Source organism: Heptranchias perlo, unplaced genomic scaffold (assembly GCF_035084215.1).
Source record: "Heptranchias perlo isolate sHepPer1 unplaced genomic scaffold, sHepPer1.hap1 HAP1_SCAFFOLD_44, whole genome shotgun sequence".
Lineage (NCBI taxonomy): Eukaryota > Metazoa > Chordata > Chondrichthyes > Hexanchiformes > Hexanchidae > Heptranchias > Heptranchias perlo.
Window position 1 is genome coordinate 4,834,130 of NW_027139453.1, and position 60,948 is coordinate 4,895,077.

Sequence of the window (60,948 nt, forward strand, 5' to 3'; positions counted from 1 at the left end):
AGGATAAGTCCCATAGCTGGAAGTGATTCACAGACTAGGTTTTGTGCTTTGTGATCCCGGGTACATTACTGATACCTTCCCTGGATCCCAAGGCTGGGAGAGACACTAGGGAAGGACCGAGGAGCTGGGACTTGGTCATTTGAGTAATTGAAGATATGAGAACTGAAATAATTTACAGTGAGAAAGGAGAAAAGGCATAATAATCGATAATTAGGACATCAATTAGTAACTTATCTTGAATTCATCAAGTAATTGAACCATTCTGTTTGAAACAAAGTTGATTTATTTGACATATAAACAGAATATTGAGTTTCAGCCCAGTTATAGCGGTTATTAACATCATCAGAAACAAATCCCAAATGCCAGAATGAAGTTCTGCTGCTGAAACCCTCATCAATGCCTTTGTTTACCTCTAGACTCTACTTCTCCAGTGCTCTCCAGGCCCGGCCTTCCACTTTACACCCTCCGTAAACTTGAACCCACAATCTCCAGATCAATAATCAGTCCCATTATTCATTGTGTCACTGGCCCAGGCTGTGGAGAACACAGAGCAGCTCACACTCCAACAGCGCTGCGGTATGAGCAGGTACCGAGTCAGCCTCAGTCATGAGCACTGGGATCCATGATTCCGGGTGTGTCCAAGGTGCAAGGTGAACAATCACCAAAGTGAAACATTTTTGCCACTTCCGATCGATATCTCAGCTGGTTGAGCAACAAGACTGTCGTGGAAAATACGATGTAGTCATCCTTACGTCATTTGTTCAATTCGGGCTCGAAGGAGTAGGCGTGTTTTTGCAATAAGCAGCAATTAGTTCAAGGTCGCTCTCTGAACTTTACACGCAATTTACAGATTAACATGTTGCCATGAAGGCACAGGACGCCTCTTTTCCTTTCTCAAAACGTAAAACTTTCTGTGTCTGCCCAAACAAGGCTGTTTTGCCTCTGCTCACCAGCAGGGAGTGATTTTGAGCAGCAATACTTCAAAACATTCAGCTCTCGCTTTCAAGCAAAAGAAGTCTTCGATCAGCACCGGACTCCATGAGTCTGAACGTGTCAACAGGCGCACGGTGAACAATCACCAAAGACAGCACTTTATATCCCTTCGACAGCTCGTTAGTAGAGTGGAGGACTTTACTAAATGAAACCAAAGTAAAATCATCCTTCAGTCGCTGGTTCAATTCCAGCTCGAAGGAGTGAGTGCGCTTTTGTAATAAGCAGCAATTACCTCAAGGTCGCTCTCTGAACTTTGCAGGCACCTTACAGATTAACATGTTACCACTGAGTCACAGGACACCACTTTTCCTTTCTCAAACCTTAAAGCTTTCTGTTTCTGCCAGAGCACGGCTATTTCCCTCTGCTCGCCAGCAGGGAGTGCCTTTGAGCAGCAACACTTCAAATCGCCCTCAATTTCATGCAAAAAATGTCTTCGATCAGTCAGACAGACAAGGCTCACGCTGCTCTTCAAGCTCGGGCGGTGGTTGCTTTACGGTGACTGTGAGATAAGCTTCAAAAACAGAAATGAACTGATGACACATCAACGCACGCCCATTGGGGAGAGACCATTCACCTGCTCCGTGTGTGGGAAGGGATTCGCTCAGTCATCACACGTGCTGAGACACCAGCGAGTTCACATATGACTGAAGGGATTGGATTCTGCTGTTAATCCCATCCAGGACTGAACCACGTTCATTCTGACAGATGGGGTTTGTTTCTGCTGATGTTGATAACCCCTATAATTGGGCTGGATTTTATTATTCTGGATATCTGTTCAATAAATCAGCTTTGTTTCAAACGCCTTGTTGTAGATTTTGGTCTTTCCCTCCTGAGTGTTTAGTATCACCTGAGTGGATCTCAGAAAGGACAATCTGGGGGGAGGATCGTCCGGTGGGAACAGAACATCAGCCTTGAAACAGTCCTTCAGGGCCACACTAAGAGGGGCAAACGGTACTTTGGTCTTTCTCGTCTCTCTTCAATGACAGAAAAGTCACTGTGTGGCGTCCAGTTTAAAAATGACGATGGTAATTTTTCTATGAAGATTTAAACTGTTTGAGTGACAGTCTTGAATCTACCATTTAAGGCAGGCGTTAACTCATTTAAAATAATCCCGTTAAAAATAAATGGGTTAAAGTCTGCATCAAAATAGCAGAGGGATGAGTTCACAGGAGCCTGTTAACTGCTGGTACAATTATACAATAGTCATTCGATCTCCAGATAAAGAAGGACCGCAGTGTGTTTCCAGAATTCCCTGTTTGATTGATGTGTGCGTGTTAGACACCAGGATCACTAAAAATACACGACTCGGACCATCCACAGGGTGGGGGCGATCCCGACAGTTACTCTGGGATCACTCCCACTGCGGAACTCCACCACTGACCCTGCAGAAGGTTGCAGGCTCAAGAGTGGGGCCTCCAGGAGTGGACTGCAAGATAGCTGACAAACATGTGCTGAGGTACCAGAGGAATCCTTGCTAAGGAACCGCCTGGGGTTTTACCTGTCAGTGTGGGTCTAGCGGTGAATGATTCCTGACTCCCCGAACTATGTTACATTTAAACCAGATCGGATCAGGATGAATTCAGTTTACCGGAGAATTGGGTCAAATATCACCCACAATCGAGGGAGACAAAAGCAGCCAGGAGAGAATCTAAGAGACCTATGGAAAAGAAGGTGGTGCACAGTTCTGCAAATAATAGCAAATACTTTTCAGCTACGTCCAGAAGACGATTAAAGATGCTTTAGGGCCACCGAAAGACAGTTCAGGACAGATTCTCGGGCTGCAGCAGAGCTGTTGAATGATTATTTCACATCAGTCTACACTCCTGTGGATGATGCTCAGATTCCAGCTGTGGGATATGCTGTCAACAATAACATCATGAATAGGAAAATAGAATGGGATGTCACTTTGGATAAAATATGAACTCTCAAAATGCATTGTGCTCCAGGTCCAGATGATATCAACCCCCGGGTGTTTAAAGAGACGGGACGGGTGCTCTGTGAGCCCCTTGCCTGTATCTTCAACAGCTCAATAGAGTCAGGGATTGTTCCCTGATATTGGAAGGTAGCTCACGTAGTTTCCAATTTCATTAAAGGGGACTAATCAGAGCCGGAGAATGATAGGCCCATCAGTGTGACCTCGATCAGATGGAAGATGCTTGAAGGGATCCTAAGAGATGCTGTTTATGATCACGGGGAAAGAAAAAGAGCCATTCGAGATACTCAACACGGCTTCCGGGAAAGAAAATAATGTCTTACAAACTTTCTTGAGTTTTTGAAGAAGTTGCTGGGTTAGTGTATGAGGGTTATCAAGTTCACATTGTCTATCTCAGGGATGTCAAACTCATTTCCGGTGGTGAACCTGACCCGATATCCTGGCTCTTGGCCTGGACCACATTCAGCAAAAGTTATTAAACTAGAAATAGATGAAGATGAACTGTATTGGTATTTAATTACATTTAGATTTTATTTACAGCTACTGCTGCTCTCGATACCTGGCACCTGTTAGCTTGAACTATTGCACCAACATTTGGAGGAAATGACTGGGCTGAGGCCTGTCTTGGATAAAAACATGAGATCCACTTGTCATTACAGAACTCTGTGCCCCAAACAATAACCGTGGAAGTGAATTCCAGAGACTGACAACTCCCTATGTAAAGAAGTTTCTCTTGACTACTGCTCTAAAACAGAGAGTGGGGTTAATTAAAGCTACTCACACTGTATAAGGTGGAAAGTGGTGCCCCACAAGGATTGGTTCTGGGACCACTATTCACAATTCACATAAACGAATTGGACTCGAGAATCGGAAGTACAATTTCAAAATTTACAGATGACACCAGATTGGTGGGATGGGGTGGAGTTTACATAATATTGATGAAGATTGCGAACAAATACAAAATACATTAATAAACTTGCAAAATGGGTGTCTAATTGGCCAATGAATTTTAATGCAGATGACAGTGAAGTGGAGCATTTTGTTTGCAAGAATTTGGAAATTGTACCCTGTCTACCCCAGTCCAAGTCATTAATGTATATCAAGTAAAGCATTGGTCCCAGCACTGACACCTGGGGAAAACCACGGTATGCCTCACTCCATTCCGAAAAGCAACCGTTCACTACTACACACTGTTTCCTGTAATTTAGCCAATTCTGTATCCATGCTGCCACTGACCCTTTTATTTAATGGGCTTCAATCTTGATGACAAACCCATTATGGTGCACTTTATCTGACGCCTTTTTGAAGTCCATACACACCGCATTAACTGCATTGCTCTCATCTACTATCTGTTACCTCATCAAAAAAAACTGTATCAAGTTAGAAAAACACGATTTGCCTTTAACAAATCCGTGCTGGCTTTCCCTAATCCTTGTCCAAGTGACTGCTAATTCTGTCCCGGATTATCGTTGCTCGAACTTTCCCCACTACCGTCGTTAAACTGACTGGTCAATGGTTGCTGGATTTTTTCTTTCACCCTTTCTTGAACAGGGATGTAACATTTGCAATTCTCCAGTCCTCTGGCATCACCCCCATATCTAAGGATGTTTGGAAGATTATGGCCAGCACCTCTGCAATTTCCAACGTTACTTCCCTCACCAACCTCGGATGCATCCCATCCGGACAAGATGACGTATCTACTTGAAGTACGGCTAGCCTTTCCAGTACCTCCTCTTCATGAATTTTTAGCCAATCCAGTATCTCTACCACATCTTCCTTTACTGACACTATGGCAGCGTCTTCTTCCTTGGGAAAGACAGATGCAATTTATTTATTTAGTACCTCCGCCATGCCTATTGCCTCCCACTGCTACCAATTCGTTATAATCTGGGCCAGTGGTGCAATGGATAACGTATTAGGTTCGATTCCTACCTGGCTTGGATTTTGTTTAATGCAAAATTTAATGGCATTCAATACCTTGCAAGCTTTCCTACTTGTTGGTGCTGCCTTGCTCCATACCTGGTGAGTGCCTTCCTATTGCAGCAAGCACTGCAACAATGTCAGAATCTGAAGGTCTTGAATTCAATCTTCAGAGAAGGCATCAAGGATTACGCAGCTTTTTTATCCATCCCTCACCTCATCTTTCCATCTTTGCCGCATAGCAAAATCAAGAACTTTTGCTTACTGCAGCATATTAAAAGATTTGCTGCCCCTTGATCTCTCTGTACCCAAACACACGGTGAAGTTTAGGAAGTACATGGGCGATGGACTCGCTGAAAACACTCTTGTTTCTGTATAATTGCAGCAAGACAATCGGTGAGTGGAGAAGATAATCAACGATCCCGCTACTTCTCACAGGCCAAGTGAGCGCTCCACCAATTGAGCTAATTCCTCGTTTGCTGTTTGTAAATCGCCCATCGCAGTTCCCGCCTCTCACTCGCCTTTAAGCTGCCCCAAGACCAGCAGAGAAATCTTGCCTTCGGTTGCTGCTCCCTGAATATATTAAATACTTTGCTCCAATCGGCGGTATCGAGCATCAGTAAGTGAGGAACAGCAGAACGGGAAGCCACAGAAATCATGAATGATGCTGAGAAGAGCCGAAGCCTTCGGAAGGAAGACGAGGTCACCGGAAAGCAACAGCCGCCCGAGCTTGAGGAGCTGCGTGAACCCTGTCTGACTGACAGATCGAAGACCATTTTACATGAAATTGAGGGCGATTTGAAGTGTTGCTGCTCAAAGGCACTCCCTGCTGGCGAGCAGAGGGAAATAGCCGTGCTCTGGCTGACACAGAAAGCTTTAAGGTTTGGGAAAGGAAATGTGGTGTCCTGTGACTCAGTGGCAACATGTTAATCTGTAAGGTGCCTGTAAAGTTCAGAGAGCGACCTTGAGGTAATTGCTGCTTTTTCCAAAATCATACTCACGCCTTCGAGCTGGAATTGAACCAGCGACCTAAGGATGACTTTATTTTTATTTTATTTAGTACAGTCCTTCACTCTACTAATGAGCTATCGAAGCGATATAAAGGACTGTCTTTGGTGATTGTTCACCGTGCGCCTGTTGACATGTTCAGACTCGTGGAGTCCGGTGCTAATCGAAGGCTTCTTTTGCCTGAAAGCGAGAGCTGGTGTTTTGAAGTATTGCTGCTCAAAAGCACCCCCTGCTGATGAGCAGAGGCAAAACAGCCTTGTTTGGGCAGACACAGAAAGTTTTCCGGTTTGAGAAAGGAAAAGAGGCGTCCTGTGCCTTCATGGCAACATGTTAATCTGTAATTTGAGTGTAAAGTTAAGAGACCGATCTTGAACGAATTGCTGCTTATTACAAAAGCACACGTACTCCTTCGAGCAGGAATTGAACAAATGATGTAAGGATGACTTTGGCTTACATTCTACTATAATCTTGTCGCTCGACGAGCTGAGGTGTCGACTTTGGTGATTGTTCAACTTGCACCTTTGACATACCCAGACTCATGGATCCCAGTGCTCATGACTGAGGCTGACTCGGTACCTGCTCATACCGCAGCGCTGTGGGAGTGTGAGCTGCTCCGTGTTCTCCACAGCCTGGGCCAGTGATACATTGAATAATGTGACTGATTATTGATCTGGAAATGGTGGGTTCAAGTTTACTGAGGGTGTAAAGTGGAAGGCCGGGCTTGGAGAGCATTGGAATAGTCGAGTCTAGAATTAAACAACGGCACGAATGAGGGTTTCAGCAGCAGAACTTCATTCTGGAAGTTGGGATTTGTTTCTGCTGATGTTAATAACCGCTATAACTGGGCTGAAATTCAATATTCTGGATATAATCAAATAAATCAACTTTGTTTCAAACAGAAGGGTTCAATTACTTGATGAATTCAAGATAAGAGACTAATTAATGTCCCAATTACCGATTATTATGCCTTTTCTCCTTTCTCACTGTAGATTATTTCAGTTCTCATATCTTCAAATACTCTCATTGCCAAGTCCCAACTCCCCGGTCCTTCCCGAGTGCCTCTCCCAGCCTTGGAATCCATGGAAGGTATCAGTAATGTACCCGGGATAACTAAACACAAAACCCAGTATGTGAATCACTTTCAGCTACGGGACTTATCGTGTGTCCCACAGTATCTCTCTCACCTTCGATATGTGAATAGAGCATCAGGCCTGGGAATCTCGACTTAAATTTAAATACACTCAGCAAATGTATTTAACAAAATACAAACAAGTAAACACATCACGGCCCAATAATCAATTTCCATATTTACAGGAGTAAGTCTGTTTTCTAACTCCTTGATTGGACAGAAGAATGAAAAATCCCAACTCTAAGATCCCCTCGAAACCTTTGCAAATACCTTACAAATCTTGATAGTAATCAACAAGTCTAATTGAATGTTGATCTTTATCTCGAGTGGGGTTGGAATACAGAAGTGATGCTTCTGTTGTAATGAACCTTGGTCAGACCCCACCTGGAGAACTGGGCACCGAACCTAAGGAGAGATAAATTGGTCTTAGAAAAGGTAGAGTTTAGATTCACTAGAATGACTCCGGGGTTAAAAGGGTTAAATTATGAGGACGGGATGCATCAACGTGGTTTTTATTCCAATGAGTTTAGAGCATTGAGATGTGATCTCATCGAGATGTTTAAAATAATAAACGTATACAATAAGGTAGATACAGAGAAATTATTTCTTCTGGAGGGGGAATCCAGAACAAGAGGGCACAAGAAATAAGAGCAGGATTGGGCCATCCGGCCCCTTGAGGCTGCTTTGCCATTCAGTAAGTACATGGCTGATCTGCTATCTTAACTCCACTTCCTGCCCGATTCCTTGATTCCTTTGGTGTCCAAAAAATTCTCGATCTCATTCTTGAATATACTCAACGACTGAGCATCCACGGCCCTCTGAGGTAGAGAATTCCAAATATTCACAACCCTCTGAGTGAAGAAATGTTTCCTTATCTCAGTCCTAATTGGCTGATCCCTCATCCTGAGACTATGCCACCTAGTTCTCGACTCTACAGCCAGGGGAAACAGCCTCTCAGCATCTACCCTGTCAAGCCCTCTAAGAATTTTAGACGTTTCAATGAGTTCACCTCCCATTCTTCTGAACTCCAGAGAATATAGGGCCATTCTACTCAATCTCTCCTCATACAACAACCCTCTCAGTCCAGGAATCAATCTAGTGAACCTTCGTTGCACCCCCTCCAATCAAGTATAACCTTCCTCAGGTAAGGAGACCAAAACTATACATAGTACTCCAGGTGTGTTCTCACCAAAGCCCTATATAATTGCAGCAAGACTTCCTTACTCTTATTCTCCAAACCACTTGCAATAAAGGCCATTTGATTTCCTAATTGCTGCTGTACCTGCATGTTAACTTTCTGTGATCCGTGTTCAAGGACACCCAAATCCCTCTGAATATCAACATTTCTAAGACTCACCATTTAAAAAATATTTTGCTTTTCTATTCTTCCACCCAAAGTGAATAATTTCCATATTTCCCCACATTGTACTCCATCTGCCACCTTCTTGATAATCTTAAAATTAGAGCGAGGTCATTTAAGAGCAAAATAAGGGGGTAGTTTTTCACACAAAGGGTAGTGGAAATTATAAACTCACTTCCCCGAAAGACTGTGGGTGCTGGGGCTCGATTGAAATTTTCAATATTGAGATCGATAGATTTGTGTTGTGTGAGAGTTGCAAGGGATGTGGATCAAAGGCGAGTAAATGGAGTTGTGGCACAAATTAGTCCTGATCCAATTGAACGACGGAGTAGACTTCAGGGGCAAAATGGCGAATTCCCGTTCCTGAACCCAGTCACTGACACCAATCACCTACAGTCTGATAAAAAAAAAACACGACAGTCACTGATACCAATCTCCTCCTGTCCGATAGAAACCAACCCCACAACCAATGACACCAATCTGATCCTATCTGATATCAATCAAGCCCAAACTCACTGACACCAATCTCACTGAATGGGAGAGCAGGCTCGAGGGACTGAATGGCCGACTCCTTCTCCTTATGTTCGTATGTCACAATGAAGTTGCTAACATTCCTCTTCAAAGTTCTTAATGCTCCCTATCTTGGTCTTGTCAGGAAATGTTGATCTTATGCCCTTGTACCCAAGCCCAGGTCATTGCTCTGGATTGAGAAGAGCAATGGTCCCAACACTGCCCCTGGGGACACCACGGTTTAAATCCGCACAGTCTGAAAAAACATCCATTAACCACGACTCTGCCCTTTATCCAACTTCCCATCCACACTGACCCACTCCCTTTAACACCGTGAGATTTAATCTTATCAACAAGCTTCCTGTCCGGCATCTTATCAAACACTTTTTAACAATCCATCTCCACAACATCCATTGCATTTTATCACTACACTGTGTTATTTCCACAATAATCCCTGCTGTCTGTCCTGAATTATCCATTTTATCCCTACAGTGTGTTATTTCCTCCAATAATCCGTGCTGTCTGTCCTGAATTATCCATTTTATCCCTACACTGTGTTATTTCCTCCAATAATCCCTGCTGTCTGTCCTGAATTATCCATTTTATCCCTACACTGTGTTATTTCCTCCAATAATCCATGCTGTCTGTCCTGAATTATCCATTTTATCCCGACACTGTGTTATTTCCTCCAATAATCCCTGCTGTCTGTCCTGAATTATCCATTTTATCCCTACACTGTGTTATTTCCTCCAATAATCCCTCCTCTCTGTCCTGAATCAAAAGGTCAAGTTTTCCCCTCGAGTTTGACATCAATCAGGTTTAAAAATGCTTAAGAGTTTCAGCCAATGAGAGAGATCCGGGCTCAGCCCCGCCCACTCGGTGCCGCAAGTCCCGCCCCTCACACACTCCCATTGGTTTGAGGACCAACCGCCCGCTCATACTTCCAGTCCCTCTCGGCTCTTCCTATTGGTCCGGAGCTCCCGTCAATCACCCGGGCAGTGTGAGCTGAGCATGCGCGGTGGGCGGGGAGTGAGGCACAGATCTCTCAGCAACAGGTAAGAGATGGGCGGGATGAGCGGGTTAATAAACCTCGGGGGAGTGGGGGGGTTCAGAAACCCCGAGTGCGGCCCCGGGCCCGAATATCAAACAGTGAACATTCTCCTCTCTCTCTCTGCACTCCGGGGGCTCCGGTTCAGATCAGACCCGAAACCCAACACACGGCCCGCGGCCTCCGAGCATGCGCAGTGTCAGCGTCAAACCTCGTGACTCATCGAATGAGGGAGCGTCTGTAAATGAAGGAGGGATGGTGATCGCTCAGGGAGCGTCTGTAAATGAAGGAGAAATGGTGATCGGTCAGGGAGCGTCTGTAAGTGAAGGAGAAATGGTGATCGGTCAGGTAGTGTCTGCAAATGAAGGAGAAATGATGATCGTTCAGGGAGCACCTGTAAATGAAGGAGAAACGTTGTTCCCTCGGGGAGCGTCTGTAAATGAAGGAGAAATGGTGATCGCTCAGGGAGAGTCTGTAATTGAAGGACAAATGATGATTGGTCAGGGAACGTCTGTAAATGAAGGAGAAATGGTGATCAGCCAAGGAGCATCAGTCAATCAAGGGGAAGTGTTGATCGGCCAGGGAGCGTCTGGAATCAAGGAGAAATGGTGATCTCTCAGGGAGCATCTGTAAATGAAGGAGAAATGGTGATCAGTCAGGGTACAACTGTTAATAAAGGACAAATGGTGATCGGTCAGGGAGCTACTCCAACCCTCTTGCAATAAGTTCCAACATTCCATTTGTTTTCCTGATTGCTCGCTGTACCTGCAAGTTAACTTTCAGTGTTTCTTGTACGAGGACACCCAAATCTCTCTGAACACCAACATTTCATAGTTTCTCACCATTTAAAAAGTATTCTGTTTTTCTATTCTTCCGGCAAAGTGAACAACCTCACATTTCCCTACATAATACTCTATCTGCCACCTGCTTACCCGCTAACTTAACCTGTCCATATCCCTTTGCAGACCCTTTGTGTCCTCCTCACAGCTTATTTTCCCACTTCGCTTTGTATCGTCAGCAAACTTGGATACATTACACCTGGTTCCATCATCTAAGTCATTGATATATAGTTTAAGTAGCTGAGGCCCAAGCACTGATCCTTGCGGCACCCCACTGGTTACATTTCCAGGTCATTAATATATCTCAAAAAAGAGTCAAGGTCCGAATACCAAGCCCTGTGGAACATCACTGTACACTTCCTTCCAGTCTGTAAAACAACGGTTCACCACTTATCTCCACGTTCTGTCTCTCAGCCAATTTTGTATCCATGCTGCCATAGGCTTCAATTTTACCAACAGGTCCATTCGGTGGTACTTTACCAAACGCCTTTTAAATATCCATGTACACAACATCGAGTGCACTACTCTCATCAACCCTCTCCGTTATTTCATTCAAGAACTCAATCATATTAGTCAGACATGATTTAACTTTTAATGAATCTTTATTGGCTCTCATTTATTAACTCACATTCTTCCAAGTGAGAATTAATTTGTCCTGGATTCTGGTCTCTAGAAGTTTCCCACCACCGACATTCGGCTGACTGGCCTGTAATTGCCGGGTTTATCCCTCTCCCACATTTATGAACAGGGGTGTGACACTTGCAATCCTCCAGACCTCAGACACCACCCCCATATCGGAGGAGGATTGGAAGATTGTGGTCAGAGCCTCTGCTATCTACACCCTTACATCCCTCAGTAATCCAGGAGGCATTCCATCTGGACCAAAATACTTTTTTACTTTGAGCACTGCCAATCTTTTAAGTACCTCCTCTTTATCTATTTTTATCATTTCCAATATCAGTACTACCTCCTCCTTTACTGCTACAATGGCAGAATCCTCTTCTCTTGTGAAGACGGATGTAAAGTACTTATTTGGTACCTCAGCCATGCCCTCTCCCTCCACAAGAAGATCTCCTATTTTGTCCCTAATCGACCCCACCCTTCCTCTGACTCCCCTTTTACTATTTTTATGTTTATAAAAGACTTTTGGATTCCCTTTTATGTTAACCACCAATCTATTCTCATACTCCCTCTTTGCACCTCTTATTCCATTTTTTAGATATCTGTACTTTCTTTATTCAGCCTGGTTCACGACTATATAATGAACCTTACATTCGTCATAAGCCTCCTTTTTCTTTTTCATTTTATTCTCTATCGCTTTATTCATACAGGGAGCTCTAGCTTTGGATGCCCTTCCTTTCTCTCCCGTAGCGATCTGTCCACTCTGGACCCGAACCAACTCCTCCTTCAAGGCCTCCCATTGTTCAATTACTGTTCTGCCTGCCAATTATTGATTGCAATCAACCTGGACACGATCCCTTTTTAACTCACTGGAATTAGCCCTCCTCCAGTTTAGTATTTTCACATTTGTTTGTTCCTTGTCCTTTTCCATAACTATTCTAAACCTAATGAGATTATGATCACTGCTGCCCCACTGAAACATGCTCCAGCTGCCCCATTTCATTCTCGATACCGAGCCCACTGCTGCACTCACATTCACTCTCTCACGCACTCTCACATTCAATCTAACATTCACTCTCTCACATTAATTCTCTCACAATCATTATCCCACATTCACTCTCTCATACTCTCTCACCTTTTCACTCATGGTTTAGGACCAATGAAAGATGATGCGATGGGTTTGGATTTCTGCACAGGGAGGAGGGAGAGTGTGTGGGATGGGTGATTTACAGCTTTGGGGAACAAGAGAGGAAAGAATGTTCCATAGCAACATGAATTGTCTGTTCTGAATTTCTATCCTGTATTTACAGTGATGACTTTTATAAAATCTTTTTACAGAGTATTAGAAGGGGAGGATTTGCAGGCAGGAAACTCAAACCAAAGATCACGTCAAGATCTGACAGAGTCATTTGATTCATCAGGACCTGAATATCATCGACCATTGAATGTGGAAGGAGAAATGAGTGTCTGTTCCGTCTCTGGGAGAAGATTTCAAACATCAGTGTGAGTGGAAAAACACCGAGACACACACACGAGTGAGAGTGTTGCAGTGCACTGACTGTCGAAAGAGCTTTAACCAGTTACACAGCTTGAAACAACATCACACCATTCACAGAGGGGAGAAACCATACACGTGTTCTGTGTGTGGACGAGGATTCAACTTATCGTCCAACCTGGAGAGACACAAGGACACCCACACCAATGAGAAACCGTGGAAATGTGGGGACTGTGGGAAAGGATTCAATTACCCGTCACAGCTGGAAATTCATCGACACAGTCACACTGGGGAGAGGCCGTTCACCTGCTCCGTATGTGGGAAGGGATTCGTTCAGTCATATGATCTTCTGATACGCCAGCGCACTCACACTGGAGAGAGACCATTCTCCTGCTCTGTGTGTGAGAAGTTATTCATTTGGTCTTACAACCTGCGAGACACCAGCAAGTTCATTCTGATAACAGACCTTTCAATTGTTCTGACTCTGAGAAGAGGTTTAAAAGCAAATGTCATTTGCTGGAACACCAACGCACTCACACTGGGGTGAGGCCGTTCATCTGCTCTGCGTGTGGGAAGGGATCCACTCGGTCATCCACCTTGTTGACAAACCAGCGAGTTTACTCTGATGAGAGACCTTTTAAATGCTCTGGTTGTGGAAACAACTTTTAAAGCACAAACAAACTGCTGATAACCCAACGCACTCACACTGGGGAGAGGCCGTTTAACTGCTCCGTGTATGGAAAGGATTCACTCGGTCATTACAACTTCTGACGCACTGGAGAGTTCACTCTGTTGAGAGACCTTTTAAATATTCTGACTGTGAGAAGAGATTTAAAAGTACAAACGAACTGTTGGAAGATCAACGCACTCACACAGGGGAGAGATCGTTCATCTGCTCCGTGAATGGGAAGAGATTCACTCGATCATCCCACCTTCTGTCACACGAGCGAGTTCACACTGGGCAAAGGCCGTTTACCTGCTCCGTGTGTAGGAAGGGATTCACCCGGTCATCACACCTTCTGTCACACGAGCGGGTTCACACTAATGAGAGACCGTTTAAATGTTCTGACTGTGAGAAGTGGTTTAAAAGCAGAAACGAACTGTGGAGACACCAGCGCACTCAAACTGGGGAGAGGCCCTTCCCCTGCTGCTCCGTGTGTAAGAAGAGATTCAATCGGTCATCCCACCGTTTGTCACACCAGCGAGTTCACACTGGGGATGGACCTTTAAATGTTTTGACTGTGAGAGAGCTTTAAAAGCACAAATGATCTGCTGAAACACCAACACACACACTGGGGAGAGAGTGTTTACCCCTTCTGAGACGGGTTGCCCGCAAGCAGAAGCGGGACCAATATCCTCGCGGGGGGATTTGCTAGTTCTGTTGGGGAGGGTTTAAACTCGTATGGCAGGTGGATGGCAACCATAGGGCAGGTACAGATAAGACAAATTCAGACCAGGAAACGGGAAGTCGAAAAAAACTGTTTTACCTAGGTAGCGACGCAGAAAGGCAAAAGAAGCAAAGGTTAAATAGAGTTCAGCACAGGAATTTGACGGGCCTAGAAAGAGTAGACAGGAAATACCTGTTTCCCCTAGCAGAGAGTTCAAGACCGAGACGACATAGATTTAAGCTGATTGGCGGAAGGATTAGAGGGGACATGAGGAAAAACTGTTTTACCCACAGGGTTGTGGGTGCATGGAATTTGCTTCCCGAATTGGTGGTAGAGGCAGGGACCCTCAACTCTTTTAAAAAGGACCTGGACCTGCACCTAAAGTGCTGTTAGCTGCAGGACGACGGAATGGGTGCTGGAAGGTATGATTAGAATGGGCACCTCGTTGTTCTTCGAGCCGGCGTGGACACGATGGGCCAAATGTGTCCCTTCTGTGCTGTATTTATTCGATGTTTCTATGGTTCTATGAGCTCAGGGCACAGATAGACACATGGAAGCATCATATCTTTGCTGTATAAGAAACCTGGTTTTAAAGAGGGGGATAATTATCAGCTCAATATCCCTGGTTATATAGTTTTCAGGCAGCATAGAGTGGGTGATAAAACAGCATTATTGTTTAAAGATTCAATTCCAGTTGTGAGGAGGGATGAAATGCGAAATGGATCATCAATCGAGGCCATATTGGTTGAGGTAAGCAATAAAAAGTGGCAGTCACACCACTAGCAGTGCAATATAGACCCCCGAAGAGCGAAAGGGAAATAGAAGAACAAATAAGTAGGCAATATTCTGTGTGCAAAAATAAGAGGGCAATAATAGTAGGGGACTTCAACTCCCCTAACATTAACTCGGATTCAAACAGTGTGAGGGGCACAGAGGGCGCAAAATTCTTGATCGGTGTCCAGGAGAACTTTTTTAGCCAGTACGTGACAAGCCCAATTAAAGGGGATGCAATTCTAGATTTCGTCCTGGGAAATGAAGATGGGCAAGTGGGTGAAGTGACAGTGGGTGACCATATTGGGGATAGTGACCGCAATTCAGTTAGTTTTAGCATTATTATGGAAAAGGACAGATTTAAATCAGGAATAAACGTTTTGAATTGGGGGAAGGCAAATTTTACAGTACTAAGAGGTGATTTGGCAGAAGTGGACTGGACACAACTACTTGAGGAGAAGACAGTGGCAAGCCAATGGGAGGCACTAAAAAGTGGAATTCTACGGGTACAATTCAGAAACGTCCCCTCAAAGAAAAAGGGTGACACTGCCAAATTTAGAGCCACTTATTGTCTAGAAGTATACCGGGCAAGATTAAGCAGAATAAGAAAGCTTATGACTGTCACAGAAAACTAAATACTGCAGAAAGACGAGGGGAGGATGGAAAGTACAGGGATGACGTACAAAATGAAATAAGGAAAGCAAAGGGAGGGCAAGATAAAATATTAGCTGGTAAGATTCAAGAAAACCCAAAGATGTTTTATCACTACATTAAGAACAAGAGGATATCTAAGAAAAAGGTGGGACCAATCAGGGATGATAAGGGTAACTTGTGTGCAGAAGCAGAGGATGTGGGTAGGGTTTTAAATGAATATTTTGTCTGCGTGTTCACAAAGGAATTGGAAGACCCGGAGGTAGTAGTTGAAGAGGAGAGGTGTGAAATATTGGATAAGGTAAACATAACGAGAGAGGAAGTACTGGAGGGACTGGAATACTTGAAAGTTGATAAATCACCAGGGCCGGATGGATTGTTTCCTTGGATATTGAAGGAAGCCAGGGAGGAAATAGCGGATGCTCTGAGGATCATTTTCCAATCCTCACTCGATAGAGGGGAGGTACTGGAGGACTGGAAGACTGCAAAAGTAATAACAATGTTTAAAAAGTGTACGAGGGAAAGCCCGAACCATTACAGGCCAGTCAGACTTACCACGCTGGTGGGCAAACTATTAGAATCAATGCTGAGAGATAGGATAAACTGTCACTTGGAAAGGCGTGGTTTCATCAGGGATAGTCAGCATGGATTTGTTCAGGGAAGGTCATGCCTTACAAATCTGAATGAATTATTTGAGGAAGTGACAAGGAGGATTGATGAGGGGAGTGCAGTGGATGTTGCCTACATGGATTTTAGTAAGGCATTTGACAAGGTCTCAAGTGGGAGACTGGTCAGAAAGATGAAAGCACATGGGATACAGGGAAATGTGGCGAATTGGATCCAAATTTGACTCAGTTACAGAAAACAACGGCTACAATTCGATAGATGTCTTTGCGAATGGAAATCCGTTTCCAGTAGTGTGCCACAAGGCTCAGTGTTGGGTCCCTTGCTGTTTGTGGTATATATTAATGATTTGGTCTTGCATGTAGGGGGCATAATTGGCAAATTTTCAGACGACACAAAAAATGGCCGTGCAGTTGATAGTGAAGTGGATAGCTGCAGACTCCAAGAAGATAACAATGGTTTGGTGGAGTGGGCAGAAAAGTGGCAAATGGAGTTCAACCCGGAGAAGTGTGAAGTAATGCATTTAGGGAGGGCAAACAGTAAAAAGGAATAGGCATAAACGGGAATATATTGAGAGGTGTAGATGAAGTGAGAAACCTTGGAGTGCATGTGCTCAGGCCACTGAAGGTGGCATGACAGCTCGATAAGGTTGTGAAGAAGGCATACGGAATGCTTTCCGTTATTAGCCGAGGTATAGAATACAAAAGCAGGGATGTAATGATGGAACTGCAAAAAAGCTGGTCAGGCCACAGCTGGAGCATTGTGCACAGTTCTGGTCATCACATTACAGGAAGGACGTAATTGCTCTGGAGAGAGTGCAGAGAAGATTTACAAGAATTTTGCCAGAGCTTGAAAATTGCAGCTACGAGGAGAGAATGGATAGGCTGGGATTGTTTTTCTTAGGAATCTTACAACACCAGGTTATAGTCCAACAAATTTATTTTAAAATTACAAGCTTTCGGAGATTATCTCCTTCGTCAGATGATCTGACGAAGGTGTTGTAAGATTCCTTACATTTGTCCACCCCAGTCCATCACCGGCATCTCCACATCATTGTTTTTCTTGGAGGAGGGGAGGCTCAGGGGAGACTTGATTGTGATGAACAAAGTTATGAAGGATCGAAATAGAATGGACAGGAAGTAGCTGTTCCCCCAGCGGAGAGTTCAGGAACTGGAAGACATCGATTTAAGCTGATTGGCGGAAGGATTCGAGGGGACATGCGGGGGAAAAAAATCGCAGACGGTGGTTGGTGTATGGAATTCGCTGCCCGAAATGGTGGTGGAGGCAGGGACCCTCAACTCTTAAAAATGTACCTTGACCTGCACCTAAAGTACTGTAAGCTGCAGGGATATGGACCGGGTACTGGAAGGTGGGATGAAAATGGGCACCTGGTTGCTCTTCGATGCGGCGCGGACAGGATGGGCCGAATGGCCCCCTTCTCTGCTATATCATTTCAATGGTTCTCTGGAAATGAGGGAAGGGGGGTGGATAGCTGACGAATTAGTGGACGTTTCGTTCGGTGGGTTTCACTTTTCCATTGGCGGATGTTGTCTTCTTGTTGGGAGTGGACGGGTGGAGGAGATCGCGTCACCTCAGACAGCTGGAACATCCCAGGCTCAGTACTCCACAGGATGGGTTTTGCAGCAAAACTTCGGCCAGGCAATGGGGTTGTGGATTAAAGACGATTCACCCTCATTTTTAGGTCTTGTTGTGTCTTATTTCCTCCCCCTACCCCTCTTCAAACTCTTCCTAGATCTTTTCTTTTCAATGCTAAGCAAAAAAGTCCAAGAGAAGATACAGAAAATTGCCCCAAACGCAGACCTCTTCTTCCACATTCTGTGATCTGTTTCTTGATAAAACCACCCCCATGCAATCGAGGTTGGGATGAATCTGAATGAGTCAGTCAATCTCCCTCCTTCCAGGTAGATGTAGTTTGCCTTTATCCTTTCTCTTCCCTATCCCCTCTCCTCCAATCTTGAGAGCAAAAAGGTGGATCTCCTTAAACCCATCTCTTTGACCGAGCTTTTGGTCACCCCTCCTAATATCTCCTTCCTTGGCTTATCTTTTTCCTCGCCCCACCCTGAAGCCCCTCAGGATGTTTTTTTTTCCCACATTTACCGCGTTGTATTATACAAGTTGTTGTTGCTGTTTTATTAACCAGGCCTGAATATTAAAATATTGAATAATTAAAATGGTACTGGGAAATTCGGAGTTACCTTAGTACTGTAATATTAATAGAATATAGTTCATCGATTTAAATATATTTCTAAAACATTAATTAGCCTCCCCCTCAGCTTTCTTCCATATTCCCTAATTTATCCATTTATCTTATAATCTTGTTTTTTTTGTGTCTGTTCCATCCATTTCAAGCCACATTGCTTACAATCTCTACCGAACTGGTTGCTTCAGCTGAGCAATTAATGTGCTGATTGCCAGCTTTCTAAAAGAGCTGTGATTGGTGGGGATGGTTTCTTTGTTTGATATCAGAATGGGTTGCTGTGCGCTCGCTGAACTGCGAGGGTAAAGAAGGGTTATTACAGGGAAGGACGGTGTTTCAGGATGTGTAAAGCAGATATAAACCGAGAATAAGTACTGGGAAACTTTGCTCAATTTAGTTTTGTGTGATGAAGAAAAAGTTTCAGGCCTCTTGCTCCCCCCTCAAAATAATACCATTGAGATTCGGTGTTGGAGCAACTTCCTTGCTTTTGTATTAATAATGCCCAGTGTCCCATATGTTTTTTTAACAGCCTTCTCAACTTGTCCTTCCACCTTCAAAGATTAGTCCACATACTGCTCCAAGTCTCTCTTTTCCTGCACCACTTCAAAATTGTCCCATCTAGTTGATATTTCCTATCCTCATTGCCCCGACCAAAAATCATCACTTCGCACTTCTCCATGTCCAATTTCAGCTGCAATCTGTCTGCCCATTTCCCCAGTCTGTCGATGTCCTCCTCAATCTGTTACTATCCTCGACGTTGTTTACTACATTTCCGAGTTTCGTATTCTGCAAACTTTGAACAGATTCGGAAAATAGAAGTGCATGGGATTAAAGGGACGTGGTTATTTGAGCACATTATTGGCTAAGGGATAAGGTGCGGACAGTAACAGTGAACGGATGTTGATCTGACTGGAGAGAAGCAGTGGGGTCCCCCAAGCATCAGTATTAGGATAAATGCTTTTCTTGTTATATAGAAATAACCTGCACTTGTGTTTCAGTCGCACAATTTTGAAGTTTGCGTGCAACACAAAACTTGGCAACGTAATAAATAGTGAGGAGGATAGTAGCAGACATCATGAGGACACAGAAAGACTGATGAAATGGGCAGACACTTGGCAGATGCAATTTAATAAAGTGAAGTGATGCACTTTGGGAGTAATAACATGGCGAGGCAGTATAATCTAAATGGGACGATTTTGAGGGGGGAACAAGAGCAGAGGGACCGGGGTGGGGGGAAATTCCAAATCTTTGAAGGTGGGAGGGCAAGTTGATAAGGCAGTTAAGAAAGCGTGTGGGATTTTTGACTTTGTAACAAGAGGCAGGCACTAAAAAAGAAGGAAGTCAAGCTAAACCTTTATAAATTACTGGTGAGGCCTCAGTTGGAGTATTGTGTCCAATTCTGGGCACCTCACTTTAGGAAGGATGTCAAGGCCTTGGAGAGAGTACGGAGGAGTACAGACTGGAGAAGTTGGGGTTGTTCTCTTTATAGCAGAGAAGGTTAAAGGAGAGACAAAACAACGGCATTCAAAATGATGAAGGATCTTGATCGAGCAAGTAGGTCGGAGCTGTTTCGTGTGTCAAGTGAGTCAGTAACAAAAGGTCACAGATTTCAAATAATTGGCCAAAGAACTAGAGGGGAAACAAGGAGAATGTTGTCACCAGCTGAAAGGGCGATGGAAACAGGTGCCGGAGGATGTTTGAAAAGGCAATCGGATATGTAGTCGAAGCCAACTAAATTGCTGGATTCGGGTTGTGGGAGTAAATTAGACGGCTCTTTCAATGAACAGGCACAGGCACGAAGACGCCGAATGGTCGACATCTCTGCTGTTAGAATCTAAGATTCCATTATTCTATGATCACCTCTACACCCGCCCCATTAACACACTGGACACCGACAGCGACAGTCCCGGGTTCTCCTCCCTACTACCATTCTACTAAATTTCCCACCTAAGCATCTCTGCTCTAAGGAGAATAATCCCAGCTTCTCTAGTCTCTCTACATAACTGAGGTCCTTCACCCCTGATAGCATTCTTGGAAATCTCTTTTGCACCCCTTCCAATGCCTTGACATCGTTCCTAAAGTGCGGTGCATAGATTTGGACACAAATCTCCAGCTGGGGACTAAACAGCGATTTATTTATAAAGGGTTTCGCATAACTTCCTTGATTTTGCACTCTATGCCACTATTTATAAAGCCCAGGATCACATATTGCTTTTTTAACTGCTTTTTCAACTTGTCCTTCCACCTTCAAAGATTTGTGAATGTAAACCCCCAGGTCTCTCTGTTCCTGTACCCCTTTAAAATTGGACCAGTTGTTTTATACTGCCTCTCCTCATTCCTCCTACCAAAATGCATCACATCACTCTTATCTGCGCTAAATTGAATCTGTCATGCGTCTGCTCATTTCACGGGCCTGAAACATCTCTAATCTCTGCAAAAAAAGGATCCCATATGCTTTCTTTTTGAACAACTTTATCACCTTGTCCTGCCACCTTCAAAGATTTGTATAACGTGAAGTTTCATTGGGAAGTTTCTGCCACTCCTTCGGGCTTTCAAGGATATAAGGCAATGAATAAAACTGCTCTGAGGAGATCACTATTCACCTGACCTTTCCACCTGGACTGAAGGGAATGTCTCCTTGTCTCTAAAGGGATTGTAACACAGCAGCAAAGAAACCCGAATTACCCTCACAGTGGGTAGGAACAGGTTTTACAAGACGATGACTTTTCAACTCGGTGAGAGGCTGACATCGGGCTGATAAGAACGACTCTCACAGGATGTCCTTTTTAATTTTCACCTGTTCTCAACTGATTAAAGTTCTCTGGAATACAAGCACTGGCATTTCCTTTAATTAGAGTCACACAATTGAGCAAACTGACCGATGCTTTCAGGTGCTTTACATTGACTTACACTTCTCTGCTTAACAGGCAAAGGCCAAACATGACTCCAATATGGATAGAAACTAACAGCAAACTTCACAACGGTCTGATAATCCCTTTCCATACTGGATGGCAAAGTCGCACCACACGCACTCACCCGAATTTTGGTGTGCTTTATGTACAAGATAACACACACTTCTGCACAGTTATAGACATCACACCCTGACAGAATGAGATCTGCTGAAACCTCGATGTGTTGTCTCCAAATTAGGCTTTAATTATTTACACAAACCCTTTGATGCTTCTTATATTCAACTGGGGAAGAGGGTGTGTTCAACCTTTCATCACTTCCTTCCGCTCTTCATGTTTCCCTCAATGATTTGAAACGAGCGGGTTGGCTCCTCACAAGCCTCAAGGCTGCTGTTCTTGTTCCTTTCCTTTTAAAGAGAAAAGCTTCAAGTAAAATATGTCTCTGTTACTGGGTCTGATCATCTTGTTTCACGGTAAGAGATTTTTTAAAATGATAACCCCTTCTATTTTCTCTCGATTTATTTATTTTTTTCCATTCCTTCGTTCTATCATCCTAAATGCTTTTTTCTTTCTTTCCCCTTTCTTTCTCTCTTTCTAAATCTTGCTCTCCTCCTTTCTTTCTTACATTCTAAATCTTTCTTTCTCCCTTCCTCCATTGGCCCCGAACATCCCTGTTCACTGACCTCCTCCTCTCCAAGTCTCTTTCCCAGACGTGAACTCGCAAACGATCCACCAGACGCCCTCCACTGTCTCCAGATTTCCTGGGGAGAGAGTGGAACTGAACTGCACGGTGGAGGGCACCAGTAGCACTTACATGTATTGGTACAGACAATACCCGGGGAAGGAGCTAGAGTTAATGTTTTACTCCACGACTACCAATTTCGTGACTCCTGAGGGGACGGTGGACGGATTTACAGCGAAGCGACCGAATGGCAACCAGATCAACCTGGAGACCTCTGGCCTGCGGGCGAATCACTCGGCCGTGTATTACTGCGCCTGGAGTCTGCACAGTGACTCAGAGAGATCGAGGAGTTTAACAAAAACCCAAAAGTGGGCAGGAAACACCTGTTTGACATAAATAAAACCACGCGTCACCTCGTCCTGTTGGGTACTTTTTGCAGAGTGAACGTGTATTTGACAAAAAGAAAAAAAAAACGGGTTAGAATAAAAGTGAGGGATTAGATATCGAGGCACTGGAGAAGGTGCCACAAAGATGTACAATGATGATGTTAGAACTGAGAGGTTATAACTATCAGGAAAGGCTGAACAGGCTGGGGCTCTTTTCTCTAAAAAAAGATGGCTGAGGGGTGACTTGACAGAGGTTCTTAAAAGTTTGAAAGGGTTTGATATGGTAGGTGTACAGCAAATGTTTCCACTTTTGGGGGGAGACCACAACTATGGACCTTAAATATAAGATAGTCACTAATAAATCCAACAAGGAATTCAGGAGAAACTTCTTTACCCAGAGAGACGTGAGAATGTGGAACTCGCTACCACAGGGAGTAGTTGACGCGACTATTATAGATGCATTTAGGGGAAGCTGGATAAACACACGAGAAACATAGGAACATAGAAAATAGGAGAAGCTCATTCGGCCCTTCGAGTCTGCTCCGCCATTCAATATGGATCTGGCCAAAATGGACTGGGATCAGCTGCTTGTAGGAAAATCCGCATCGGAGCAATGGGGGTCTTTCAGAAGGGAGATTGACACCATACAATGGCAACATGTTCCCGTAAAGGTCAAGGGTGGTTCCAAGAACTCCAGGGAACCTTGGATGTCAGAGGATATACGAGAATGGATTAGGAAAAAAAGGAGGGCTTTTGGCAGATACAAAAGGCTAAGGACGGAGGAAGCCCTAGAAGAGTACAAAAAGCGCAGGGGGATACTTAAAAAGGAAATTAGGAGATCAAGGAGGGGCCATGAAAAAACACTGGCGAGCAAAATAAAGGAAAATCCTAAGGTGTTTTATAAGTATATTAAGGGTAAGAGGATGACTAGGGAAAAAATAGGGCCCATTAGGGACAAAAATGGCAATCTGTGTGTGGAGCCGGAAGATGTAGGAGGGGTTCTAAATTAATTTTTTGCATCGGTTTTCACTATGGAGAAGGACGACGTAGACATAGAAATACGAAGGGGGACTGTGATATACTCTAACATATTAACATTGAGCGGGAGGAGGTATTGGCGGTTTAAGCAGGCCTAAAAATGGATAAATCCCCAGGCCCGGACGAAATGTATCCCAGGCTACTGTGTGAGGCAAAGGAGGAGATTGCGGGGGCTCTAACACATATATTCAGAACCTCTCTGGCCACAGGGGATGTGCCAGAGGACTGGAGAACCGCTAATGTAGTACCATTATTCAAGAAGGGGAGTAGGGAAAAACCGGGGAACTACAGGCCAGTGAGCCTAACATCAGTGGTAGGAAAATTATTGGAAAACATTCTGAAGGACAAAATTGGAGAAGCAAGGATTAATCAGTGATAGTCAACATGGCTTTGTCAAGGGAAGATCATGTCAGACTAATTTGATTGAATTTTTTGAGGTGGTGACTAGGCGTCTGGATGAGGGTAACGCAGTGGATGTGGTATACATGGATTTCAGTAAGGCCTTCGATAAAGTCCCGCACAGGAGACTGGTCAAGAAGGTACGAGCCCATGGAGTCCAGGGTGCCTTGGCACTTTGGATACAAAACTGGCTTAGTGGCAGAAGGCAGAGGATGATGGTCGAAGGTTGTTTTTTGTGGCTGGAAGCCTGTGGTCAGTGGGGTACCACAGGGATCTGTGCTGGGGCCCTTGCTGTTTGTGGTCTACATTAACGACTTGGATATGAATGTAAAAGTTATGATCAGTAAGTTCGCTGATGATACAAAAATTGGTAGGGTGGTAAATAGCGAGGAGGATAGCCTCAGTCTGCAGGACGATATAGATGGGTTGGTCAGATGGGCGGAACAGTGGCAAATGTAATTTAACCCGGAAAAGTGCGAGGTGATGCACTTTGGAGGGACTAAAAAGGCAAGGGAATACACAATGAATGGGAAGACCCTAGGCAAGTCAAAGGGTCAGAGGGATCTTGGTGTGCAAGTTCACAGATCCATGAAGGCGGCGGAACAGGTAGATAAGGTGGTAAAGAAGGCATATGGGATACTTGCCTTTATTAGCCGAGGCATAGAATATAAGAGCAAGGAGGTTATGATGGAGCTGTATAAAACACTGGATAGGCCACAGCTGGAGTACTGTGTGCAGTTCTGGTCGCCGCACTACAGGAAGGATGTGATCGCTTTGGAGAGGGTGCAGAGGAGATTCACCAGGATGTTACCAGGGCTGGAGCGCTTCAGCTATGAAGAGAGACTGGGAAGATTGGGTTTGTTTTCCTTGGAGCAGAGGAGGCTGAGGGGGGACATGATTGAGGTGTACAAAATTATGAGGGGCATAGATAGGATGGATACTAAGGAGCTTTTTCCCTTCGTTGAGGGTTCTATAACAAGGGGGCATAGATTCAAGGTAAACGGCGGGAGGTTTAGAGGGTATTTGAGAAAGAACTTTTTCACCCAGAGGGTGGTTGGAGTCTGGAACTCACTGCCTGAGAGGGTTGTGGAGGCAGGAACCCTCACAACATTCAAGAAGCATTTGGATGAGCACTTGAAATGCCATAGCATACAAGGCTACGGACCAAATGCTGGAATGTGGGATTAGATTAGACTGGGCTTGATGGCCGGCGCGGACACGATGGGCCGAAGGGCCTCTATCCGTGCTGTATAACTCTATGACTCTATGACTCTAATATGATCCTCTATCTCAATACCATATTCACGCTCTCTCCCCAAACCTCTTGATGCCCTCTGTGTCTAGAAATCTATCGGGCTCTTTCATAAATATATTCAGTGACTTGGCCTCCGCAGCCTTCTGTGGTAGAGAATTCCACAAGTTCACCACCCTCTGAGTGAAGAGGGAGAAAGGAATAGAAGGGAATGCTGATAGAGTTCGATGAAGAGGGGAGGGAGGAGGCTCGAGTGGAGCATGGATCTGTTGGGCCAAATGGTCTGTTTCTGTGCAGTACATTCCACGTGCTTAGATACAGATTAAAGCCCATTTTCTGCTCCTGAAATCCTCCATTATTGAGGTTTCCATCTTTCACTTTCTCTCCTCTCACTGGCGGCAATGGAAGTCCCAGACCACCCAAAACGGGCCAAGTTCTCATCCTTGGCATAATGGGTATCTCTTTTCTAATGATTTATATATATATATATATATATATATATATATGTAATAGTGCCTCTGCTATCACTTCCTAACTTCTTTTAATATTCACGGATGCAATCCATCCGGATCTGGGGTTTTATCCTCTCTAGGCTTTGATTAGGTTATCAATTATCTCCCCTCTTTCTATCTTAAATGTCTCTATATCTTGTTAAATCTCTTCTTCTAATGTCTGGACCAGCTTGTTAGTCTCCCTGGTAAATACTGAGGCAAAGTCATTCTTCAATATTTCTGCCACATCTATCTATCTATCTACGTTTCCAACTGCACAATGGTCCTAAATCCCACAGACAGATGGGGAGAGAGAGAAATTGAGTGAGAAAATCCTGCTAATGCGCAGGTCTGTCAGTGCCCGATCTGATTTACACTTCCGTGTGATGCTTTGGATCTTTTTTACTTGGTTAAAAACGCTATATAAATGCAAGTTCAATCATTCACTTCTTCCAGTTCTGACGAAAGGTCTTCGATCTGAAACGTTAACTCTGTTTCTTTCTCCACAGATGCTGCCTGACTTGCTGAGTATTTGCAGCATTCTTCAGATTTCCAGCATCCGCAGTGTTTTGCTTTTCATGTAAATACAATTTGTTGTGTGTCTTTCTCCAGCACTGCCATCACTTCACCGCGGCAGCAGAGGGCGATATTGTCCAACAAATGATAGCCCAATGGTCCCGGGACTCCCGCCTCCGCACCAGTCTTTTTGCCGGCTCCTCCTCACTGATTCATTCATTCATATTATGGTTCGTAATTTTTGCATATGCAAGGGGGCAGCAGGAGTTTATCGGTGAGATTGAATACAGCAAGGAAAATATAAAGGAGGGAGAGTAGGTCAGGTAGGAAGATCCAACGGGAGGGATAGAGAGATAGGGAGACAGAAAGATACAGAAAGAGAAAGAGAAAATGAGAAAGGGTGACAGAGAGAGAGAAGTAGTGAGACAGTGAGATATTGAGATAGGAAGACAGATATAGAAAGAGAGAGAGAAGAGGAGATAGGGTGATTAAGAAAGGGAGAGAGCGAGAGGGAGATAAAGAGAGAGAAAGAGACACAGAGATAGTGAGATAGAGAGACAAAGTGGGGGAGGGAGATACAGAGAGAGAGAGAGAGATAGTGAGATAGGGAGACAGAGAGGGAGATGTGGAGATACACAGAGGGAGAGTGAGATCGGGAGACAAAGAGAGAGATAGAGAGATACAGTGAGAGAGAAAAAGAGCGAGATAGATAGGGATTCCGAGAGTGAGATAGGGAGATAATGAATGCCTGAGATAGGGATGCAGAGAGCGATAAAGATACATAGAGAGAGATACAGAAAAAGAGATATAGAGATATATATGGGATAGAGAGTGAGATACAGAGAGGGAGAGAAAAAAAAGAGTAATTTAGGGAGACAGAGAGAGATGCAGAAAGAGAGAGAAATATAGATAGGGAGAGAGAGCGAGAAGTATATGAGGGCGGAGAGATACAGAGATAGAGAAAGAGAGATGTGGAGAAACAGCGAGATATAGAAGGGCACACAGAGAGACAGAGAGAGACAGACAGGGATAGAAGCAGAGAGAAACAGAAAGGTGGAGGGAGATAGAGGAGGACACAAAGAGAGGGAGAGGCGGGGAGAGAGAGAGAGAGATAAAGAGACAGAGACAGATGGAGAGAGATAGTGAGATGGTGAGACCGGGAATTACATGCAGTGATATCAGGAGCTGCGAGATTGGTGATTGCACAGATTCCCTCCATGTGCGGTTGTGTTCTTGTGCCATCATATATCACCCTGAGCATTGCACTGGGAGTGTCGGCCTTGATTATGGGATCAACTCTCTGGATGGGGAATCGAATCCACGACCTCTGACTCAGCGGTGAGAGTGCTCGCCACTGAGCCCAGTCTGACAAAAATATTAATGGAATTATGTAAGATGGTTCGACCACAGTAGTATTGCCTTATTTTTTCTGGTAGTTCTTTTCGGGATGTGGGCGTCGCTGGAAAAGCTGGCATTTATTGCCCATCCCTAATTGCCCTGAGGAGATGGTGATGGGCCTTCGAATAGGTTGATACAACTAAGAGGCCACTTTAAGAGGGCAGTTTATAATCAATCACGTTGGTGTGAGGACTGGAGTCACATATAGGCCCAGACCGGGTAAGGACGGCAGCTTTCATTCCATAAATCAGTGAACCAGTTGTTTTTTTACAACAATCCTACAGCTTCATGGTCACTTTTACAGATACCAGCTTTTTAGTTCCAGATTTTAATTAAACTGAATCCAAAGAGTTCAGAAGAATGAGAGGTGATGACATTGAAACATATAAAATTCTAACAGGACAAGACAGGATGCAGGGAGGATGTTCCTGATGGCTGGGGAGTCCAGAACTAGGGGTCACAGTCTCAGGATACGGGGTATGCCATTTAGAACCGAGATGAGGATAAACTTCTTCGCTCAGAGGGTGGTGAACCTGCAGAATTCTCTACCACAGAAAGCAGTGGAGGCCAAGTCATTTGATGTATTCAAGAAGGAGATAGATATATTTCTTAATGCTAAAGGGATCAATGGATATGGGGAAAAAGCAGGAACAGGGTACTGAGTTAGACGATCATCCATGATCATTGTGAATGGCGGAGCAGACCCGAAGGTCCGAATAGCCGACTATTGCTCATTTTTTCTATGTTTCTATGTTTCTATAACCACTCGCTGCATAAAAATAAATTCGCCTCATCTTCCCCCTGGTTCTTTTCAAAGTTACCGTAAATCTGTGGCCTTTGGTTAACGACCCTTCTGCAAGTGGACAAAAATCTCCCTATCCACTCTATCAAAACCCTTCATAATTTGAAACCCCTCAACTAAATCTCCCCTTAACCTTCTCTGCTCTAATGCGAACCACCCAGCTTCTACAATCTCTCCAAATAACTGAAGTCCCTCATCCCTGGTGCCATTCTGATAAATCTACCCTTGACCTTCTCTGCTCTAAGGGGAACAATTTCAGCTTTTCCAATCTCTCCACAAAACTGAAGTCCCTCATCCCAGGTACCATAACCTTCTCTGCTCTAAGGAGAACAAACTCAGCTACTCTAATCTCTCCACAGTGTATTTTATTTTGGTTTTTAGAGAGCATATTTTTTGCATTGGACTTTTTTCTTTATTCATTCTTGAGATATGGGCGACTCTAGCAATGTTAATTAATTTAAAGCTTAAAATTAGTGGCTGCAGTTTCATGGCCTTTACAACGCCCGTCCTTCCTAACAAACGTTTATTTAAACTCCTGGGGAGGTGAATGTTTTATGATCCAACCCAGGGATTAACAGTTGAATAAACAAATGTTCTTAGTAGCAAATCCATTATCTACTTCCTTTAGAATCCTTAAAAAAGCAGCACTCATATCAATCTGATCAATGCCCAGTGACCTGTGTTCGGCAATAGGCCCACGTGGAAAGCGAAAGACAGGAGAATGAAAGCTTGCTGTGAAGCAAACCAAGGTAGAACAGTTGAAAACACAAACGTTCTTACTCAGCCAAAGTTGCAGAAACGGAAAAGGAGCCGCTCGGAAATTCACCCTTGTTAACAAGCGGGTCGTGCTTTGTCCTCCCTCAGAGGAAGGGCAAGGGGTGATGCACCCCAAAGTGACCATTATGGACCCGTCGGATGAAGAAATTGTAACCCGGGAGAAAGCCACCATCGTGTGCCTGGCCAGGGATATCTTCCCAGGCTATGTGAAGTTCTCCTGGAAGGAGAACGGGGAGGAGATGAAGGAGATGGATGTACTGACCGGGCGGCCGGTGAAGAACAAGGGAAACCGCTACAGTGCAGTCAGAAGGCTAACTGTGACAGCGGCTGAATGGGGCCGAAAGGAGTATTCATGCACGGTGACCCATTACACAAAAGATGGGGAAGAGAGATCGGGAGAGGCCAAGACCAGAAATAAGAGGGGTGAGCCGTGTTCAGTCCCTGAAACCTCCTCCGTCACGGCCCACTCTGAGGATCATATTAACCTAACTCACCCGGGGCGGGAAAGCCATGGAATCGGGTTGAACGCCTGTTTTAGACTCCGCCCAATATTGTCTCCAGTGGAGAGTTAAGATGGTCAGTTTTCTGATGGGCGGGCTAGGTACAAATTGCCCCTTAAACTCACACGCATTTCTGCACTTGTCCACTCATCTCCTCTGTGGAGCTGTTGATCCAATGTCACAGCCGATTATTTGTGTCATTCCAACTGTGGGTGTAAAACTGACGATATCAGATTGTCCCCTGGCTTTACACCCCAGACGGTTTTATGCTGATGATATCAGATTATCCCTTGGCTTTACTCCCCATACGGATTCATGCTGACGATATCAGATTGTCCCTTGGCTCTACACCCCAGACGGTTTTATGCTGATGATATCAGATTGTCCCTTGGCTCTACACCCCAGACGGTTTTATGCTGATGATATCAGATTGTCCCTTGGCTCTACACCCCATACGGTTTTATTGAAGTGAGAGGAAAGAATAATTGAACCAGCTGATCTGATATCAACCGTTTAAGCCCAAAGTTAAAGTTACTTTCATAAGCACACGGACCGACCATTAAAGGGCTGGTGGTGTCAGTAATACAAGTGGCATTTACTGGCACTCATTGACCACTGCTATCACACGGACCTACCATTAAAGGGCTGGTGGCATCTGTAATACAAGGGGCATTTACTGACACTTACTGCTCACTGCTTTCACCGCTGCTTTTTGGAATTTAATTTTAGATTCAGTGCCATACCCTTTGAGGTTTTGGACAAGGCTGCATATGGTAACACCACTGGCCCCGGCCAGAAACGTTTATTTAGACTCCTGGGAGGTGATTTCTTTTATGATCCAACCCAGGGATTAACAGTTGAATAAATAAATGTTCTTACTCTCAAATCCATTCTCTAGTTCCTTTAGAATCCTTAAAAAAGCAGCACTCATATTAATTTGATCACTGCCCAGTGACCTGTGCATGGCAACAGGCCCATGTGGAAAGCGAGCGACAACAGAATGAAAGTTTGCTGTGAAGCAACCCAAGGTAGAACAGTTGAAAACACAAATGTTCTTACTCAGCCAAAGTTGCAGAAACTGAAAAGGAGCCGATCGGATATTCACGCCTGTTAACATGAGGGTCGTGTTTTGTCCTCCCACAGAGGAAGGGCAAGGGGTGATACACCCCATAGTTACCATTATGGACCCGTCGGATGAAGAAATTGTAACCCGGGAGAAAGCCGCCATCTTGTGCCTGGCCAGAGACTACTTCCCAGACTATGTGAAGTTCTCCTGGAAGGAAAACTGGGAGGAAAAAAAGAAAAAATTCCAATCCAAAAAATATGCTCTCTAAAAACCAAAACAAAATACACTATAGAGAGATTAGAGTAGCTGAGGTTGTTCTCCTTAGAGCAGAGAAGGTTATGGTGCTTGGGATGAGGGATTTCAGTTCTGTTTCACTCCTGGAGCTTGCTGCTGTGGATGTGATTGTGATTGATGTTACTCACAAAATTTGTTTTATGTAACTATCCCCCACTCACTGCATTTGGCTAGAGAAATATTCCTGCTTTTATCAACAGACTCTCTTTGTTGTACTCGTCGACTCCGCTGCAGAAATAGACTCTGTCTGCTGCATGTAATAGACTCTGTTTGCTGTCGTAATCGACTCTGTTTGCTATAGTAATCGACTCTATTTGCTCTATTAATAGTGTCTGTTTGCAGTATGTAATAGGCACTGTTTGCTCTATTAATAGATTCTACTTGCTGTATTAATAGTCTCTGTTTGCTGTACTAATATACTTTCTTTTCTGTAGGTAATAGACTTTGTTTGCTGTATGTATAGAATCTCTTTGCTGTATTAATAGACTCTGTTTTCTGTATGTAATAGACATTGCTTGCTGTACTAATAGACATTGCTTGCCTTATCATCGACTCTGTTTGCTGTATTGATAGACATTGCTTGCTATGCTAATAGACTCTGTTTGCTGTACTAATAGAGATTGTTTGCTATAGTTTATGAGTTTGTTAAAGCAACAAGCCCACTCCCGCCTTCAACCCATTGGCTGACAGACTGAGAGATTAATAAACGGACAGCTCAGGTGAATAGTGTAGATGCATTTAAGGGGAAGCTACATAGGTAAATGATGGAGGAAGCAATATCAGGATATGCTGATAGGGGTGAGATGAAGACTGGTGGTGGGAGGCTCGTGTGGAGCATAAACACCGGCATTGACCAGTTCGGCCTGTCCCTGTGCTGTAAATTCTACAACCTCACCACTCTCCGGGTAAAGACGTTGTAAATACTGACACAGTTTCTGCTTCAACCATAAACTCTTCAAGTGAATTTCCACAGCCCCACAACTCTCTGTGTGTAAAAGTTCCTTCTGCCCTCTCTTCTTGGAGTGGTGTGAAGGGCCGCCTTTAATGCGCAAATAATTAAAGTTTTCTCTCTTCTTTTAAAAAAAAGTTATTACAGGAGTCTGTGAAAACAATGGTAAGAGCATCGAACATTTTATATGTTTCCATTTGTCTGTCTTTGTCTCTCTCACACGGACAGAAGGTAATTTGAATTTTTGGATATAGTGTAAATTGAGTGAGTTCGCCACTCGTTATATACCTGGTTCGATCTTTCTTTATGTTGAACTCAATAGAACACTAGAATGCAAAGGGATGGAAATTATGTCAGAGTTATATAAAGCCCTGGTTAGACCCCACCTGGAGATACTCTGTTCAGTTCTGGGCACCGCACCACAGGAAGGATATATTGGCCTTGGAGGAAGTGCAGCGCAGATTCACCAGAATAATGCCGGGGCTAAAAGGGGAAAATTATGAGGACAGGTTACACATGGTTGGCTTGTATTCCCTTGAATATAGTAGATTAAGGGTTGATCTAATTGAGGTGTTTAAGATGACTAAATAATTTTATGGAGTAGATAGAGACAAACTATTTCCTCTGGTGGGAGAGTCCAGAACAAGGGAGCATGATTTTAAAATTAGAGCAAAGCCAATCAGGGGTGATGTCAGGAAGCATTTCTTCACACAAAGGGGAGTGGGAATCTGGAAATCCCTCCCCCAAAAAGCTGTTGAGGCTGGGGATCAGTTGGAGCTTTCAAAACTGAGATTGTTAGATTTTTGTTTGGTAAGGGTATTATGGGTCATGGAACCAAGGTGGGTAACTCGGAGTTGAGATACAGATCAGCCATGATCTAATTGAATGGCGGTACAAGCTCGAGAGGCTGAAGGATCACCTCTTGTTCCTGTGTAACAGGCCAGAGGGACTGAATAGCCTCCCCCTGTTCCTGTGTAACAGAGGGGCTGAATAGCCTCCTCTTGTTCCTGTGTAAACAGGCCCTAGAGGCTGAATGACCTCCTCATATTCCGGTGTAACAGGCCCAAGCGGCTGAATGGCCTCCTCCTGTTCCGGTGTAACAGGCTCGATGGGCTGAATGGCCTCCTCCTATTCCTGTGTAATTTGCTCGACGGGCTGAATGGCCTGCGCCTGTTCATTTGTTCCTAGTAGAAGGAAAATTGGCGTCTTCCGTCTCTCCTGATTGTTCTTTACATTGAAATCCTGGCAGAAGAACAGTTCTTTAGAGTTTCAGGATGAGAGGGAGGTGGTTCTGAACCTAATTTTTTGTGGGGCTTCTGTAATAGTTTATTGTTTAGTTTAGGCCGAGATAGGAGCAAATCCTAACTTAATAGTATTTGTCTCTGCCTGTATCGTAACTCGCAGCAAGTCCCGTTCACTCATTGCCCCTTTGCTCGCTGACCTACATTGACTACTGGTCCCTCAACGCGTCCATTTAAAAATGTTCATCCTGGTGTTCAATTCCCTCCGTATCTTTGTAACCTCCTCCAGCCCTACAATCCTCGAGATCCCTGCGTTCCGCCAATTCTGACCTCTTCACAATACCCTTAAGCACTTCGCCCCACCATTGGCGGTCGTGCCCTCAGTCGTCTGGGCCCTAAGATCTGGAATTCCCTCCAGAAACCTCTCCACCTCTCCCTAAGTTCTGCAATAACTCACCCCCCCCCCCCCGCCCTCCCACCGCCTAACCCTCTCCACCTCTCCTTAAGCTCTGGAATTCCCTCCCTAAACCTCTCCACCTCTCCCTAAGCTCCTGAAATTCTCTTACTGAACCTCTCCACCTCGCCCTAAGATCTGGAATTCCCTCCCTAAACCCCTTCGCCTCTGCCTAAACTCCTGAAATTCACTCCCTAAACCTCTCCACCTCTCCCTAAGATCTTGAATCCACTCTCTAAACCTCTGCACCTCTCCCTAAGCTCCGGAATTTCCTCCCTAAACCTCTCCACCTCTCCCTCAGACCTGGAATTCCCTCCCTAAACCTCTCCACCTCTCCCTAAGACCTGGAATTCCTTCCCAAACCTCTCCACCTCTCCCTAAGCTCTGAAATTCCCTCTCTACCTCTCCACCTTTCTCTCCTCCTTTAAGACGCTCCTTAAAACCTACCTATTTGATCAAGCTTTTGGTCACGTGTCCAAATATCTCTTTCTTTGGCTCAGTGTCAATTGGTGTCTGATTTACGCTCCTGTGAAGCGCCTTGGGTTGTTTTATTCGGTTAAAGGCACTGCATCAATGCAAGTTGTTGATGTTATTCAGACGAGCATTACAAAGTAACATTTTGAGGAAGTATTATTGCAATTTTTTATTTCTTTCAGGGGAGCGGATGCAGAAGCAACAAGTTGTGGCGAAAACAACCGATGCATTGCTCATTTCCAAGAGCTTGCTTTACATGGCTACGGTCGCCATCGTGGTACTCAAGGTTAAGGAGCACAGCCTCTGTTTAGAGATCAACATTGTCCTCATTTTCTGGCACTCTTGCCCGTTTGCTCAAGAGCCTTTCTCAGACACTGGTCGCCCGACAACCTCCAGTCCAAATCATTCGTGCGGATTTATCAACATTGACACCCGACTGGCTGTTTGACCACGGCGGGCATGGAATCATAGAAGCAAAGAAAATTTATGGCACGGAGCGAGGCCATTCGGCCCATCGTGTTCGCGCCGGCCGAAAATGAGCTACCCAGCGTAATCTCACTTTCCAGCACTTGGTCCGGAGCCCAGCACTTCAGGTGCATATCCAGGTACTTTTCAAATGAGTTGAGGGTTTCTGCCTCCACTCAGGCAGTGAGTTCCAGACCCCCACGACCCCTCGGGTGAAAAAAATTCTCCTCAGCACCCCTCTAATCCTTTTATCAATTACTTTAATCTATGTCCCGTTGCTATTGACCTCCATGCTAAGGGAAATAGGTCCTTCCTGTCCATTCTAGCTAGGTCCCTCATAATTTTATTCACCTCCAATACATCTCCCCTCAGCCTCTTCTGTTCCAAAGAAAACAACACCAGCCTATCGAATCTTTCCTCATAGCTAAAATTCTCCAGTCCTGGCAACATCCTCGTAAATCTCCTCTGTACCCTCTCAAGGGCAATCACATCCTTCTTGTAATGTGATGAGCAGAATGTACACGGTTCTCAAGCTGTGGGCTAAATAATGTATTATACAGTTCCAGCATAACATCCCTGCTTTTTTATTCTATTGCTCGGCTAATAAAGGAAAATACCTTATCTGCCTGTCCTGCTACTTTCAGGGATCGGTGGACATGCGCTCCAAGGTCCCTCATTTCCTCTACACCTCCCATTTCTTGCCTTGTTTGTCCTTCCCAAATTCATTACCGCACACTTCTGCGGATTGAATTCCATTTGCCACGGTTTTGCCTACCTGACCAGTCCATTGATATCTTCCTGCAGTCTACAACTTTCCTCCTAACTTTCAACCACACTGCCAATTTATGCATCATCTGTAAACTTCTTAATCATGTCCGCTACATTTAAGTCCAAATCATTAATATATATCAGAAAAACAAGTGTCCAGTACTGAGCACTGCAGAACCCCACTGGAAACAGCCCTCCATTCAAAAAACAGCTGTCGACCATTACCCTTTGCTTCATGCCACTGAGCCTATTTTGGATCCAACTTGCCACCCGCCCTTGGATCCCATGGGATTTTGCTCTTTTGACCAGTCTGCCATGTGGGACCTTGCTAAAAACCTTGCTAAAATCCATGTAGACTACATCAAATGCACTCCCCTCATTGAACCTCCTTGTTAACTCCTGAAAAAATTCAATCAAGTTAGTCAGACACGACCTTCCCTGAACAAATCCACGCTGACAGTCCTTGATTACTCCGTGCCTTTCTAAGTGATGGCTTATAAGGTCACTCAGAATTGTTACCAATAATTTGCCCACCACCGAGGTTAGACTGACCGGCCTGTAATTACTCGGTCTATCCCTCGCTCCGTTTTTAAACAATGGTACAACATTAGCAATCCTCCAATCATTCGGCACCACGCCTGTATCCAGGGAGGAATTGAAAATGATGGTCAGAGCCTCCGCTATTTCCTCCCTTGCTTCTCTTAACAGTCTGCGGTATATTTCATCGGGGCCTGGTGATGCATCTACTTTCAAAGATGCTAATCCCCTTTATACTTTTTCTCCCACTAAGTTTATTCATCCAATATTTCACATTCCTCCTTCTTAACCATGTCTGCATCGTCCCTCTCTTTTGTGAAGACAGACGGAAAATATTCATTCAGGACCATACCAACATGTTCCGCCTCCACACATAGGTTACCTTTTTGGTCTTTAATAGGCCCCACTCTTTCCTTAGTTATCCTCTTGCTCTTAATGTATTTATAAAACATCTTTGCGTTTTCCTTGATTTTAATTGTCAGTATTTTTTCATGCCCTCTCTTTGCTTTCCTAATTTCCTTTTTGAATTTCACACCAGCACTTTCTATACTCCTCTCGGCTTTCTGTAATAATTGGTTCTCGATGCCTGACATAAGCTTTCCTTTTCTGCCTTATCTTACCCTGTATGCTCCTTGGGGGGAGGAGTCGAGCTCGATCATCGATGGCGATCACGAACAACGACATCGAGCAAACTTTCACCCCTGCCCTCCCCCAATCCGTTGATGAGATTACTTCCTGCATCTTATCACTTCCCATCTGAGATCAGCTGAAGCAGCACAGATCATGTTTCGATTCCAGGAGTGTCCTGGCCTTTTTCTAGCTCAACCACTAACTGATCAAACCCCTTGAGTTATCAGAGGAGCCCAGGAACCCCTTTGCAGCATTGCCCAAGTTTTAGGTTTCTACATAACCAACAGTCTACTTGGCATGATGAATAAGGGTGGCCTATTAAATTATACTTGTGGTATTGCAGGTTACATTCCATTATAGAGGTCGGTGATGATATTTCATTCATTCCCACTAAGAAAAAAGAAACTGCATTTATATAGCGCCTTTCACCACCTCAGGACGTACCAAAGCATTATTGTGGCCCTCGCCAAAGAAACAAAGGAGAAAAGACAACCAGCTCAACTTGTTCAGCTGGCTCAAGTAGCTCAACTAGCACAACGATATCAACCAGCATAACTAGTAAAACTAGCTAAAGCTGCCCAACTACCTCGTTCCTCTCGCAAAGAGACGGCTGAGTGTTGATCTGATGGAGATCTTTCAGATAATTAAAGGGTTCGAGAGGGTGGCCATAGAGAAAATGTTTCCACTTGGATGGGAGATGAAAACAAGAGGCCATAAAACTAGGATATCACTCATAAATCCAATCGGCAATCAGGAGAAACTTCTTTAACCAAAGAGTGTTGAGAACGTGGAACTCGCTACCGCAAGGAGCAGTTGAGGCGAAGAGCTTAGATCATAGAATCATATACATTTACAGCACAGAAGGAGGCCATTCGGCCCATCGTGTCTGTGCCGGCCGTAAAAGAGCTACCCAGCCTAATCCCACTTTCCAGCACTTGGCCAGTGGCCCTGCAGGTTACTGCACTTCAGGGGCACATCCAGTTACTTTTTAAATGAGTTGATGGTTTCTGCCTCCACCAGCATCTCAGGCTGTGGGTTCCAGACCCTCACCACCCTCTGGGTGAAAAAATTTCTCCTCAGCTCCCCTTTATTCCTTCTACGAATCAGTTTAAATGTATACCCCCTGGTTATTGACCTCTCTGCTAATGGAAATAGGTACTCCCTATCCACTTTATCTCGGCCCCTCATAATTTTATACACTTCAATTAAATCTCCCCTCAGCCTCCTCTGTTCCAAAGAAAACAACCCAGTCTATCCAATCTTTCCTCATAGGTAATATTCTCCAGTCCTGAAAACACCCTTTTAAATCTCCTCTGCACCCTCTCTAGTGCAATCACATCCTTCCTGTAATGTGGTGACCAGAACTGTACACGGTACTCAAGCTGTGGCAAAACTAGTGTTTTATACAGTTCTAGCATAACCACCCTGCTCTTATATTTTATCCCTCGGCTAATAAAGGAAAGCATCCCGTGTGCCTTCTTAACCACCTTATCTACTTGTCCTGCCACCTTCAGGGATCTCTGGACATACACGCCAAGGTCTCTCTGTTCTTCTACACCTCTCATTACCCTCCCATTTATTGTGTACTGCCTTACCTTGTTTGCCCTCCCCAAATGCATTACCTCACACTTCTCCGGATTTAATTCCATTTGTCACTTTTCTGCCCACCTGACCAGTCCATTGATATCTTCCTGCAATCTACAGCTTTCCTCCTCACTGTCAACCACACGGCCAATTGTTGTATCATCTGCAAACTTCTTAATCATGCACCTACTTTTAATACTAAATCATTAATATATACCACAAAAAGCAAGGTTTCTTGTACTGAGCCCTGCTGAACACCAATGGAAACAGACTTCCATTCACAGAAACACCCGTCAACCATTACATTTTACTTTCTGCCACTGAGCTAATTTTGGATCCAACTTGCCACTCTCCATTGGACCCCATGGGCTTTTATTTTTCTGACCAGTCTGCCACGTTGGGCCTTGTAAAAAGCCTTCCTTAAATCCATGTAGACATATAGACTCAATCAAATATGCTACCCTCATCGACCCTCATTGTTAACTCCTCAAAAAATCAAGTTAGTCAGTCTTTCCCTCAACATTCACTCCCTTCATCTCCGGTGCACCGTGGCTGCAGTGTGTACCATCTACAGGATGCACCGCAGCAGCCCGCCCAGGCTTCTTCGACAGCACCTCCCGAACCCGCGACCTCTACCACCGAGAAGGACAAGGGCAGCAAGTACATGGGAACAACACCACCTGCACGTTCCCCTTCAAGTCACACACCATCCCGACTTGGAAATATATTGCCGTTCCTTCATCGTCGCTGGGTCAAAATGCTTGAACTCCCTACCTAACAGCACTATTGGTAAACCTTCCCCACACGGAATACAGCGTTTCAAGAAGGCGGCACACCGCCACCTTCTCAAGGGTATGGCCAATAAATACTGGCCTTTCCAGCGATGCCCACATCACACGAATTAATAAAGAAGACCTCAGAGGGCTTTAATGCTCGAAAAGTTTACAGAGATAAGGAGGGGCGAGGCCCTGGAGGAATTTGAATATGAGGAGGAGCATTTTAAAAATGAGGCGTTGCTGGACCGGGACCCAATTTCGGTCGATGTGCACAGGGGATGATGGGTGAATGGGACTTGTTGTGATTTAGGTTACGGACAGCGAAGCTTTCCATCATTTCCTGTTTACGGAGGTTGCACGCTGGGAGGCGAGTCAAGAGAGCATTGAAACTGAGCTGACAATTTGCCTTGGAACAGGTCTCGCAAGTGTAAACACAACTGTGGTGAAACTTTAACCCACTTTTGCGTCTCAGTCGCACGAGAAGTGAAAATTCCGTGTCTGTGTGAGTGTGCCGTTAAACCCACAAACCAGGTGGTCTTTTAATTGTTGCAGCTGTTGGCCTCCATAAATGTTCACAACGCCATTCTGGGTAACCACACATTCTCACCGCTTGGTTTCTCTCTGCTTCTAAGTGCGATTTCGTTCTATTGCTGTTTCTTCTTTGACTAAGATTTTCCACAGTCGCATCGAGACATAACAGAGCAGAGAACTTTGCAAGTGTTTCAGATGATTCATCGGGCAGATAGTGGGGAGCGATTCCTCTGGTGCGGGGAGAGCAGCTAAAATGAGAGCTCGGCCGTTCAGGGGTGATTTCAGGAAGCATTTCTTCACACAAAGGGGAGTGGAAATCTGGAAATTTCTCCACTAGAAAGCTGTTGAGATCAACTGAAAATTTCAAAACGAAGATTGATAGATTTTTGTTGGTCGAGGTTATTATGGGTTAGGGAACCAAGGCGGGTAAATGGAGTCAAGATACAGATTGGCCATGATTTAATTGAATGTCAGGACAGGCTCGAGAGGCTGAATGGCCTCCTCCGGTTCCTGTGTATCAAGTTCGAGGCGCTGAATGGCCTCCTTCTGTTCCTATATAACAGGCTCGATGCGCTGAATGGCCTCCTCCTGTTCCTGTGTAACAGGTTCGAGGGGCTGAATGGCCTCCTCCTGTTCCTATGTAACAGGCTCGAGGCGCTGAATGGCCTCCTTTTGTTCCTGTGTAACAGGTTCGAGGGGCTGAATGGCCTCCTCCTGTTCCTATGTAACAGGCGTGAGGCGCTGAATGGCCTCCTTTTGTTCCTGTGTAACAGGCTTGAGGCGCTGAATGGCCTCCTCCTGTTCCTGTGTAACAGGTTCGAGGGGCTGAATGGCCTCCTCCTGTTCCTATGTAACAGGCGTGAGGCGCTGAATGGCCTCCTTTTGTTCCTGTGTAACAGGCTTGAGGCGCTGAATGGCCTCCTGCTGTTCAAATGTAACTTGCTCGAGGGCTGAATGCACTCCTCCTGTTCCTTTATAACAGGCTCGAGGGGCGGAATGGGACTCCTCATGTTCCTGCGTAAGAATCACGAGGGACTGAATGGCCTCCTCCTGTTCCTGTGTAATAGGCTTGAGCAGGTGAATGGCTTCGACCTGATTCTGAGTACAACAGGTTTGAGGGAGCTGACCGTCCTCCTCCTGTTCCTAAAAATTTGGCTCGAGGGGCTGAATGACCTCTTCCTCTTCCTTATTAACAGGTTCGAGGAGCTGAACGACCTCCTCCTGTTCCTGTGTAACACGCTGGAGAGGCTGAATGGCCTCCTACTGCTCCCATGTAATTCGCTCGAGGGGCTGAATGGCCTCATCCTGTTCCTAAGCAACAGGTTCGAGGGGCTGAATGGACTCCTCCTGTTCCTATGTAACAGTCTCGATGGGCTGAATGGCCTGTTCTTGTTCCTGTGTAAAAAATTCGAGGCGCTGAATAGCCTCCTGCTGCTCCCATGCAACTTGCTCGAGGGGCTGAATGGCCTCCTCCTGTTCCTATATAAAAGGCTCGAGGGGCAGAATGGGCCTACTCCTGGTCCTGTGTATCAGGCTCGAGGGCTGAATGGCCTCCTCCTGTTCCTGTGTAACAGGCTCGAGGGGCTTAATGGGCTCCTGCTGTTCCAGTGCAACAGCCTTGAGGGGCTGAATGGCATCCTCCTGTTCCTGTTTCACAGGCTCGAGGGGCTGAATGGGCCTCCTCCAGTTCCTGTGTAGCAGGCTCTAGGAGCTTAATGGCCTCCTGCTGTTCCTCTGCAACAGCCTCAAGCGGCTGAATGGCCTCCTCCTATCCCGAGTAACAGGCTCGAGGTGCTTAATGGCCTCCTCCTCTTCCTATGTAAAAAGCTCGAGGGGCCGAATGGGCCTCATCCTGTTCCTGTGTAAGGCAGAAGGGGTTAATAGCCTCCTGCTCTTCCTGTGTAACAGGGTCGAGGGGCTGAATGGCCTCCACCTGTTCCTGCGTAAGAGTCACGAGGGGCTGAATGGCCTCCTCATGTACCTGTGTGATAGACTTGAGCAGGTGAAAGGCCTCTACCTGTTTCTGAGAAAACAGGTTTGAGGGAGCTGAACGGCATCCTCCTGTTCCTACACATTGGGCTCGAGCGGCTGAATGGCCTCCTCCTGTTCCTAAGCAACAGGTTCGAGGGGCTGAATGGACTCCTCCCGTTCCTATGTAACAGTCTCGAGGCGCTGAATAGCCTCCTGCTGCTCCCATGTAACTTGTTCGAGGGGCTGAATGGCCTCCTCCTGTTCCCATGTAAAAGGCTCGAGTGGTGGAATGGGCCTCCTCCAATTCCTGTGTAGCAGGCTCGAGGGGCTTAATGGATTCCTGCTATTCCTATGTACCAGGCTCGAGTTGCTGAATGGCCTACTGCTGCAACAGGCTCGAGTGGCTGAATGGCCTCCTGCTGTTCCAGTGCAACAGGCTCGAGGGGCTGAATGGCCTCCTGCTGTTGCTGTGCAACAGGCTCGAGTGGCTGAATGGCCTCCTGCTGTTCCAGTGCAACAGGCTCGAGGGGCTGAATTGCATCCTGTTGTTGCTGTGCAATAGGCTCGAGGGACTGAATGGCCTCCACCTGTTCCTGTGTAATAGGCTTGAGCAGGTGAATGGCCTCGACCTGCTTCTGAGTAAAACAGTTTTGAGGGAGTTGAACGGCCTCCTCCTGTTCCTACACATTGGGCTCGCGGGGTTGAATGGCCTCTTCATGTTCCTATGTGACAGTCTTGAGGGGCTGAATGGCATCCTCCTGTTCCAGTGTAACAGGCTTGAGAGGCTGAATAACCTCCTGCTGCTCCCATGTAAATCGCTCGAGGGGCTGAATGGCCTCCTCCTATTCCTAAACAACAGTGCTGAATGGCCTCTTCCTGTACCTATGTAACAGTTTCAAGGGGCTGAATGGCCTCGTCCTGTTTCTGTGTAACAGGTTCGAGGCGCTGAATGGTCTCCTGATGTTCCAGTGCAACAGGCTCGAGGGGCTGAATGGCCTCCTGTTGTTGCTGTGCAACAGGCTCGAGGGGCTGAATGGCCTCCTCCTGTACCTGTGTAATAGGCTTCAGCAGGTGAATGGCCTCGACCTGTTTCTGAATAAAACAGGTTTGAGGGAGCTGAACGGCCTCCTCCTGTTCCTACACATTGGGCTCGAGGGGCTGAATGGCCTCTTCCTCTTCCTAATTAACAGGTTTGAGGAGCTGAACGACCTCCTCCTGTTCCTTTGTAACAGGCTGGAGAGGCTGAATAACCTCCTGCTGCTCCCATGTAACTCGCTCGAGGGGCTGAATGGCCTCCTGCTGCTCCCATTTAACTCGCTCGAGGGGCTGAATGGCTTGCTCCTGTTCCCAAGCAGCAGGTTCGATGGGCTGAATGGCCTCTTCCTGTTCCTATGTAACAGTCTCGAGCGACTGAATGGCCTCCTCCTGTTCCTGTGTAACAGGCTCGAGGGACTGAATGGCCTCCTCCTGTTCCTTTTATAACAGTCTCGAGGAACTGAATGGCCTCATCCTGTTCCTCTGTAACAGGTTCGAGGCGTTGAATGGCCTCCTGCTGCTCCCTTGTAATTTGCTCGCGGAGCTGAATGGCCTCCTCCTAACAGGCTCGCGGTGCTGAATGGGCCTCATTCTGTTCCTGTGTAGCAGGCTGAAGGGGCGTAATGGCCATCTCCTGTTTCTATGTAAAAGGCTCGAGGGGCTGAATGGGCCTGCTCCAGTTCCTGTGTAGCAGGCTCTAGGGGCTTAATGGCCCCCTGCTGTTCCCGTGCAACAGCCTCAAGCGGCTGAAGGCCTCCTCCTGTACCTGTGTAACAAGCTCCAGTTGCTAAAAGGCCTCCTGCAGTTCCTGTGTGCCGGGCTCGAGAGGCTGAATGGCCTCCTGCTGTTCCTGTGCAACAGGCTCGAGAGGCTGAATGGCCCTCATTTTGTTCCTGTGTAACAGGCTCGAGGGGCTGAATGGCCTCCTGCTGTTCCTGTTTACCATGCTCGAGGGGCTGAATGGCAGAATCCTGTTCCTGTGTAACAGGCTCAAGGGGCTGAATGGCCTCCTGCTGTCCCTTTGTACCAGTCTCGTGTGGCTGAATGGCCTCTTCCTGTTCCTATGTAACAGTCTCGAAGGACTGAATGGCCTCCTCCTATTCCTGTGTAACAGGTTCGAGGGGCTGAATGGCCTCCAGCTGCTCCCTTGTAATTTGATCGAGGGGCTGAATGGCCTCATTCTGTTCCTGTGTAGCAGGCTGAAGGGGTGTAATGGCCTCCTCCTGGTCCTATGTAAAAGGCTCGAGGGGGTGAATGGCCTCCTTCTGTTCCTGTTCAACAGACTTGAGGGGCTTAATGGCCTCCTCCTGTTCCTCTGTACGAGGCTAGAGGGGCTTAATGGCCTCCTCCTGTTCCTATGTAACAAGCTCGAGGGGCTGAATGGCCCTCCTGCAGTTCCTGTGTACCAGGCTCGAGTGGCTGAATGGCCTCCTGCTGTTCCTGTTCAACAGGCTTGAGGGGCTTAATGGCCTCCTCCTGTTCCTCTGTACCAGGCTCGAGGGGCTTAATGGCCTCCTCCTGTACCGATGTAACAGGCTCGAGGGGCTGAATGGGCTTCATCTTGTTCCTGTGCAACAGGCTCGAAGGGCTGAATGGCCTCCTGCTGTTCCTGTGTACCAGGCTCCAGGGGCTGAATGGCCGCCTCCTGTTCCTGTGTAACAGGCTCAAGGGGCTGAATGGCCTCCTGCTGTCCCTTTTTACCAGGCTCGTGTTGCTGAATGGCCTCCTGCTGTTGCTGTGCAACAGGCTCGAGGGGCTTTTTGGCCTCTTCCTGTTCCTATGTTACAAGCTAGAGGGGCTGAATGGGACTCATCCTGTTGCTATGTAACAGGCTCGAGGGGCTGAATGGGACTCATCCTGTTCCTATGTAACAGGCTCGAGTGGCTGAATGGCCTCCTCCTGTTCCTGTGTAACAGGCTCGAGGGGCTGAATGGCCTCCTGCTATTCCTGTGCAACAGGCTCGAGGGGCTGAATGGCCTCCTGCTGTTCCTGTGTACCAGGCTCGAGGGGCTTAATGGCCTCCTCCTGTTCCTGTGTAACAGGCTCGAGCGGCTGAATGGCCTCCTGCTGTTCCTGTGTAACAGGCTCGGGGGGCTGATAGGCCTCCTGCCGTTGCTGTGCAACAGGCTCGAGGGGTTGAATGGCCTCCTCCTCTTCCTTTTTAACAGGTTCGAGGGACTGAATGGGCCTCTTCCTGTTCCTGTGCTCCTATCATTTCCGGTGATGGTCTATTTCTGGGTTGATTGAACAACAGATTGAAAACTCACCAACACAATCATTAAATTATCTTGGTGCAAAATTCTGCTGAACCGCCATAATTTCACAGATTTGTCCATTGTCTGTCTGATGCTCCGGCTTCATATGTTGTATAGAAATAAGAATAAAAGTCCGAGGAAAACCCAACTTGTTCTTGGAAGCTATTAGCGAGCCTGTCTGATCAAATGTTTCTTTTAAGACATTCTCACTCTTATCATAGAACCTTACAGCTCAAGAGGAGGCAATTGGGTCCATCTTGCCTGAGCTGGCTCTTTGAAAGAGCTGTCCAATTAGTCCCACTCCCCCCTGATCTTTCCCCATAGCCCTGCAAATTTCTCGGCTTCCATTGCCGTATCCCCCACTATCAACATCCTGGGGGACACCATTGATGAGAAACCTAACTGGACCAGCCATATAAGTACTGTGGCGACAAGAGCAGGTCAGAGGCTGGGTATTCTGCGTCGAGTGACTCACCTCCTGACTCCCCAATGCCTTTCCACCATCTACAAGAGACAAGTCAGGAGTGTGATGGAATACTCTCCACTTGCCTGGATGAGTGCAGCTGCAACAACACTCAAGAAGCTCGACACCTTCCAGGACAAAGCAGCCCGCTTGATTGGCACCCCATCTCGCACCATAAACATTCACTCCCTTCACCATCGGCGCACTGTGGCTGCGGTGTGTACCATCCACAGGATGCACTGCAGCAACTCGCCAAGGTTTCTTTAATAGCACCTCTGAAACCCACGACCTCTACCAACTAGAACGACAAGGGCAGCAGGTACATGGGAGCAACACCACCTGCACGTTCCCCTCTAAGTCACATACCATTCCGACTTGGAAATATATGGGCCGTTCCTTCATCGGCACTGGGTCAAAATCCTGGAACTCCCTTCCCAACAGCACTGTGGGAGAACCTTCACCACACGGACTTTAGCGGTTCAAGAAGGCAGCTCAACACCACCTTCAAAAGGCGAATTAGGGATGGGCAATAAATGCTAGCCTTGGCTTCGACGCCCACATCCCATGAACGAATATAAAAAATAAATTATGCAGCATATTCCCTTTTGAATGTTACTATTGAATTTGCTCCCACCACCCCAACAGGCAGTGCATATCAAACCTTGAAAACTCGCTGCCCGAAAAAATTCTCCTCATCCACCCACGGTTCTTGTGCCAATGACGTTAAATCTGGTTACAGACCCTCCTACCACTGGAAACCGTTTCTCCTTATTTGCTCCATCTAGACCCTCGTGGCTTTGAACATCTGTATCAAATCTACGCTTAACCTACTCCGCACTAAGTAGAACAACCCCAGCACCTCCAGTCTCTCCAAGTAACTGAAATCCCTCATCGCTGGCACCATTCTAGTAAATCTGCCCGAGCCTTTTCTGCTCTAAGGAGAAAACCGCGGCTTTTCCTGTCCCTTCACGTAACAGGTCGCTCAACTGACGAAGGGCATTCAAGTTCGCAGAATCAAAAGGGGAGAAAACACCACGGGACAGAGAACGATTGATGAATCCATCAAGAGAAGGTAGCTGAGTGATCGGCAGCAACAAACACTGTCCTTTCAAGCGTACCTGAAGCAACCATCACGCCGTAAACCATCCAGCCATCCATCCATCCATTCATACATCCAACCATCCATCCAGCCATTCAACAATCTATCCATCCATCCATCCAGTCATCCAAACATCCACGCATTCATTCATCCAACCAGTAATACATCCACCCATCCACCCATCCATCCATAAAGCCATCCATCCAGACAGACATATATCCATCAATTCTTCCATACAACCATCCATCCATTCACCCATCCATCCAGCCAGCCATCCATTTAACCATCCAACCATCCATCCATTCAACCACCCATCCATCCAGCCAGCCATCCATTTAACCAACCATCCATCCAACCACACAGACATCCATCCATCCATTCAACCAACCATCCATCCACCCATCCATCCATTATTCTATCCATCCATGCAACCATTCAAACATTAATCAATCCATCCATCCATCCATCAAAACCACCATTCTTCCATCCAACCAGCATCCACCCATCCATGATTTCATCCAGCCAGACATTCCACCATCCACCATCCATCCATCCATCCATCCATCCTGCATCCAACCATTCATCCATCCAACCGCGCATTCATTCATCCATCCATCCATCCAACCATCCTGCATCCAACCATTCATCCATCCACCAATCCATCCATCCATCCTGCATCCAACCATTCATCCATCCAACCGCGCATTCATTCATCCATCCATCCATCCAACCATCCATCCATCCACCCATCCATCCATTCATTCATCCATCCATCAATCCACCCATCGATCCACCAATCCATCCATCCACCCATCCATCCATTCTCACATCCATCCACCCACCAAACCATCGAACCAGCCATTCATCCATCCATCCATTCACAAACCCATCCACCCATCGGTCCATCCACCCATCCATACATCCAGCCATCCGTCCATCCATCCATCCATCCATCCACAAACCCATCCATCCATTCAACGATCCATCCATCCGTGCATCCATCCTTCCATCATCCATCCATGAAACCATCAATCCATCCACCCATTCATCTATCCATCCACTCATCCAAAACATCCATCCACCAATGTATCCATCCAACCACCCACCCACCCATCCATCCATCCATCCATTCAAAAATCCATCGATCCATGCACCTATCCATTCATTCATCTATCCATACATTCATCCATCCATCCACCCATCCGCCCATCCATCCATTCATCCATTCAACCATCCAATCATCAATTCATTCTTCCAACCATCTATCTATCCACCCATCCTCCAACCAACCATCCTCCATCCATCCAAACATCCATCCTTCCATCCATCCATCAATCCATCTATCCAAACATCCATCCATCCACCCATCCGCCCATCCATCAATCCATCTATCCAAACATCCATCCATTCATCCATCCATCAATCCATCTATCCAAACATCCATCCATCCATCCATCCATCCATCCATCTATCCAAACATCCATCCATCCATCCATCCACTCATCCACATATCCATCCATCCAAACATCCATCCATCCACTCAACCATCCACCCATCCATCCACCCAACCATCCATCCTCCCATCCATCAGTCCAATCATTCATCCATCCATCCGTCCATCCACCCTCCATCCATCCATTCATCCATCCATCCAAAAAGCCATCCATCCATTTATACATGAATCCATCCATCCATGCACCAATCCATCCACCCATCCTCCCACCCATCCATCTATCCATCCATCTATCCATCCGCATATCCATCCATCCAAACATCCATCTATCCATCCATCCATCTATCCATCCATCTATCCATCCGCATATCCATCCATCCAAACATCCATCTATCCAAACATTCATCCATCCACCCATCCACATATCCATCCACCCATCCACATATCCATTCACCCATTCATCCACCCAACCTGCCATTCACCAACCCATCCATCCATACATCGATCCACCCATCTACTCATGCACCCATAAATACATCCATCCATTTACCAATACATCCACCCATCCATCCTTTCACCCACCAATCCATCCATCCGTCAATCCACCCATCCATCCATACATCAATGCATCCATCCATCCATCCACCTATCCACCCATACATCCGTCCATCCATCCACCAATCCATCCACCCATCCATCCATCCTTCCTACCACCAATCCATCCATCCATCCTTCCTTCCAACATTCCATTCTTCCAACCATCCAGTCAACCATCCATCCATCCATTCATCCATCCGGCCATCCATCCAAACATCCATCTATCCATCCATCCATCCATCCATCCATCCATCTATCCATCCACATATCCATCCATCCAAACATCCATCTATCCAAACATCCATCCATCCATCCATCCATCCATCCATCCATCCACGCATCCACATATCCATTCAGCCATCCATCCATCCAACCTGACATTCACCAACCCATCCATCCATACATCGATCCACCCATCTACTCATGCACCCATGAATACATCCATCCATTTACCAATACATCCACCCATCCATCCTTCCACCCACCAATCCATCCATCCGTCCATCCATCCATCCATCCATCAATGCATCCATCCATCCATCCACCTATCCACCCACACATCCGTCCATCCATCCACCAATCCATCCACCCATCCCTCCATCCTTCCTACCACCAATCTATCCATCCATCCTTCCATCCATACATACATACATACATCGATCCACCCATCCATCCATCCACCAATCCATTCACCCATCCATCCATCCTTCCTTCCACCATTCCATTCTTACAACCATCCAGCCATCCATCCATCCATCCACTCATCCATCCGTCCATCCATTCACCAATCCATTCATCCACCCATCCATCTATCCATCCATCCTTCAATCCATCAATACATCCACACATCCATACATCCTTCCATCCAAAAATAATTCCATCCATCTATTCACCCATCAATCATCCACCCATCCATCCATCCATCTAACCTTCCATCCAATAATCCATCCACCCTTCCATCCACTAATCCATCCACCCATCCATCCTTCCACCCATCCATCAATCCATCCATCCATCCATCCATCCATCCATCCACCAATCCACCCATCCACACATTCATCCATCCACCCATCCACCAATCCACCCATCCACACATTCATCCATCCAACCATCCACCCATCCATTCATCCACCCATCAATCCAACCACCCACCCATCAATCCACCCATCCACCCACACATCCATCCACTCACCCATCCATCCACCCATCCACCCATCCATTCATCTAAACATCCATTCATCCAACCATGCTTTCTTCCATCCACAAATCCATCCATCCATCCTTCCATCCATCCATCCACCAATCCATTCAGCCATCCATCCATCCTTCCATCCACCAATCTATCCATCCATCCATCCATCCTTCCATCCACCAATCCATCCATCCATCCATCCATCCATCCATCCATCCATCCATCCATCCACCCATCCATCCATCCATTCACGCATCCGTCCATCCATCCACCCATCCATCCATCCACTCACGCATCCATCCATCCATCCATCCATCCATCCACCCATCCATCCATCCACTCACGCAACCGTCCATCCATCCACCCATCCATTCATCCATCCACCCCACATCCAACCATCCACCCATCCATCCAACCATCAATCCATCCAAACATCCATCCAACCACCCACCAAACAATCCATCCATCCATCCATCCACCCCCCCATCCAACCATCCACCCATCCATCCAACCACCCATCCATCCAACCATCAATCCATCCAAACATCCATTCAACCACCCACCCATCCATCCATCCACCCATCCATTCATCCACCCATCCATCCATCCACTCACACATCCGTCCATCCATCCACCCATCCATTCATCCATCCACCCCACATCCAACCATCCACCCATCCATCCAACCATCCATTCATCCAACCATCAATCCATCCAAACATCCATCCAAAGCCCCATCCAACCATCAACCCATCCATCCAACCATCCATCCATCCAACCATCAATCCATCCATCCATCCATCCAACCCCCATCCAACCATCCACCCACCCATCCACCTACCAATCCATCCATCCATCCACCCACCCATCCTTCCACCCATCCATCCATCCATCCATTCACCCATCCATCCAACCATCCCTCTATCCAATCATCTATCCATTCATCTATCAATCTATCTATCTATCTCCAGCTGTCTATCTATCTGCAGCTATCTATGTCTATCTCTCTATCTATATATCTAATTATCTATGCAACGATATTCAGTTATCCGTTTATCTATCCCTCCATCACTCTATCTATCTCTCACTACATCGATCTATCTATTTCTCGAATCAACTCTATCTATCTATCTATCTATCTATCTATCCATCTCCATATATCTATCTATTTATCTCTCTCTATATCTCTCCATCTATCAATCAATCAATCACTCTCTCTAACTTTTTATCTATCTATCTCTCTATATATCTATCTATGTATCTATATATCTTTCTATCTATAAAGCACTCCAACTCTCTCTATATATCTTTGTCACTATCAATCTATCTATCTCCAGTTATTATCTATCTCTATATCTCCCTCTCCATCTCTATCTCTCTTTCTTTCAATATATCTCCATATATCTGTCCTTCTGTCTGTCTTTTTATCTATCCATCTATCTATCTTTGTATCTATCTATCTATCTATCTATCGATCTCTCTATGTCTCTATCTATCTATCTATCGATTTATCTACCTATCTCTCTAAACATATTTCTATCTCTCGCTATCAATCAATATATCCATCCATCTCTCTATCTCACTCTATCTATCGATCTATTCATCCATCTATCTTTAGCTATCTATTTATCTCTCTATGTATCTATCTATCGACCACCCTATCTTTTTATATCTATCTCTCTATCTATTTACCGATCTATGTATCGATATATCTCTATCTATCTTTCGCTCTATCAATCAATCTATCTATCCACCAATCTCTTTATCTATGTATCGATACTTCCCACTATCTCTCTCTCTCGCTAACTGTCTCTATCTATCTTTCTCTCTATCAATCTATCTATCTATCTATCTCTCTCTCTATCCATCTCTCGATCTATCTCTCTTTCTATCTCTCTCTCTCTCTCTATCGAACTTTCTCTCTCTATCTCGATCTATATCTATCTCTCTCTCCATCTAGCTCTCCATCTATCTCTCTCTCTCTAGCTCTCTATTTATCTAACTGTCTTTCTCTCTCTATCTATCTTTCACTATCTCTATCGATCTATGTCTCTATATATCTCTCTATATATCTCTCTATCTATCGCTACCGCCCTCTATCTCGATCGCCATCTCTCCCTAAATCTTTCTCTATCTATTTATCCTATCTATCTATCCATCTTTATCTCTATCGATCTATCTATGTCTCTGTCAATCTACCTCTCTCTATCTCTATCTATCTATCTATCTATTTATTTATTTATCTAACTATTTATCATTCTATCTCTCTATCTATCCATCTCTTTATCTATCTCTCTATCTATCTATCTATCCATCAATCTATATAACTATCTATTTCTATTTATATCTCTATCTATCTATCCATTGATCTTTCTATCTATCTATCTATCCATTGATCTATCTATCTATCGATCCATCTATCTATCTTTTTATTTAACTTTCTATCTCTTTACTTATCTATCTATCTATCTATCTATCTCTTTATCTACCCATCTCTCTATTTATCTCTCTATCTATCTAGCGCTTTATTTATCTATCAATCTCTCTATCTATTTATCTCAATCTGTCTATATCTATCTATCTATCTATCTGTCCATCTAATTCTATTGATATCTCTATCTATCTATCCATTGATCTATCTATCTATCTATCTATCCATCTCTCTATCTATCTATCGATCCATCTATCTATCTTTTTATTTAACTTTCTATCTCTTTACTTATCTATCTATCTATCTATCTAGCTCTTTATCTACCCATCTCTCTATTTATCTCTCTATCTATCTAGCGCTTTATTTATCTATCAATCTCTCTATCTATTTATCTCAATCTGTCTATATCTATCTATCTATCTGTCTATCTATTTATATTTATGTCTCTATCTATCTATCTCTCTATCTATCGATCTATCTATCTTTCTATCTATCTATCTCTCTCGCTCCCTACCTACCTATCTCTATCTATATGTCTATCTCTCTCTCTCTCTCTCTCTCTCCCCCTCTCTATCTATCGATCTACCTATCTCTATCCATCTATCCACCAGATCTGCAGGTGGACAGACTCGTTTACGGAACGGACACATCACACACCCGACAGCAGGTGGGAGCAGAGATTCCATTTGTTGAACTTGAGCTCCAGTCGGAAAGAGCTCAACAACGGAAAAGGTAGAAAGAAAGAAAGATTGAATGAACGAAAGGGAGAAAGAATGCATGAAAGAAAGATGGAAAGCAAGATTACAAGAAGGGAAGAAAGAAAAATAGAAAGAAAGAGATTAATAAAAAAGAAAGTTTGATTGGATGAAAGGAAGAAAAAGGATGGTAGGAAAGAAAAGCTTTGGGTGCTGCAAAGGCAATCAGTAACTTTGTTGATCACATCCAACAGCCACATTTATTTGCACTGAGGTTATCTCTTGCCCGGGCACGGAGACAGCTGCAGGGGGTCTGTAAACCACAGAGGAGGAAATGAGAAACAACAGCTCAGTCTGCCAAACTTCAAACCGAGAGCGCCGTGTCAACAAGCGCATTCGTTTGAACCGCAGAATGAAACTCGGGCGGAGTGACCTACTTTCCAAACCATGCGCAATACTGCACTGCACCATTTAAATGTTCAAAACCCACCACTTCCGCATGAACTGTTTCCGTGCACCTGCACAATTTGTTCAGTTCGAGTCCGTTTTGAGTCAATATTTTCCAGAGACGTTTGATCAACCAACGGAATTGATACTGGGCATGAATTTTAAGGTCAATACATATCAGCTCTCTGTCGCCGGTTTTGCAATCAGCAGTCGATTGGTTTGAAAAACAAAATAATATTTTTTGCATATTAAAAGATATAAGTAAACTTTGTCCTCGACTCCCCCTTTCCTTCTTGGCACCAACCCTGTTACTACGACGTGATGATTCTTCCTTTTTTCCAATTAAGCTGTTCGTTGAAAAAAAAATCGAAAAGGGAAGAGACAAATTCTTGGACAAAGGGAAAGGAGGCAACGAGAGATCGGAGAGCAAGAGAGAGAAAAAGAGAGAGAGAAAGAGACGGAAGGAGAGAGCGAGACAGAAAGTTAAAGATATGGAGAGAGAGTCAGCGAGATGAAGAGAGACACAGAGAGACAGACAGAGAAAGAGACAGAGAGACATAATGAGAGAGAGACAGGGAGAGAGAGAGAGTGACAGAGACAGACGGGAGACAGTGACAGAGAGAGAGATATGTAGAAATAGAGAGACAGAGAGGGAAGGCAGAGGGAGAGATAGTTAGAGATAGAAAAAAAAGACAGACAAAGAGAGATAAAGACAGTGTGGGAGAGAAACAGAGCGTTAGAGAGAGAGAGACAGAAGGAAAGAGGCAGGGATAGAAAGAGAGAGGCGGGGGATGGTAGAGGAAGAGTGACAGGAGATGGAAAGTAAAGCGAGGCAGTGGGTTAGAAAGAGAGAGAAGCATGGAGATTGGATGAGAGGCAGTAAAACAGAGAGAGGCAGGGGATAAAGAGGGGGGCACTGAGAGATATAAACATAGGCAAGTGACAAATAAAAGAAAGAGAGGAATATAAAGAGGGAGAGAGAAAGGTACGGTATAGAAAGAGAGAGAGATGCAGCGAGATTGAAAGAGAGAGACAAAGCGATACACACAATAGGCTGGGGGATAGAAAGAGAGACAGAAGCGCGAGAGGGAGGCTGGGGCGATAGAGAACGTGTCGGAAAGAGTGGAAGGGAGTTAGAACAGAGGGCAGATAGTGGAAAACACAGCGAGAGAGAAGCAGAGGAATAGAAAGAGAAAATGATAGAATGTGTCTGAGAAAAAAGTGTTCCCAGTGACCTAAACATGCAGTATGTGTAATCGCATCAAATTAGTTTCAAGATTGAATCGATATTTATGTGCATCAACCATTCTCCCAATAAATATCTCTTTCACTGTCTATATTAAATGACAATATGTTCATATCCTGGGGAAACTAGGTCAGTTTGTAATATTAAGTATCAGGAAGTACAGAGAGTACAGGGATGACGTAAAAAGAAAATAAGGAAAGTAAAGAGAGGGCATGAAAAATATCAACTAGTAATATTAAAGAAAACCCAAAGTTGTTTTGTCAGTACATTAAGAACAAGAGGATAGCTAAGGAAAAGGTGGGATCTATCAGGGATGATAAGGGTAACTTGTGTGTACAAGCAGAGGATGTGGGTAGGGTTTTAAATCAATATTTTGTCTCCGTATTCACAAAGGAACGGGATGATCCGGACGTAGTAATTAGAGAGGAGAGCTGTGAAATATTGGATAAGGTAAACATAACGAGAGAGGAAGTACCAGAGGGACTGGAATCCTTGAAAGTTGATAAGTCACCAGGGTCGGATGGATAGTTTCCTTGGATATTGAAGGAAGCCAGGGAGGAAATATGGATGCTCTGAGGATCATTTTCCATTCCTCATTAGATACAGGGGAGGTACCGGAGGAATGGAAGACTGCAAACGTAGTACCATTGTTTAAAAAGGGTACGAGGGCAAGGATCGAACAATTATAGGCCAGACAGTCTCACCTCGGTGGTGGGTAAACTATTAGAATCAATACTGAGAGATAGGATTATTTGTCACTTGGAAAGGCATGGTTTAATCAGGGATAGTCAGCATGGATTTGTTCAGGGAAGGTCATGCGTTACAAATCTGATTGAATTCTTGGAGGAAGTGACAAGGAGGATTGATGAGGGTAGTGCAGTGAATGTTTTCTACATGGATTTTAGTGAGGCATTTGACAAGGTCCCACATGGCAGGCTGGTTAGGAATATAAAGGCCCATGGGATACAGGGAAATGTGGCGGATTGGATCCAAAATTGGCTCAGTAACAGGAAACAAAGGGTAAAAGTCGATGGATGTCTTTGCGAATGGATATCCGTTTCCAGTGGTGTGCCATAGGGCTCAGTGTTGGGTACCTTGCTGTTTGTGGTATATATTAATGATTTGGACTTGAATGCAGGGGGCATGGTTGGCAAATTTGCAGACGGCACAAAAATTGGCCTTGTAGTTGATAGTGATGAGGAGAGCTGTAGACTCCAAGAAGATATCAATGGTTTGGTGGAGTGGGCGGAAATGTGGCATATGGAGTTCAACCTGGAGAAGTGTGTGATAATGCAATTAAGGAGGGCAAACAATAAAATGGAATACGCAGTTAACGGGAATATATTGAGAGGGGTAGAGGAAGTGAGAGACCTTGGAGTGCATGTGCACAGGTCCCTGAAAGGGGCAGTTCAGGTCGACAAGGTTGTGAAAAAGGCATACGGAATGTTCTCCGTTATTAGCCGAGTGATAGAATACAACAGCAGGGATGTAATGTTTGAACTGTACAAAACGCTGGTAAGGCCACAGCTGGAGTATTGTGCGCAGTCCTGATAACCACATTGCAGGAAGGACGTAATTGCTCTGGAGAGAGTGCAGAGATGATTTACAAGAATGTTGCCATGGCTTGAAAATGCAGCTACGAGGAGATATTAGATAGGCTGGGGTTATTTTCCTTGGCGCAGAGGAGGCTAAGGGGAGAATTGATTGAAGTGTACAAAATTATGAGGGGCCGAGATAGAGTAGACAGGAAGTACCTGTCTTCCCGATCGGGGAGTTCAAGAACGAGAGCACATAGATTTATGCTGATTGGCTGAAGGATTCAAGGGGACATGAGGAAAAACTTGTTTACCCAGTGGGTGGTGTGTGTATGGAATTCGCTTACCGAATAGGTGGTAGAGGCAGGGACCCTCAACTCTTTTAAAAAGTACCTGCTGCTGCAGTGCTGGAAGCTGCAGGGCTACGGACCGGGTGCTGGAAGGTGGGATTCGAATGGACACCTGGTTGTTTTTCTAGCCGGCGCGGACACGATGGGCCGAATGGCCCCCTTCTGTGCTCTATCTTTTCTATGGTTCTATGGTTCTACGAAGGACTGAACAGGCTGCGGCTCTTCTCTCTAGAAAAGAGAAGACTGAGGTGTGACCTGATTGGGTTTTTAAGATTATGAAAGGATTTAATGGGGTAGACGTGGAGAAGATGTTTCCACTTCCTCGGGAGACAAAACTAGAGGCCAAAAATCTAAGATAGTCACTAATAAATCCAATATGAAATTCAGGAGAAACTTCCTTACCCAGAGAGTGGTGAGAATGTGGAATTTGCTGCCACAAGGAGTGGTTGAGGCGAATAGTACGAATGGATTTGAGTGGAACCTGAATAAGTACACGAGGGAGACGAGGAGTGGAAGGATATGGTGATAACCTTAAATGTAAGAGGGGTAAGAGGAGGCTCGGGTGGAACATAAACACAGGCATGGACCAGTTGGACCGAATGGCCTGTTTTTGTGCTGTACATTTTATGCAATTCCATCTCACCCTGCACATGCCCTGGGAGTGCTTAATGGGGAAGTACAGAGGGAGTTTTACTCTGTATCTAACCCGTGCTGTACCTGCCCTGGGATTGTTTGGTGGGGCAGTGTAGAGGGAGTTTTACTATGTATCTAACCCGTGCTGTACCTGCCCTGGGAGTGTTTGATGGGACTGCAGAGGAAGCTTTACCCTGTATCTAACCCGTGCTGTACCTGCCCTGGGATTGTTTGGTGGGGCAGTGTAGAGGGAGTTTTACTATGTATCTAACCCGTGCTGTATCTGCCCTGGGAGTGTTTGATGGGACAGTGTAGAGGAAGCTTTACCTTGTATCTAACCCGTGCTGTACCTGCCCTGGGAGGGTTTGAAGGGATAGTGTAGAGGGAGATTTACTTGTTATCTAACCCTGTACCTGCCCTGGGAGTGTTTGATGGGACAGTGTAGAGGTAGCTTTACTCTCTATCTAACCTTGTACCGGTCCTGGGAGTGTTTGATGGGACAGTGTAGAGGTAGCTTTACTCTCTATCTAACCTTGTACCGGTCCTGGGAGTGTTTGATGGGACAGTGTAGAGAAACATTTAACGGGAAGCTAGACTAATACATGAGGGAGAAAGGAGTAGAAGGATATGCTAATAGGTTGAGATGAAGTAGGGTCGGACGAGGCTCGTGTGGATTATAAATGTTAGCATAGGCAAGTTGGGCCGAATGGCCTGTTTCTGTGCTGTAATTTCGATGTAGTTCTATGCACACGTGATGGGGATGGTGCAGTTATGAGCCGAGGTGAATGGTTCTGCCTCTTCCCAGCAGTAAGGCTTCGACACCCCAAAGGTCAAAAGAGAGACTCCACACGCATGACATTGTCCAGCACCCATACAGACCATCCTTGCGCGATTGAGAAACACATTGGCACTTTAGAACAAGCCATTTACAAAGTAGGGGTATTTTTTCTCGGTGGGCCCAGGCACTCTCGGAACGCTATTGGAATCGCCCCAAAGCTGGAAACGACTGAAATAATTTGCCTTTCCTTCTCGTTCGTGGAATTGCGTGTAACTCCCGTCCCGGAGGTGAAAGGTCAGCATCAAACATACGGCACCGAAAACTACATAGGAACATTAGGAGCAGCAGGAGGCCATTCAGCCCCTCGAGCCTGTTACATAGTAAAAGGAGGAGGCCATTCAGCCCATCAAGCCTGTTACATAGGAAAATTAGGAGCAGGAGGAGGCCATTCATCCCCCCGAGCCTGTTACATAGTAACAGGAGGAGGCCATTCAGCCCATCAAGTCTGTTACAACGGAAAATTAGGATCAGGAGGGGGCCATTCAGCTCCTCAAGCCTGTTATATAGGAATAGGAAGAAGTCATTCGGCCCCTCCAGCTTATTACATAGTAACAGGAAGAGGCCATTCAGCCCATCAAGCCTGTTACACAGGAAAATTAGAAGCAGGATGAGGCCATTCAGCCCCTCAAGCCTGCTACATGGGAAAGGAGGAAGCCATTCAGCCCCTCGAGAATGTTACATTGGAAAATGAGGAAGCCGTTCAGCACCTCTATCCTCTTATATGGGAACAAGAGGAGGCAATGCAGCCCCCATCGAGCCTGTTAAACAGGAACTGGAGGATGCCATTCAGCCCTTTGATTCTGTTATACCAGGCAGAATATAGAAAGTACAATGGCAATTTATTTCTCAATCGACATGGGATGGTCGGTATGGGAGCTGGACAAAGTTATGCGAGTGGAGTCTCTCTATTGACCTATGGGGGCCTAAGCGTTATGGTTGGGGAGAAACACAGCCAGTTTGAACATAGAAAATACAAAGAAGAAGTGGAAAAGGAAATGAGTTGCAAAAAGAGATTATGAGAATAGACTAGCAGCAAACTTAAAAGGGAATCCAAAAGTCTTCTATCGGCATATAAATAATAAAGGGGTAGTAAGAGGAGGGGAGGGGCCGATTAGGGACCAAAAAGGAGATCAACACATGGAGGCAGAGGGGATGGTCGAGGTACTAAATGAGTACTTTGCATCTGTCTTTAACAAGGAAGAAGATGCTGTCAAGTAAAAGGGGAGGTAGTTGAGATACGGGATGGGGCAAACATTGATAAAGAGGAGGCACTTGAAAGGTTAGCTGTACTTAAAGTAGATAAGTCACCCGGTCTGGATGGGATGCATCCCAGTTGCTGAGGGAATTAAGGATGGAAATTGCGGAGGTGCTGGCCATAATCTTCTAAATATCCGTAGATACCGGGGTGGTGCCAAAGGACTGGAATATTGCAAATGTTAGCTCCTTGTTCAAAAAAGTATATTCGGATAAACCCAGCAACTATAGACCAGTCAGTTTAACCTCGGCGGTGGGGAAGCTATAAGAAACGATAATCCGGGACAAAATTCATAGTCGCTTGGATAATCAGATAATAAGGGAAAGCCAGCACGGATTTTAAAAGGCAAATCGTGTTTAACTAACTTGATTGAATCATTGGATGAGGTAGCAGAGAGGGTTGATGAGGGCAATGCAGTTGATCTGGTGTATATGGACTTCCAAAACCATTGGAGACCATAAGACCATAAGAGATAGGAGCAGAAATAGGACATTCGGCCCTTCGAGCCTGCTCTGCCATTTAATGAGATCATGGCTGATCTGATTTTTACCTCAACTCCACTTTCCCACCCTTTCCCCAAAAGACGTTTGATAAAGTGCCATATCATAGGCTTGTCAGTAAAATTGAAGCCCATGGAATAAAAGGGGCAGTAGCAGCGTGGATACGAATTGGCTAAGTGACAGGAAACAGAGAGTAGTAGTGAACGGTTGTTTTTCGGATTGCAGGAAGGTATTCCCCAAATGTCGGTATTAGGACCACTACAATTTTTGATATATATTAATGGCTTGGACTTGGGTGTACAGGGCACAATTTCAAAAATTGCAGATGGCACATTATTTTGAAATGTAGTAAATATTGAGGAGGATAGTGATAGACTTCAAGAGGACATAGGCAGGCTGGTAGAATGGGCGGACACGTGGCAGATGAAATTCAATGTCGTGAAGTGCGAAGTGAGGGAGGACGAGGACAGGCAATATAATCTAAATGGTACAAATCTAAGAGCGTGCAAGAAAAGAGAGACCTGGGGGTATATGTGCACAAATCTTTGAAGGTCGAGAAAGCGGATAAAAAAGCATACGGTATCCTGGGTTTTATAAATAGAGAAATAGAGTACAAAAGCAAAGAAGTTATGTTGAACCTTTATAAAACATTGGTAAGGCCACAACTGGAGTATTGTGTCCAATTCTAGGTGCTGCACTTTAGAGAGGATGTGAATGTCTCAGAGAGGGTACAGTAAAGATTTACTAGAATGGTTCCAGGGATGAGGGACTTCAGTTATGGAGAAACTGGGGCTGTTCTCCTTCGAGCAGAGAAGGTTCAGAGGAGATTTGATAGACGTGTCCAAAATCATGAAGGATTTAGATAAAGTAAATGAAGAGAAACTATTCGCATTGGCGGAAGGGTCGAGAACCAGAGAACACAGATTTAATGTGACTGGCAAATGAACCAAAGGCGACATGAGGGGAAACATTTTTAACGCAGCGAGCGGTTATGATCTGAAAATCGCTGCATGAAAGGGTAGTGGAAGCAGAGTCCATCGTAACTTTCAAAAAGGAATTGGATAAATACTTGAAGGGAAAAAAAATCAGGGCTACGGAGAAAAAGCAGGGGAGAGGACGAACTGGATTGCTCTTGCAAAGAGCTGGCACACGCAAGATGGACCGAGTTGTCTCCTTCTGTGCTATAACCCTTTTATATGATTCTGTACAGGAGCAGCAGGAGGCCCATTCACATCTTCGAGCATGTCCCATAGGAAAAGGAGGAGGCCATTCATCCCCTCGACCCTGTTACTTAGGAAAAGGAGGAGACCATTCAACCCATTCTCGAGGGCAATTAGGGATGGGCAAAAAATGCTGGTTTCGCCAGCAACGTCCACATCCCGTGAACGAATAAAAAAAAAAACCCTTAAGCCTGTTACGCAGGACCATGAGTACGCCATTCAGCCCCTCGTGCCTGCTCTGCCATTCAATAAAATCATAGTTGATCTGTACCTCAACTCCATTTTCCCGCCTTCACCCCATATCAC

At 45.3% G+C, this 60,948-nt stretch overlaps 2 long non-coding RNA genes and 1 gene segment (V, D, J or C); all 3 read left to right on the forward strand.

Annotated features, from left to right (window-relative positions):
* Positions 1-29,262: 29,262 nt before the first annotated feature.
* Positions 29,263-34,584, forward strand: LOC137312900 (T-cell receptor beta-1 chain C region-like). The segment is given in 2 exon segments: positions 29,263-29,581; positions 34,319-34,584. Coding segments are annotated over 2 exon segments (585 nt in total).
* A 5,785-nt stretch (positions 34,585-40,369) lies between these two features.
* Positions 40,370-44,860, forward strand: LOC137312961 (uncharacterized). The gene is made up of 2 exons (XR_010960966.1): positions 40,370-43,926; positions 43,969-44,860. It is a non-coding gene; the product is annotated as an uncharacterized lncRNA (long non-coding RNA).
* Positions 44,861-45,159: 299 nt separating this feature from the next.
* LOC137312859 (uncharacterized) lies at positions 45,160-53,335 on the forward strand. Its single transcript, XR_010960855.1, has 2 exons — positions 45,160-46,223; positions 52,535-53,335. It is a non-coding gene; the product is annotated as an uncharacterized lncRNA (long non-coding RNA).
* Positions 53,336-60,948: the final 7,613 nt, after the last annotated feature.